Source organism: Bombina bombina, chromosome 3 (genome assembly GCF_027579735.1).
Source record: "Bombina bombina isolate aBomBom1 chromosome 3, aBomBom1.pri, whole genome shotgun sequence".
Taxonomy (NCBI): Eukaryota; Metazoa; Chordata; class Amphibia; order Anura; family Bombinatoridae; genus Bombina; species Bombina bombina.
Window position 1 is genome coordinate 867,044,436 of NC_069501.1, and position 72,089 is coordinate 867,116,524.

At 38.1% G+C, this 72,089-nt stretch overlaps 1 protein-coding gene across 1 annotated transcript; it reads left to right on the plus strand.

Moving 5' to 3' along the window:
• The first annotated feature begins 27,819 nt into the window (after positions 1 to 27,819).
• On the plus strand, positions 27,820 to 51,942 carry DCT (dopachrome tautomerase). Its single transcript, XM_053707845.1, has 8 exons — positions 27,820 to 28,493; positions 31,056 to 31,355; positions 37,950 to 38,050; positions 38,980 to 39,146; positions 43,887 to 44,066; positions 44,144 to 44,279; positions 44,403 to 44,604; positions 51,041 to 51,942. The coding sequence occupies exons 1-8, from the start codon at positions 28,199 to 28,201 to the stop codon at positions 51,217 to 51,219; spliced, it is 1,560 nt and encodes a 519-aa protein (XP_053563820.1). The 5' UTR covers positions 27,820 to 28,198; the 3' UTR covers positions 51,220 to 51,942.
• The last annotated feature ends 20,147 nt before the right edge of the window (positions 51,943 to 72,089 follow it).

The window sequence follows — 72,089 nt, forward strand, 5'->3', positions numbered from 1 at the left end:
ACAGCCGAAATGCGTTTGTGCCTAAAAGAAGCACCTTGGTGCACTCATTGGTTTTTAACTATTAGTTGCCTCTTGTCTCTGTCACCTGAAGCCGAGGGAGCAGTTATCGGCCAGGAAACAGGGGGACAAGATGACATTAATTAGGTATTTTCTGTATATAAGGTTGTGTTGTTAATATTACCTTTTAACTATAACTCATTAAAATTTAAGTTTTTAATTGTTACCCATAGTAGGAATGAGTGCTTATTAACCCCCTTCTTGAGGTCCCTTGACCTTTATCTATCTACCCTTTAAAGTGTAACCATGAGCTCTGGGCTTTATTCGTTTTTAGTTAACTGGGTGATAAAATGTTCCCTAGTGTCATGTTTCGTTTATAAATAAACTGACATCCTCCACTTATGGAGTCACGTAATTTTTGGTTACCCCTCAATATGGGAAGATTCTTCCTAATGATATTACAGACTTGATAGTACTGATTCGAATATGCTGTGATGAATAGCGGCTTTTGTTTGTTCCCCAGACAACCTTGCACACTACCCTCTCTTTCGTTCTTAGGGGCAAGTAATTGATTCCTCTCCATTAGTTGTACCTCTTTTCTAGCTCTATTGATCACCCTCCTGGGGTAATCCCTGGCTAGTAGACGCTCTGTGAGCAACTGACTTTCACTTTTTGAAATCCTTTTCAAGGGTACAGTTTCGTTTGACATGTAGAAACTGTCCCTTAACTATTCCCTAGTTAGGATTGAGCTTGCATTCTATTGGCTATTCCAATCAGCCAATAGAATGCGAGCTCAATCCTATTGGCTGATTGGATCAGCCAATAGGATGAAAGCTCAATCCAATTGGCTGATTGCAACAGCCAATAGGATTTTTTCCCCTTTAATTCGGATCGGCTGATAGAATTCTGTCAGCCAATTGGAATGTAAGAGACGCCATCTTCGATGACATCATTTAAAGGACGCTTCATTCTTCAAGAGACGTCGTAAGAAGAGGATGCTCCGCGCCGGATGTAGATTGAGCCGGATGGATGCAGATAGAAGATGCCATCTGGATGAAGACTTCTGTCCACTTGGATGAAGACTTCGGCTCGCTTGGATGAAGACTTCTGCCGGCTTTGCTGAGGACTTCTGCTGCTTAGATGATGAAACTTTAAGTGGATCTTCGGGGGTTAGTGTTAGGTTTTTTAAGGGTTTATTGGGTGGGTTTTAATTTTTGCTTAGGGACTTTGGGTTGAAAAAGAGCTAAATGCCCTTTTAAGGACAATGCCCATACAAATGCCCTTTTCAGGGCAATGGGGAGCTTTGGTTTTTTAGATAGGTTTATTTGGGTGTTTTGGTTGTGTGGGTGGTGGGTTTTACTGTTGGGGGGGGTGTTTGTATTTTATTTTACAGGTAAAAAAATCTGATTTATTTGGGGCAATGCCCCACAAAAGGGCCCTTGGTAGTTTATTGTAGGTTAGGGTTTTTTTTATTTGGGGGGGGGCTTTTTTATTTTGATAGGGCTTTTAGATTAAGTGTAATTAGTTTAAATAATGGATAATTTATTTTTTATTTTGTGTAACTTACGGCCAGATTACAAGTTTTGCGTTAAGAGGGGTGCGGTACTAACTTGCACGTTATTGTCACCGCTCACTTACCTACAGTGCTGGTATTACAGGTTTTTACAAACCCGGCGTTAAAAGGCAAGAAGTGAGCGTAGAGCAAAATTGTGCTCCATACCGCACTCCAATACCAGCGCTGCCTAAGTCAGCGGTGAGCTGGTTGTACGTGCTCGTGCACGATTTCCCCATAGACATCATTGGGGAGTGCCGGCTGAGAAAAAGTCTAACACCTGCAAAAAAGCATTGTAAAGCTCTGTAACGCAGCCCCATTGATTCCTATGGGGAAACTAAATTTATGTTTACACCTAACACCCTAACATGAACCCCGAGTCTAAACACCCCTAACCTTACACTTATTAACCCCTAATCTGCCGCCCCCGACATCTCCGAGACCTACCTTATACTTATTAACCCCTAATATCCTGCCCCCAATGTTGCCCGCAACCTACCTACACTTATTAACCCCTAATCTGCCGCCCCAACATTAAATTTATTAACCCCTAAATCTAAGTCTAACCCTAACACCCCCTAACTTAAATATAATTAAAATAAATCTAAATAAAACATATTATCATTACCTAAATTATTCCTATTTAAAACTAAATACTTACCTATAAAATAAACCCTAAGCTAGCTACAATATAACTAATAGTTACATTGTAGCTAGCTTAGGGTTTATTTTTATTTTACAGGCAAGTTTGTATTTATTTTAACTAGGTTGAATAGTTATTAAATAGTTATTAACTATTTACTAACTACCTAGCTAAAATAAATACAAATTGACCTGTAACATAAAACCTAACCTGTCTTACACTAACACCTAACCTAACCCTACAATTAAATAAATTCCCTAAATTAAATACAATTAACTAAATTAAATACAATTAGCTAAATTACAAAAAAAAAACACTAAATTACAGAAAATAAAAAACAAATTACAAGATATTTAAACTAATTACACCTAATCTAAGAGCCCTATCAAAATAAAAAATTGCCCCCCAAAATGAAAAAAATAAAAAGAAGCTGTCGATTGAAGAGGATGTTCCGCGCCGGATGTCTTGAAGATGGAGCCGTTTCGCGTCAGAAGGATGAAGATAGAAGATGCCGTCTGGATGAAGACTTCTGCCCGTCTGGAGGACCACTTCTGCCGGCTTCGTTGAGGACATTTTGCAGCTTGGATGAAGACTTATCCCGGGTTTTTTTGTTAGGATTTTATTTGGGGGGTTGGTTGTGTGGGTGGTGGGTTTTACTGTTGGGGGGTTGTTTGTATTTTTATTTTCAGGTAAAAGAGCTGATTTCTTTGGGGCAATGCCCCGCAAAAGGACCTTTTAAGGGCCATTGGTAGTTCAGTTTAGGCTAGGTTTTTTTTTTTTTGGGGGGGGGGGGCTTTTTTATTTTGATAGGGCTCTTAGATTAGCTGTAATTAGTTTAAATATCTTGTAATTTGTTTTTTATTTTCTGTAATTTAGTGTTTGTTTTTTGTAATTTAGCTAATTGTATTTAATTTATTTAATTGTTTTTAATTTATGTAAGTTATTTAATTGTAGTGTAGTGTTAGGTGTTAGTGTAACTTAGGTTAGGTTTTATTTTACAGGTAAATTTGTATTTATTTTAGCTAGGTAGTTATTAAATAGTTGATAACTATTTAGTAACTATTCTACCTAGTTAAAATAAATACAAACTTGCCTGTAAAATAAAAATAAACCCTAAGCTAGCTACAATGTAACTATTAGTTATATAGTAGCTATCTTAGGGATTATTTTATAGGTAAGTATTTAGTTTTAAATAGGAATAATTTAGTTAATGATAGGAATATTATTTAGATTTATTTAAATTATATTTAAGTTAGGGGGTGTTAGGGTTAGACTTAGGTTTAGGGGTTAATAAATTTAGAATAGTGGCGGTAACGTTAGGGGCGGCAGATTAGGGGTTAATAAGTATAATGCAGATGTCGGGGCGGTAGATTAGGAGTTAATAAGTGTAAGATTAGGGGTGTTTAGACTCGGGGTTCATGTTAGGGTGTTAGGTGTAAACATAACTTTAGTTTCCCCATAGGAATCAATGGGGCTGCGTTACTGAGTTTTACGCTGCTTTTTTGCAGGTGTTAGACTTTTTCTCAGCCGGCTCTCCCCATTGATGTCTATGGGGAAATCGTGCCCGAGCAGGTACAACCAGCTCACCGCTCACTTAAGCAGCGCTGGTATTGGAGTGCAGTGTGGAGCGCAATTTTGCTCTACGCTCACTTCTTGCCTGTTAACGCCGGGTTTATAAAAACCCATAATACCAGCGCTGCAGGGAAGTGATCGGTGAGAAAAAACTGCAGGTTAGCAACGCACCCCTCATAACGCAAGACTCGTAATCTAGGCGTAATATATTCCAGCCTGGTTAAAACTCGAGAAAATTTCTTTTAAATTTAAATGAAATTACACATAGACTTCCCAAATAGAATATTAAGCAAATAAACCAATCCCTAGACAAGGTAGAATTATATATTGTTTAATTCACTTATTTGAATGAACACAATTTGTCTTGTAACATGCATAAGGATAACCAATAACACTTTTTTTTTCAAGCTAAATAGCAAAGACTTTCTCCGGATAGCCTACAAATATACTCTGTACAGTGGTTAGGTTTCATCATACATCGTTATCTCTTTAGATATTTAGATATTTTTTTCCTCAATTAACTCTTACAGAGCTAACTACAGATTATATAACTTCTTTTTCTTTTAATCTTTTATGTTCCACTCCTTCCCCTTTATTTTACAAAGCCTTCTAAATCAAGCCAGAAAAAAGTTAAGGCCATGGGATGGAAATCTTCAGCCCTTGTAGGAGACTTCACTAGGTACTCTGACTGTCCCTTCCAGAGTCTAAATGCACTAAGATCTACACATAGGCTGTACCCTTACCCACAGGGTATTTCAGTTACACAGTCATCCCCTAGACTCGATATATCCTACACAGGGGCTATGAGCTTTATTAAACTTGTCTGCTTTACTTGCTTTATGTCCCAGTATGTATCAAGCAAACCAATTTAAGGGTCCAGCTACGAATCTTTAGTTCACCCAGTGCCTGGCAATTTATGGCCCCCCTAATTGGGGTATTTAAGACCTAGTCCCCCACAAGTTTATCGGCTTTCTTGCTGGGTAATTATAAAGTGCAGATGTACTCACTTTTAGTCATCTTCTTCCCCTTTTATGGTTTACAGACCCTTCTGGGGCTCCGGTCACCAATTAAGACAGGACTTCCGTTAGTAGAGTGCAAAACCCGTTGCCCCTGGGACTTAAATCAGGATCCTGGATTCCTCTGTTACTCACGTAGCTTTATATTTTATATTTTATTTTTTATTTTCTGTAATCTTAGACTTTTTTCTTTTCTTTAATCTTAGATTTTTTTATTTTCTGTAATTGTAGCTTAAAGGGACAGTCTACTCGAGAATTTTTATTAGACTGTCCCTTTAATTTATACTTAGTTTATTTGTATTTTTAAAGTAGTGTTGGTTTTTTTTAATGTAATAGTAATTTTAGTATTTTGTAAATTAGGTAATTTGGGTTCATTTAGGGGGGGGGTTAGGTTAGGGGTTAGATTTATTGCGTTGTGGGCTTTGCCGGTTTAGAGGTTAATACTTTAATAGGTTTATTGCATTGTGGGTTAGTGGCGGATTAGGGGTTAAAAGGACAGTCTACACTTTAGTTATCTTGAAGTCTTACCTTATATTAAGCTCCAAATAGCCTCCTGCATCTTTTCTTTATCATGCAGCAGGAATGATAAAACAGTTATTTTAAAATGAATATTGTTTCTGGTCACTTTGAAATGGCTGCCAAGCTCCACCCACTGATGACATTATGATCTGGACTGCATCTAGTCACTCTGCTGAATAGCATTGACAGTCGGTTGAATCCAACTAGTGAGCCTTTTGTGATTGAATGCCATATGCAGCCCAGATCATGATGGCATCAGTGGGCTGAGCTTGTCAGCCATTTCAAAGTGACCAGAAACAATATTCATTTTAAAATAACTGTTTTATCATTCCTGCTGCATGATAAAGAAAAGATGCAGGAGGCTATTTGGAGCTTAATCTAAGGTAAGACTTTAAGATGACTAAGGTGTAGACTGTCCTTTTAATAGTTTTAATGGGTTTATTCCATTGTGGGTTAATGGCGGATTAGGGGTTAATAGTTTTAATAGGTGGTTTGAGATGTTGGGGTTGGCGGATTTAGGGGTTAATAATTTAGTTATTACTTGCAGTGTAGGTTTGATGGCGGATATAGGGGTTGGCGTGTTAGACTTTTACGGGAGATTTGTTATTTTATTTACTTTTCTTAGGCGCCGGCAGTTTCTAAAGTGCCGTAAGTCACTGGCGACTCCAAAAATTTGTATTTACGCTCATTTCTGGACATTGCTAGTTTTTCCGACTTACAGCACTTTATGAACTGCAGGCGCCATATATGTAATAGCCCGATGTGCGGGGTGAAAAAATGGGGGCCTGGGTTGCAGGGCTTGCGCTGAAGTCTGCGCCGTATATTTAATCGTGCCCCTGGCGTATCCAGAACCCAGATGAACACGCATTCACATTCAAATCCAAATCCGTTTTTCCAAATACTTTTTCTCGTATGGACTTCTTCTTACCGTCAAAGAAATTATTAGGTTTTGGACTTAAGTCAGACATTAAAGATATCTGTATATCAGATAATGCCATTATTTCACTAAAAATGCTTTTTACACCAAACCATATGCAGGACCCATCCAGATTTTTTTCCCCGAGTTACCTATTACTTAGTGTGCACTTTAAAAATGTAATGATAGAGAAATGGAAAGAATTCCAATTCCATAACAGAGCTTATAAAAACAAGAGTGAGATTTTCTGGGAGACTGCAAAAGCCTACATGAGAGGTAAAGTAAAAGCCTATCTTTTGAAATGGAAGAAGAAAATTAAAGAGAGAGAAGTGCAGCTTGCAAACCAACTTAAAAATAGCTATAAAGCCTATATAGATAATCCCATAAAGCAGCTATGGAATAAGTACAGGGAAAGTAAACAAGAAAGAGATCTATTCTTACAACAAAACTCAATACAGAGAGATATGAAAGAAAGAGCTATCTATTGCTGTAACTATGGTATATCTGCAAAAATTCTTGTCTAGATTAACCAAGAACAGAAACCACAAGAACAATATTATAGCAATTAAGGTAGGTAACTATAAAGTAACGTCTACCCCAGAAATTAGACAAACTATATTTGAATATTTTACAAGACTATACTCAGCAAATGAGGTTAATCAGCAAAGCAAAAATGACTTCTGGAATAACATTAAGGGAAATATTGGAAGTTTAAACCTACCTATAACCGAGGAGGAAGTGCAAAGTTCTATAAACCGTATGAAATTGAATAAAGCACCCGGACCTGACCATTTAGCAGCCGAATTCTACAAACTACTAGGTAAAGAAATAATACCCGCCCTCACCAGGTTATACAACACATATTTATTACAGGGGAAATGCAGTCTAATTACTGCTTCCTCAATCACACTTATTCTTATGAAACACAAAGATCTTGAAGACCCAACATCTTACAGGCCAATATCTCAATTAAACAATGATTATAAGATATTGATGACTATAATAGCAGAAAGAATCCAGAAAGTGCTACATACTTTAATACATCCAGATCAATAGGAATATTCGCAGGGTTTTCCCAGTTATAGATCACCTTTGGAATAAAATAGATAATAAAAAGCGGAAAACTACAATAGACCTAGCATTATTATCGGTGGATGCCAAAAAAAAGCGTTTAACTCGATAACCTGGGATCACCTGTTTACAGCACTAGATAAATTTGGCTTTTCTGGGAATATATCTTTTCTCATTAGGCTTATTTATAATAATCCTATCTTGAATGTAATTGTGAACAACCAATTAACACCTAATATTAACCCCTTAATGACCACAGCACTTTTCCATTTTCTGTCCGTTTGGGACCAAGGCTATTTTTACATTTCTGCGGTGTTTGTGTTTAGCTGTAATTTTCCTCTTACTCATTTACTGTACCCACACATATTATATACCGTTTTTCTCGTCATTAAATGGACTTTCTAAAGATACCATTATTTTCATCATATCTTATAATTTACTATAAAAAAATTATAAAATATGAGGAAAAAATTGAAAAAAAACACACTTTTTCTAACTTTGACCCCCTAAATCTGTTACACATCTACAACCACCAAAAAACACTGTGCTAAATAGTTTCTAAATTTTGTCCTGAGTTTAGAAATACCCAATGTTTACATGTTCTTTGCTTTTTTTGTAAGTTATAGGGCCATAAATACAAATAGCACTTTGCTATTTCCAAACCATTATTTTTCAAAATTAGCTCTAGTTACATTAGAACACTAATATCTTTCAGGAATCTCTGAATATCCATTGACATGTATATATTTTTTTTAGTAGACATCCCAAAGTATTCATCTGGGCCCATTTTGGTATAGGGGTTAATTATGTAGCTTGCAGGGTTAATTTTAGCTTTAGTGTAGAGCTCAGCCTCCCACCTGAAACATGAGACCCCCTGATCCCTCCCAAACAGCTCTCTTCCCTCCCCCACCCCACAATTGTCCCCGCCATCTTAAGTACTGGCAGAAACTCTGCCAGTACTAAAATAAAAGCTATATTTGGGCTTTTTTGGGTTTTTTTTGTCATATTTACATATGCTGCTGTGTAGGATCCCCCCTTAGTCCCCAACCTCACTGATCCCCCACCAAACAGCTCTCTAACCCTCCCCCTCTGCCTTAATGGGCGCCATCTTGGGTACTGGCAGCTGTCTGCCAGTACCCAGTTTAGCAACAAATGTGCCTTTTTTTTTAAAAAAAAAATGCCCTTTTCTGTGTAGCTTCCCCCCCCCCCCAAGACCAACCCCCCACCCCTTCTTGATCCCTTAGATGTTTATTTCTAAATTTGAAAACATTTTATTTTTAACTTTTAACAATTTTATTTTTCTGTAGTGTAGCGGTTCCCTCCCGCTCCCGCCCCGTGCACGCGCCCGCCCGCCGCCCCCCGTGCACACGCGCGCTCCCGTGCGCGCTCCCGTCGCCCCCGATCCCGTCTCCCTTCCCTCCACTCGGCACATCGATGGCCGCCCACCCGCCTCCCAGACTTGCTCCCACCCACCAACGATACCGGCCACCGATGTCCGGTACAGAGAGGGCCACAGAGTGGCTCTCTCTGCATCGGATGGCCAAGGGGGGTTATTGCAGGATGCCTCCATATCGAGGCATCACTGCAATAACCGGAAAGCAGCTGGAAGCGAGCAGGATCGCTTCCAGCTGCTTTCCAGACCAAGGACGTACGCCACACGTCCTCGGTCATTAACTGTCTTTTTTTTGAGGACGTGTGGCGTACGTCCTTGGTCATTAAGGGGTTAAAGGGACACTGAACACAAATTTTTTCTTTCATGATTTAGGTAGAGCATGACATTTTAAGCAACTTTCTAATTTACTCCTATTATCAAATTTTCTTTATTCTCTTGCTATCTTTATTTGAAATGCAAGAATGTAAGTTTAGATGCTGGCCCATTTTTGGTGAACAACTGGGTTGTTCTTGCTGATTGGTGGATAAATTCATCCACCAATAAAAAAGTGCTGTCCAGAGTGCTGAACTAAGAAAAAAAATTAAATTAAAGATAGCAAAAGAACGAAGAAAAAATGATAATAGGAGTAAATTAGAAAGTTGCTTAAAATTGAATGTTCTATCTGAATCACAAAATAAAAAATGTGGGTTCAGTGTCCCCTTAAATTAGAGAAAGGAACAAGACAGGGTTGCCAGCTTTCACCTGCTTTTTAAACTTTCTATTGAGCCCCTAGCGATTAAACTCAGACAGGAAATTTGAGGGTATATCTTTCGGGGAATATAAACTAGTTCTATCTCTCTTCACTGATGACCTATTAATATTTCTCAGTGACACAAAAAGGAGCATTAAACAGTTCTTAGATATCACGGGTCAGTTTAGCACATTCTCGGGGTATAAGATCAACTCCAGAGAAATCAGATGTGTATGTGGATTACTACCCCAGTAGGTCCCCAGGATAAGTCGGTTGAGTAAATTAAATATTTGAGTATCAATATTAGCAAGAATCCTAAGGACTGGTACTTACAAAAATGTTCATCATGCCTGGATAAATGTAATGAAAATTTTAAAGCTTGGCTGAACCTTCCAATTTCATTCTCGGTGAGTATAATGCTAATTAAATCTATTTTCTTTCCACGTGTGCTATATCTATTGCAGAATACACCACTGATGCTAAAACAGAAATATATTAATACATTTAATAGGAAGTGCACTTTTTTGTATGGCAAAGGAAGAGATTCAGATATTCAGCAGATACACTCTGCCTCCACACTAGAGCAGGCGGCTTAACCCTACCCAACCTAAAACTATATAATTTAGCGGCATTGCTAAAATTTGCCCTACACTGGATTACGGAAGGGAATTATGTCACTAAATTTCAATTAGAAACATAATTAAGTTCTCTTTTTTCCTTGCGAGCTCTGCTGCATTGCCTGCTGGTGAACTTACCAAAGAAAATTGTAAAATTAGAAGTGTTCAAAAATATCATACTAGCATGACAGTTATATTGTAAAGGAATAGGAGTTAATTTCTGTGCTTCTAGTGCTGCCAATTCTAGGTAATCCTAATTTCCCACCTAGTATACAAAATAAAGCTTTTAAGAAATGGAAAGAGAAGGGTCTTATAAACGTAACCACAAAGTAACTATCAAGTGGGCACAGGGTGAACAAAGTTTCAGTTTAATGAAATCATCAATAAAACAATGAAGAGCAGGTAAGAACAGCACGTCTTACGTGTTTCGGCTGTCACTGAGCCTTACTCATAGACGTATGCTGCACCTGATACCTGTACAAGAATGTAAAGCTCTAAGAGCAGCCTGATAGGTTAATTGACAAATATCATAAAAGTATTTAAAGCGACACGCATATAATAATGTCTATAGTGTCTACAATGACAAATACAAAGCAGAAAAATTTAAATTTGCTTATACAATATAGCAAAAAGTTTTTAGTGGGAACTATAATTCGATACATATATATAGCAACTTTTTACCCCTAGATGAACAAAGTCATAATACCAGATAACAGAGCAAAATTATGTAATATCAATAAATAACAGATAAACAGGCAATAGAAATGCCAAAAGTAAATAACTAGGGTGTGTATGAGTTTATTAAAGGCATGAAATATAGGCAAAGTTGTTAACCCAAGTATACCATTATTAACACCAGAAATTTATAATATCTGTTTCAATATTGAAACTATGAGGGACACGAGTTTGAAGGATAAAAATCCAATCTTTTGGCAATCAGATGATAAATATCACCACCTCTTGGGGGTCTCTGAATGGTTTCAATAATGCACCACCTAAAATGATTAGTTGAACTAGAATGTTCATTTATAAAGTGGGATGCCAATGTTGAGCAATGTTTGGAGTTGTCTATAGCATTCAGGTGTTCTCGTATGCGTTCTCGGGTCTCTCTAGTGGTACGACCCACGTACTGCATTTTGCATACATCACACCATACTAAGTAGATAACAAACTTACTACGACAATTTGTACAATTGTCCAAGGTATAGACCTTTTGGGTTACATGCGATTGAAAGAATTTACATATAAAAGCATGGTTACATGCTTTACAAGTTCTACCACCAAATCTATAATGGCCTTTAGAAATCAGCCAAGAGCTTAATCTATGGCTTCTTCCCTTGCGCCAAGTCATAGAAGGAGCTAAGATATTGCCCAACGTTTTGTTTCTATGACTGACAAAATTACATCCATTATGGATAAAAGGGCCAAATCCCTCATCTCCTAACAATATAGGAAGATGATTTTTAATGATTTTACATACTGCATTATATTCAGAGGAGAAAGTAGTAATAAACAAGACCTTATCAATCTTTTTTGGTACTGGAGATTTAGTGGAGTACAAGAGACTTTGTCTATCCATATCCCTCACATCTTCATACGCTCTCAGTATGGTATTAATAGGATATCCTCGTTGGGTTAGACGAAGTTTCAAGTCTTTTACTTTCTTTAACAAATTCAGCAGGTTCAGAACAATTACATTTTATGCAAATAAATTGTCCTTTCACAATACCATATCAACAATCTTTAGGGTGTAAACTCTTGGCATGAAGTAAGGTGTTAGAACTAATAGGTTTCCTATATAAACTAGACTTAATCTTACATTTATCAGGGTCAGCAGTCAACTGAAGGTCAAGATAGGGGATAGTAATAGGTTCCCAAGAGTATGTAAAGTTAAGATTACAATCATTTTGATTTAGGTATTCCACAAAAGCAATGGCCTGTTCTGCAGGTCCAGACCATACAAAAATCAAATTGTCAGGAGGCGGAGCCTGACCACGCAGGAAGATGGTCGCACACTAGAAGGGCTCCTGCCACCATTACTGATAAAACTGCTATTTCTTTAGCATAGATGCTCTCTCACTACAACATATAATGTGCTGGATTTAGCCCTCATGACTAGATGTGCCTGCTGTCTAGTATCCAGGATTGTGCCATTACATTTGCAGCAAAACAGACCGATCTATAGCGGGGCTTACCCACGTGGAGGCCTTACCTCATTTACAAGCAAGGGCTAAAGCAGTGAGGAGGCATACATCTACCCACCCGGAGGAGTTACACCAAGCCCGGTAACAGCTTGCCCCCCCTGAGAGGCAAATACTTTAAAGGGAGAGACCGCTCCTCTGCTCGCATCACAGCCTCATCGCCACAATACGAGGACTCCTTGACAAGAAAGGTGAAGGCCTGGGGAGCAGGTCTTTACGCGCTTACCCTCAGTGTGATCCGGATCAGGAGCTGCGATCCCCAAACACTGCAGCGACCTCGCAAGCGCAACTGCCCTGTCACCCAACAGGATTTTCAGAGGAGGAACATCACATGGTAAGCCTGTTCACCGACTAACACACTGCAAGAGGCTGTCGGTAGGCCGGTGGGACACACACGATTACGGCTTATAGCCTATACTCACATGCCCCATCGGATACAGTCCATCACCCTAATGAGAGACAGCGTTGCCCAATTTTATAAAGGCCACCAACATATTTAAAGGGATATAAGGGCTACTATTAAGCTGAGCAAGAGGGGCCTTATAAGCTAGCTATTTCTGGACTCTCACAATAAGCAAACCTTTGACCGGGGCCCACTCTAATATTCTAGCAAAAGGCACCAACAGTGAAATAACTACTTTAACTGTTTTTTCTACAGTCAACTAGCAGGCTGGGAACAATCTCTATTTCTACCTTCTGCTCAGACCAGAATTGCAGGGCCAAAAGGCAGGATTCATTTTTGCTTATTCACAGCTATTTGCTCAGCTAAGGGGGCATGCCTAATAAAAGAGCTAATAAGGCTGATAAAATTGCTGCCTCCAAACCTATGAGCCATTATCTTAAGCCCTTGGAGTCATCCAGAGAAACAACTGGAGGAGACATGGAGATTTCTCAGAACACCCCTAGCCCTACCATACCACATACTACTGACACTCACCCCCAATTTATCACAAAAGACGATATTCACCACTTATCATCCAAAGAGGACATACAAGGAGTGTTGAAAGAAATGAGGAGCCTTTTTGGGGAGCTTAGAAAGGATTTCTCTGTGTTGGAATCTAGAGTATTGAATATAGAAAAGTCCTCACATGAAAATGCCATCTCAGTACAACAGCATACCTCTGACATACAAAACCATGCTGACAATTTGCAATATCTCAATGATAAACTTGAGGATATTGATAATCGGGGTCGCAGGAACAACCTGAGGTTCCGTGGAGTATCTGAGACCATTACACCGCAGAACAAGGAGGGTTAGCTACAAGCACTATTTCGAATTATTTAGGATTCACCGTCATCCCCTGAAATTCCCATAGAAAGGGCACATAGGGCTCTTAGGCCCAAGCCGCCAAACAAGGCACCCCCGAGAGACATAATTGTGCGTTTCCTAAGTTTCAAAGATAAGGAAGAAATCCTCCAACATGCCCGCAAGAAACAATCTATTACTCATGCGGGAGAAGAAATTCAGGTTTTCTCCGATTTGTCCCCTGTGACTCTACAAAAACGGAGGGACCTGGGACACATCACTTCTATCCTGAGAACCCACAAGGTCCCCTACAGATGGGGGTTCCCTGTTTCAATCGTTGCCACTAGCAATAACAAAACATCTATCTTCCGGCCTGGTATGGACTATAAGGTTTTCTTAGAGAACTTGGAAATTCAGGTCCCTTCTCCCAGTGGTTCTTTGCTGGGTAGACCGCCTCTATCCACTCGGCCTTCAAGGGATCATCCAGAAGCTGAATCAGTTGGGTAATGTACTAGTAGACTTTTTGAGCCCCTGCACAGTCTTCCCTTTGGCCCAATGTGAAAGAGACTGCTTCTATCTATATACTAATGTTAAAAACTGTGTTCAAAGTTACTCCTGTTCTCTTTAAGTGTTAGTAAGGCATTGTAACTACATGACATGACTTATCAGTGCTATTGTTCTAGTATTTGATTATCCCTTGTTTTGTTCTGTTTTTTGCCTTTTGTTTTTCGCAAATTCTTTGACACATGTTTCACCTTGGGAATTAATGCTCGGCCGCCACTGGTCTAGACTGGCGCTTACTTCCCCTATATTGGTCCTGACCACAGCTATATAGAGCCAAGGACTGGTGTTTATTCTAGACACTTATAAGGATTTTTCTTTGCTAAATGTGTATATCCCTTTACAGGTTACAAGACCCCATTTTAGCTTCCAACCATCTGACCTAGAAAGTTATTAGTTATCTATTGCCAGAATCTAGTTGTATTATACAAGCCTGGCAAACTAATATGATCTTCATAAGTTGAAATGTTGGAATATGACTAATCTGTGTATACTTTTTTTTTCCTTCACCCTTTCGTCCTGTCCTAAATTTATATATCATAACTTAATGTTTACCTAATGTAGAATGTATTATGTAAGGTTGGGCCCACTTGCCCTAGGTTACCCAATAGTTTATTAATGTTTGCACTTACCTACATCGAGTTGCCGTAAGCTGATAGCGGTGGTCTTAGGTACTTTACCTTATAGTCTTCCTCACCATTAAGCATTCTGGACATGGGTCTGGACACCATCGCCTATATTTTAATACAGGTAGCTCTCACTAGCAATCTAGAACCCCTCTATGCAGGCTACGCTTGGTACCTTAAATTGTTTTTTTTTTTGGCTTGATCTGAGGAAAATATCTAACCCATACGAACCTTATATGAGACTGTCTAGGCTAAACTGCACTCATAGTAGAATATGCTAAATGTATGCTTAAGAATAATTATAACTTACGTCAGTAAAGGGGCTTATCCCCTAACTTTGTGTTCTTTTTGTTTTACAAGGTTTTATTTATATTGTTATACCAGAGAGTGTCTTGGTTTACTTGCTTATTCCAGACACTGCTATATTGTTTGTTTTTTTCCCTTGTATTTATTTTACTGTTCTGAACTTCTCTTCTTCTTCTCTCTCTCTCACACTTTCCCATTCTGGTGACCCTCATATCTCTTTAATTCTTTACCCTTGTCCAACTTTTTTTTTTTTTTTTTCTTCCTCTCCCCTTCCCTCTCCCCCGTAGTAGTAATAGAAAGTGAAACCGTAACCATGACCATGCCATACAAATCTAAAAGGTTTTCTGACCACTCACTTAATCTCACTACTATTAACGCAAAGGGCCTGAACAACCCAGGAAAATGCTCCATTGTATTTAGAGAATTGAATAAGTCACAGAGCCATATAATCTTGCTACAAGAAACTCACTATAGAAAGGGTAAAGAACCTAAATGGCACAACCCTCAGTTCCCGATAGCTTATTTCGCCTCGGGCCCAAACAAAAAAGGAGGCGTGGGTATTGTCTTTCACAAAACAGTTCCATTTATCATGACACATATTGAGAGAGACCCAGATGGGCGTTACGTGATTCTTGTGGGTACCCTCTATGGACATTACATTACTCTGGCCTCCATATATTCCCCCAATCAAGGCCAGGAGACATTCTTCAATCGGGTCTCTGACCTCCTCTTGGAACATTCCAGAGGAATCACATACCTAGCTGGAGATTTTAACATTGCAGTTGACCCCTTAGTTGACACCTCGAGAGGGACCTCCTGTACCCCCACATCCACGATTAATCAGGTTAATGACGTACTCACAAAACTAACACTACATGATGTATGGCGGACTCTACACCCAACTTCCAGAGACTATTCCTTTTATTCCACCCCACATAACAGTTACTCCAGGATTGACTACATTTACACAGACTCCTGCGGGCTCTCGATAACACATCACAGTGTTATTGACCATATCACATGGTCAGATTATGCCCCTGTTTCTTGCTCAATTTTATGGCCAGATATCCCTGTGACACAAAAAACATGGAGATTGGACGAAACCATATTAGATAATCCCATAATATTCAATGACATACTTAAAATCATGCGGGAGTACTTTGAGATAAATGCATACCCTTCCTCCTCACATGCTACTATCTGGGAGGTACACAAGAGTGTTATAAGGGGTGGATTGATCAAACACAAGGCATTTCTTAATAAACAACTTAGAGCTAAATACCTTGATATACAAACCAGGATTGGCACTTTAGAAGCCAAACATAAAAAAGATCCCTCGTGCCCCCAACACTATAACTCAATTGAGGGAGGTAAGAATTGAATTCCAAAAACATTTGACGGAATCCCACCAAAAGATTGCACTTCATCTGAAGCAGCATTATTATGAAGGGGGTAATAAACCAGGCCGAGTCCTGGCTAGAACCATTAAAAAAAAACAGCTCCGTTCCCACATATTCTCCCTAAAATCCACAGATAATCGTTTACTTTATAGTAGCGACCAAATAGCTAAGGAGTTCCACAGGTACTACCACTCTTTATATAACATACAGGATCACTCCCCAGACACAGCCCAGGTGACCAGCAACCAACAACATGAAACCTTTGTTAGTTCATATCTGAGCAATGTCGACCTCCCCTCCCTGTCACAGGAGGACTCAGAATTTCTAGACTCCCCAATAACGGTAGAGGAACTTTTTGACGCCATTAAAAATAGCCCAGGGGGTAAGAGCCCAGGCCCGACGGATTTTCTTCAACCTATTACAAGAAATACAAAGAGATCCTAGCAGACCCGATCCTTAACCTGTTTAATGGCCTTCGAGAGGATCCCTCTTTGTCCAGGGTCCTCCTAGAGGCGCACATTACGGTGATCCCTAAGCCTGGAAAAACACCAGACTCTCCGGGTCATTTTTGGCCTATTTCCCTGATCAACTCTGACATGAAGCTCTTTGCAAAAATTCTGGCAACTAGACTTAACAAATTCCTACCAGATTTGATCTGCAATGACCAGGTTGGATTTGTCCCTGGTCGTGAGGCCAGGGACAACACTATCAAGGTCTCACAATTAATCAACCATGCCAGAGTCTCAGGCCTCCCATTAGCGCTCTTCGCTACAGATGCAGAGAAGGCCTTTGATAGGGTGAGTTGGGTCTTCTTGCGTCAGGTTCTGGAGAGGTTGGGTTTCAGTCGGGCCTTTGTACACTCAGTTATGGTGCTTTATTCAAACCCTAACGCTAAAATAAGAATTAATGGGACCTTATCGGAATCTTTCAACATCAGAAATGGTACTAGACAGGGTTGCCCCCTGTCTCCCCTTCTCTTTGCCTTGTCTATAGAGGTCCTGGCTCATAAGGTGCGACTTAATCAGCAAATCAGGGGTATAAAAGTAGGGGACTCTGAGCATAAACAAGCGCTTTATGCAGACAACGTTTTATATACCTTAACGAATGTTTCCGAATCTCTCCCTGTACTCTTAGATGAACTCAGAGAATATGGTAAAGCATCTAACTTCTCCCTCAATCTAAGTAAATCTGAACTTTTAAATATTAACACTTGCCCTAGAATAATACAAACCCTACAACATTCATACAAGATCACCGTAGCTACGAACAAATTAAAATACCTTTGAATTTTTTTAACATCTAACCCCTCAGATCTATTCAAATATAATTATATCCCTCTCAAAAACGATATAGCTGCCGATCTCTCCTCCTGGAAAAATAAATATGTTTCTTGGCTAGGCAGGATAGGAGTTATTAAAATGAATATCTTACCTCGAATCCTATACCTCTTCCAGACATTACCTATCACTCTACCTAGAGGATACATCACTCAGCTGCAGAAACTCATAGAACAATATATATGGGCTAATACTAAACCTAGAATCCCGAGGCGCACCATGTACCTCCCTAGAGAGAGAGGGGGACTTGGCTTACCAGACATTTCTCTTTACAAAAGGGCCATAGGCCTACAAAGAATAGTCGAATGGGCACAAAATCCAAAGCATAAAGCATGGATAGCCTTGGACAGGCAAATTCTTAAAATACACAATGTGAGCACACTTGCATGGCTGCCATCTACACAGCGTCCTAGCATAATTAACAAATATCACTTACTTGAAGAAACACTTAATAACTGGGACTCGACTTTAGAGACCACAACTCACATCTCATCTCGGCACTCCCCACTAACGCCAATTCTTGAAAATCCTGAGATTCCATATCATAAAGTGGGATACCGGAAAATCACACCTTATAAACTAAGAGAAGGCTCGGTCTTTGGGGTGGTGGACAATGGGAAGGTGGCCCCGCAGACCTCACTGGGGGACTTCCAACCCAAGATTTTCTCCTGGTTACACTACAATCAACTCATACACTTCATTTCTAGCCATAAACATAAACAAGAACTTGGTAGATCACTTACCCCTTTTGAGAAACTCTGTGTGGGAGATACCCAGACAAGACACCTAATATCCCTCCTATACAAGATAGCTGCTTTACAAGGAACTGACACACTTCCGACATACACTATACGCTGGAATGAGGATTTGGGATTAGATAACGAGGTGGAGCCATGGTTGAGGGCATTTAACCTGGTTAAGAAATCCTCAGTCTCCTCCACTATCCAAGAACACCATATTAAGCTCCTGAGCAGGTGGTATCTGACACCAGTAAGACTCCATAAGATATTCCCAGCGGCTAGTCATATGTGTTGGAGGGGCTGCGGTGAAAGTGGCTCCCTTCTGCACATTTGGTGGTCATGCCCAATTTTAACACCCTTTTGGTCGGAGGTTCTAAATAAGATGTCAGACATACTTCACCTCCCAGTCCCAAACACACCGGAATTATTATTATTCCTGACGCTTCCTAAAACGCAAAGTCAGGTGCACCTCGCCCTATTGTTAATCATGATTACTAGCGCTAAGAAGCTGATTCCTAGGAAATGGAAAAGGCAGGACCCTCCCACTCTGGAAGAGTGGTACTCAGAAGTAGAAGACATTCTACTTTTGGAGAGATACTACTACTTTAAAAACCACAAATTAGATAAGTATGAGCTCATGCTGACAATCTGGCACGGTACAATATAATTGGAATCATGAGTGGCATTCCCTTCCCCCCCCCCTTTTTTTTTTTTTTCTCTCTTTGATTTAGCTAATCCAGCTCCTCTTCCTCTTTCCCCTTGCTATCCGGTCACCTCTTTCTCTTCTCTTTAAAATACTCTAAATATTGTGGTTTTATATGAATATCTTAAAATTGTAAAAAGAATTCAAGCCTGTTAACTCTCACTCCCGTCATTTGTCGGGACGCGGGAGTCTTTATCTGTAAGAAGTGTTTTATTTAACTTGCCTACAGATGTAAACTGATCTTTGTTTGCAATATCTTTATGTTATAACAGCTCGCTGTATTTGAATATTTACACTTCAATAAAGCTTACTTAAAAAAAAAAAAATCAAATTGTCAATGTTTTGTACATGGTAATATAGGACTTACATTGATTTCCATCTCCAAAGACATGGGACAGCTCCTACCACCCTATGAAGAGGTTGGCGTAGGAGGGGGCAGACTTGGCCCCCATAGCTGTCCCATGCTTCTGGAGATAGAAATCACCATTAAATTCAAAATAGTTGTGGTCAAGAAGAAATTCCAGGACCTAGAGAACAAAGCACTTAAGGTCAGAGGAAAAAGAGGTTAGGGTATCCATTAAATATTTAACAGCTTTAATACCCAAAGTATGAGGGATAGCTGTATATAGACCTACTACATCGACAGTTGACTATGAGTCACCTTATGTCTAAGTAATTTCTTCTACTAAAGAAATAAGATGTTTAGTATCAATTAAAAGGGAAGGAAGGAAATCTACCAATAGTTTCAAAAGGGTGTCTACCCAATTAGAAAGATTCTCAAACAGGGACCATATACCGGCCACGATGGGTCTCCCCCTAAATCTATCTAGGCTCTTGTAAACCTTGGGGAATAGATAAAAAATGGGCACGACCGAAAATGAAGGACATAAATAGTCAAAAGTTTTTTGATCTAGAACATTAAGTTCTACATTAAGTTCTTAATAATCTAAAATATCTTTTAAGCGATGTTTGAATATATCTGTAGGATCAGATCTAAGTTTAACATATGCAACTTCATCATTAAGTTGTCTAAAGGCCTTTGTGTCATAGTCATGTCTATTCATAATCACAATGCTGTCGTAAAACAGCTATTAGATGATAAATCAGGTTTAATCAAAACAGTTGAAGCAATAACAGCTGAATTTCAAGTATCCAGGGTGTACTTTTTTTGCTTATCTCCAGGTGAGGCATTTTGTGGACAATCTGCGAGCTAATTGTGGCACAAATTGGCAGCTGGTGACTTATAGAAGGTTATCCAACTTTATACCCAAGGGAAACACTCAATCTCAGTGGCCTACAATACAGTCCTTTCATATCTGGGGAAAAAACACATTCATGTGTTACATAACAAGTGGGAAAAAAAATTCCCTGAACTTCTAGAAAATGAGTTGTCAGCCAGTTTAAACTACATTTTGAAAGCAACCCATATAATAACATGGAGAGAGTCTCATTTCAAAGTAGTCAATCAATTATACTGCACACCGCTGAAACTCTCAAAAGGGTTTAAATATTATAACATATCCTGCTATAAATGTAGAGATGTTAACGCTGATAACTTGCATTGCTTCTGGTCTTGTCCTAAGATTCTACAATTGTGGCAGAAAATTAACCATTGGCTGATCAAACTACTTAGACAAAATCATAGGATTGACAGGACACATATTTTTTTTCTTTATAGAGGTACAAGAAAGGGAATAAACTTTAAACTTATTAACACAGCGATCCTTTTGGGTCGAAATCTAAATTTTAAATAACTGGAAATCACCCCATGCACCCTCCATTGCTGAATTTTGTAAAGGCGTGATAAATCAGATGACGCTGGAGCAATGTAACATTGTGACAGATTCCGAGAAAAAACTGAAAGTCTTCTTTAATAAATGGCTAAATATTATAGAGTTACTCCCGATAAATGCACAACTTCAATCTATCCAGATGTTAAAAAAAAATCTGTTAGTGATAAATTGGATTGCTTAAACTTCCCCCTTCCTGAAGAGTGTTAATATAATTGTGAAGATTACTATGTAGGTGATCTCCCTTCCCCCTTCCTGGGTATCCTTAATCTCAGTGCCTATGTTTCAAACCTTTCTCTTTATATGTAGAAGTAAATTTGCGTACTAATGATTAAAGTACGCTTCCATTTGACTGGGTTTATACTGTTAATATGTAAGACTAGACATGTAATTCTATCCATATGTATATTAATGATTGTCCAATCCAAAGGAGATCCAATCCCACTAGTATACTCTGATTAAAACTATTAATTTATTTTTCTTCTCTTTTAAAGTCCTCAATTTAGAGTATGCATCTTAATTTGCTAGATTTAACTTGAGTCATAGGATACAGTTATATTTAAAGTTCCTATAGAAAGAAAGGACAATATTTTTTGCCGTGTACCTGTAATGGCTTTATGATTTAGTGGAAACAAAAATTATTTTTGGGAGATACAGCTGTTTATGTAATCTTTTCCTTCTAATGATTTTTTTTTCTTTTCTTTTACTCTTATGTCCATGGAGTAAATATGTGTCTATTGGCAGAATGGGCACAAATTCCTACAGACACACTCCAAAATCTTGTTTAAAGCCTTACCAGAAGAGTGGGGGGTTTAAAGGGGCCAAATCAATATTAATGCCCATTGTTTTGGAATGGGATTTCCAACAAGCTGATATAGGTGTGAGAGTCAGGTATCCACATTCTTTTTGCAATATAGTGTATTGCCCATATGCAAAAACACACAAACACAGAAATTAATTTAATAGGTTATTTTTGAAAGAACAAGCTACATGTTCCCCAACTTTTCCCATTAATTGCAGGAAAAAATGATGTGTGTGTTTGGTGTGTTACAAATGAGGAGATGCAGAAAAAGTAATGGGGCATCACAGCAATATAGGGGATAGATAAAAGAGCACATTTCTGTCCTGTAAAAATGATCTTGAACCCTGACTTAGATCTTGCTGCTAAGTGTTGATCGTTATCATTTCCTATATTCTGCAAAAAAAACGATTGTAAAAATAATTAATCATGGAGGTGAACAGGATGCATACAGTGGATGAACATTTATTATTAAAGTCAGTTATTTACCATGGCAAAACAATCTATACATTGATATACTTTCTTTTTCCAATATTTGACATACATTCTTCCTCAAGAACATGCCTAACGACCCAAATATATAATGCGCAATCTTCAGAAATGGTGCATTCCATCCATATTTTGGTACTATTGATGTGATGCATCCATGGGTATTAATCCCTAGTATTTAATCTCAATGAATAGTTCAAAGATATGTTGTAAATTCCTACCAAGCTGTGCTATGAAGTTTTAAGTTCTCATGATTTCTCAAAATTCTTTGTTAAAGCAGAAGACCATGAGGGACATTTGCAGCCCAGTTATTAACAACTGGTTTATCCATTCTATTTGCAAATTTATACACAATTCAGAGCAACAGATAATATGGACATATTGTGCCAATGATGTGCTTAGAATGGAAGGTTATTTATCAAAGTGCATATTTTTTATAATGTGTTCTATATTTTGGGAGAAGAAAAAAGTACTATTTGCAGATAGGATTAGTCAGTTGGCTAAACATGCAACAAAAGCTGCAAATTGTTAACAAATGAGTTTCTTACACAGGGTGACTTTGAGCAGATTTTTTTCGTGTATTCTAAACCTATACAAATAAAATTAAAAAATAAAACATGAAACAGGACATATAATTGCTTTGAGACCATTTGTATAAGTGTATAAAATAGCTGTATAAGGGAACAATAAAGTCACAATTAAACTTTTTATGGTTGAGATACAGCATGCAAAAACAAAAAAAAACCATAAAACTTTCCTATTTACTTTTATTATCAAATGTGCTTCATTCTCTTGATATCCTTTGTTGAAGAGTAAACCTAGGTAGGCTGATAGTGTTCAGCACTCTAGGGTTGCAGTGTTTGAAACAATGCTAAAGATGTGCTTGTGCCTGAACTAGGGTTGCTACCTCGGCCATGTTTTCCTGGACACTTATGAGTTACACGTGCTACAGGGTGTGCAGAATGGAACATGAATTGCACCCCTGGATAGCACATGAATAGTGATCCTGGACTCTAAATGTCTGCCTGTTTTCTAAGCTACTACAGACAGCCTCTTATCACATGTTTTTTTATTAGCTTTTCACAACAGACTAATTCATGTGGGCCATATAGATAAGTGTGCTCATGCCCGTGGAGTTATTTATGAGTAACTAGTCCTAAAGCCCGTTCACACGGGCCGTGTTGTGTTATGTGTTATATCTCTCTCTCTCTCTCCCCTGCGCGTGCTATCAGCTGTGCTGCCCGGTCCTCTCTCTCCTGTGTTTCACCCCTGCGCGTGCGATCAGCTGTGCTGCCCGGTCCTCTCTCTCCTGTGTTTCACCCCTGCGCGTGCGATCAGCTGTCTAAGGCCAAGTGTTTGTCTGTACTGCGCATGACGGCTTCAGACAAACACTTGTCTTTTATAATATAGGATTGGCTAAAATGCAAGTCAAAAGATAATAAATAGCCATTTAATCAGAGGGCTGTCAAAAGATGCTTAGATACAAGGTAATCACAGAGGTTAAAAGTATATTAAATTAACTATGTTCGCTGTGCAAAACTGGGGAATGGGTAATAAAGGGATTACCTATTTTTTTAAACAATGACAATTTTGGAGTAGACAGTCCCTTTAAATGTGTCTTAATATTACATGCTCTATCTAGAAGTTTAATTTTGACTTCCATGTCCCTTGAAGTATGTTACCTTTAACATTTTGCTATAGTAAACTTTACCTGGCACCTTGTACCTTTCATAATGGTACTTTACTCTGTATCATCCCTTTCAGTAGCAGAATTTGGTATTGGCAGCCACAGAATGAAAATATGCCTTGACAATTATAATTTTATTATAGATAGATCCATATATATAATTCCAAAAGAGGCAAATAACAGGGGACAGATTTTCCTCTGCTGCCCCCTATACAGATGCCCATGTTAATAGGCAAAAGTATCCTTAGTTAAAAACTATGGTTTATGAAATATGCCAATCTGTACAATATTTTCTCAGTAGTCTGTATTTACTTGTTCCATTAGGTCTCTTTGTAGAAATGTTCCCTTACCCTCTAGCCGAAATACATCACTTCTCAGCATTAAAGCCATTTCCAAGCTGCTATGCCATTGATATGTGTCACAGCTTATCATTAGTCATATGACTAGAAATCTTGACCTATGGATGCCTTTGCTGGAAGCAGGTTTTCTAGGCTTTGGTCAAAAGAAAACAGAATAGCTGTATAGAAGGGATTTGAAATATAGATAACTGTTAAATTCCAAGTAAAATCCTCCTGCAGCCATTCTGTTTAGAGCCATGTTAGTGGTTTTTAAATATGTTTTATCTGTGTGTTGAAAGGAACCATATTACTGGGTGAAATGCTGAAATTACCTAACTCTGGACAGTGACACTGTATTATTAAAGGGACATAAATTGTTCTTCTCCCTCTTGAAGAGAATGTTTCAGTAATTTTTTTCTAGTGGATGTTCCTTTGCTGAATAAACCAACTTTTTTATGTGTGAGGTGTCCTTATTAGCCAATGAGCACCAGGACCCAGATGTATTTAAAGAGACAGTAAAGTCAAAATTAAACTTTCATGATTCCGATCCAGCATGTGCAGCTACCAATCAGCAGCTGAAAGTACAAAAACTACAAAATGTTTTTTTTCGTGATCCGGATAGAACATGCAATTTTAAACAACTTTCTACTTTTATTATAAAGTTTGCCAATGTTTTCTTGGCATTATTTTCTGAAATGAATACCTAAGTAGACTCAGGATCAGCAATGTACGTCTGGGAGCTGGCTGCGCATACATGCATCTTATCATTGAACACATTGGGTGAGCCAGCTAGCTCCCAGTTGTGCATTAATGCTCCTTCAACAAAGGATACCAACAGAATGAAGTAAATTTGATAATAGAAGTAAATTAGACCATTGTTTCAAATTGCATGTTCTATCCGGATAATAAAAGAAACATTTTGGATTTTGTGTCCTTTTAGCTGCTGATTTGTGGCTGCACATGAATGCTCTTGTCATTGGCTCACAATGTTTGGTACTAGAACCCATTTAAAATACCGTAGATCACCCCTGAGGCAATATCCTTTGTGGTCAATAAATCAGCAGAAGTTATCTTGGTCTCCTTTTTCTTAATTTTTGCCCTTGGCTCATGCAAAAAATACAAGTCATTATTACCCATTTCTCTATCATCATTACTTATCCCATCTTTTGCTGTGACCAGTCACAGACAGATTACAATTAAAGGGACAGTCAAGTCCAAAAAAACTTTCATGTTTCAAATAGGGCATGTAATTTTAAACAACTTTCCAATTTACTTTTATCACCAATTTTGCTTTGTTCACTTGGTATTCTTAGTTGAAAGCTAAACCTAGGAGGTTCATATGCTAATTTCTTAGACCTTGAAGGTCACCTCTAATCTAAATGCATTTTGATAGTTTTTCACCACTAGAGGGCATTAGTTCACCTGTTTCATATAGATAACATTGAGCTCATGCACGTGAAATTACCATGGAGACAGCTCTGATTGGCTAAAATGCAAGTCTGTCAAAAGAACTGAAATAAGGGGGCAGTCTGCTGAGGCTTAGATACAAGGTAATTACAGAGGTAAAACGTGTATAATTATAACTGTGTTGGTTATGCAAAACTGGTTAGGGGATTATCTATATTTTAAAACAACAAAAATTCTGGTGTTGACTGTCCCTTTAATTCATTCACAAATCAACCAATCACTGTGCAGCTTGTTGGAGGGTTAGACATCTGAATTCCACGAACTTAACTTCAGCATATTTGGGAGCAGTGGAGAAACTACAATTTCAGATTTAAAGTACAAGCAGATAAACATAACGCACTAGAAAGAAACTATTTATAATCTTCCCAAAAATGTCTTCATGGAAACAGACTAACAGGAAAACTCTCCAGAGATCAGTTGTGGACCTTGGGCCATGATGCAGAATTTTTTTGGGGGGCCCCCAAAGATAACTAAGTAGTAAGCAACTTTAATAAAATACATGCTGCTCTGTATAATGATGTTGAATAGATAGAGTAGAATGTAAGCTCACAAGTCCACCTGTACAGTTGATCACTTTATGTAAAGATGGTTTACAGCTTACAGTGACTATAGAGCAGGGCCCTCTACCCTAATGATTTATGTAAATATCTTCTGATTACTGTACTTAATAACTGTATACTTAATGTCTTCTATTATTGTACTCCATAACTTATGTTACAGCATTGTGTAATATGTTATCACTAGATAGATAGATAAATAGATAGATAGATAGATAGATAGATAGATCTGCAACGTGCACTAATAAAAGGCTCCCCTGATTTATTATTGCACACATTCTGCACATGCCTATGTATAGACTGGCTGCTGTGGGCCCTGGTGCCACTGTACCTGCTGCACTAATGGTATTTCTGCCCCTGCCAGAGATTACAGCTCACAAAGGCCAGGTGCAGTCAGGATTAGTACAGTGTGTGTTTTTATCGCATATGATGTGAACCTGTGTCCTGCTGACATCACATATTACGTACTCAGAGGGGCTTCCTGTCTGACTAGTCAAGTAGTTCACACAAACAACATTAGGTAAATTGTTATGGTTGATCTGTATATGGTGTTTTATTGGTGTGTGCGTATATAAATATAAACATAGACACACACAAAGCACTAGGCCAGATGTCTATGTACATGGAACCATAAAGTGCTATCCTAACCAGGTAATCTATTTAAACAACATTAATAATTACTTTTTCTTTTACTATGAGTGTAAATCACATTATTTTGGGATTGAATTCCTGTGTAATAAAAATGACTAAAACTTAAAAAAATGCATTCTTTTTTGTCACTATGCTCCATCTTGTAATTTATTCAATAAATAAGTAGGAATAAAATATTTAGTCATATTAAATACATTTTAAAATTTCATAAAAGTACATCAAATTCTCATTTTGAGAGGTGCTGATCAATTAACCCAAATGTATGCATGCTCGTACTCCTGATTCCTTTTGTAGTAAGCACTAAATGTCCTGTTTAGGAATGTAACCAAATATCTATTTTTACACTAAACAGATCACTTGTAGACTCCTAATAGAAAGACACACGTTTTTTGTTTCAATTATTAGAATTTCTTTTTTTTTTTTTTAAATGGTTCATGGCCAAGCTAGCAGATAAATTCAGTGTGATCACCAGGGGTGATTATAGACTATTAAAGATTTGGGTGGCATAAAGCTCCATATAAAAAATATAGTATAGTAGGAAAGAGCGAGAAAAGTGCATTTGGGTATTTTTTTAAACCATAACTGAATTGTATGGTTTTGATTGTACCTTAGGTGTAATCAGGCTATTTTTTATTTATTTAGAAGATGTATCTTCTGTCCAGTTAGGTAAATGCAGGAGTAGACATCCTTCTACATAATTACAGGATGAAGAGAGCAACCTGACTAGCAGCTCAGTAAGGATACATTGAGATGTGTAAGCACGTGATGGAGCCCCCCATACACAATATGTGACCTGTTGGTTTTCCTTGTCAGATGTTATGCACGAGGATAACTGCATCATTAGTCCCATTCAGGGACAGCAGCAGCCCCCAGTATAAATGGCAATAGCCAGAGGTAGTTGTACTGCTTCCTAGTGAAGCAGCCACATATCCCCATCTAACTGATAGGAGAGCAGAACACAAGGCCTCATTCATACTAAAACTATACATTGCTGTAAGCATCAGTGTGGTTGCATTATATAGACATCACTTCACAGATCAGTGAGTAATTCGTATTTTACAACCATAGGAGCTTATTAAAGCGGTTCCTTTTATTAGCACGTGACTGCTCATTAGAAAGAAGCGGATTAACTGAGCAATAACGAGCTGACGAGTGACATTAATTATAGTGGCAATAGGAGGTGTTCTATCTGCCCTCCCAATTAAATGACTACTTAAGGTGCTAATTAGGCGCGGTACACTGGTAGTGATTAGTTAGTGGTGAGTAGAGCAGCCATGGGCCGGGGTGCACAAGTTGTGTCCCTGTTGCTTGTCTTCTCGTGCACTTTCCAGGCAGTTTTTGGCCAGTTCCCGCGCGTGTGTATGACAGTCACGGACCTGGTAGCCAAACGCTGCTGCCCTGCTCTGGGCCCTGACCCGGCTAATGTGTGCGGCTCCCTTCAGGGACGGGGCCAGTGCTCGCCCGTGGTAGTGGATGAGCGGCCGTGGAGTGGACCTTACACCCTACGCAATGTGGATGACCGGGAGAGGTGGCCGCTGAAGTTCTTTAATGCTACGTGCCGGTGCACAGGTGAGTGCTGGTGCACAAGTACAGTACACGAGAGTACACATAACTGGGGAGCAGTGGGCTGTATAGTAAGCGGCTAATCTTATCAGGTACATACTGGTTTGCTGGGGGCTATACCTACAGGGACTCAGGGAGATTCACCTACACCGGGTTGCACCTGCATACATATATTGTTTTGATATTGAAATTTACATAATTTGATTTTAAAACGGAGGCACTAAACCGTTCGAATAAAATTATATATATATATATTTGGTACTATATATAGTGTTTTTTTTTTTTTTTTTTTTTTTTTTTTTTTTTTCTTAATTCGTACAGGATATCAAGAGCTTAATCCAGTTCTGTAAAATGTGCATATCTTGAAGCAATTTGCGAAGGTTTTCCAGCTCCAAATTAACAGGTTAAAAACTTGGAATGTTAACTAATTTAATAGAAATTCGATCTAAAGGTTGAAACTCATTACAGCTGTATCTGCAGTGTGGTTTTTTTCTAATTCAATTAGTGTTAAATTGGAAGAAAATCGGTGCATTTCTGCAAGTAGTTTTAGTGTGCTAATTGCCCAATTACTTCTTATAAGGGCTAATTATCATGATTGTCTGGACACAATTTTTTTTTTAATATATATATATATATATATATATATATATATATATATATATGTGCTCTAAACTCTAATTATACTTTGTTGCAAATATTACATTTATCACACACTTTTTATTAGGAAAACTAGTAATGTAGTAAGTGATTAAAGCTGGGCAAAAAATGTATCTAATGGTATATTTGTAGATTGTTTAAACATACAGATGATGTTCTATCTTTATACATCTAATTGCTGCATTATCCTACTATTGGAGTAGGGAATTTTAGTTTGTAATAACAAAAAATAAATTGACTTTAAAAGGCCCCCCCAAAGCCAGAGAGCATTGTCCTTAAGTTCAGTTTCAGCATTTTGTGGCTACAGAAAAGTAAATGGTGGTGCTTTTCTGGGTGCTATTTCCCTGTCACAAATCCCGGTAGAATTTGTATTTAATGTTAGTTTTAAAGTATAATGCATGCAAATGGAAAAACAAACTGGACTATATGTGTGTGTGTGTTATCAAATAGTGAACTAAAATTAAACAATTATAGTATTCACAGGAATATCAATTATATATAAAACGGAGTATGGGTAAGAGTGAGTATATTATTAAAGTGAAAGTAAATCCTAGCGTTTTTACAAATGCTAGGACTGACTATTGAAACAAAGGGGACTCTCATTCATGAAGTATAAGATATTTCATGAAGAAAGCTCCTTTATTTGTTTCACTCGATCGCTGCTCTTAGCTGCTAGAGCAGCCCATGGCTAAAATTTTTCACCTCTTAGCCAATAGCCGTGCGTTAAATCCGGCTTGGCACCCATGGGAGCTGGAGTTACTGCACAGCTATTGGCTAAGAGGTTAAAATGTCACCTCTTAGAAAAAAAAAAAAAAAATTTTTTGGCCGTGGGCTACTGTAGGAGATAAGAGCAGCAATAGAGTGAAACAAAGGAGCTTTCTACATGAAGAATCTTATACTTCACGAATGAATGTGCCCTTTATTTGTGTCAATAGTCAATCCTATCGTTTGTACAAGGCTAGGATTGACTTTCACTTTAATAATGTATTACAATAAAACTATGGATCTGAATCCTCTACACATATAAAAAAAAAAAATAAAAAAAAAAAATATTGCAGTAGTCTGATGGACCAAGTGGTGTAAAATATATACAATATCTAGAAAAAAAAGTATGTATCCAATGGTTGTGCACATACATAGGAATGTGTCTTTTAAGTGATGGGCGTGTTATTTCAAATGTGATAAAATGGTGATATAAAGTACCATAAAGAGCCTTTATTTTTAAGAGACTCTGGAAACAGGCTACCAAGGAAGCCATTGAGTGACTGCACTCTTATTTAGAGACTCCTCACAAGAGCCAGGAACGGATGCTTGTGTGATCACGCAGCTATATTGGCTGACAGGCTGACACACAGGATACTTCAGCACTATTCACCCAGCAGTGTTAAGGTACTTTATATCACCATTTTATCACTTTTGTAATAACACTCCCATCACATAAAGGACACCTTCCTATGTATGCTTTGTTTCTCCATTAACCCTTAGGGAGATTAGTGTTGTTTTTTTTTTTTTTTTTTTTTTTTTGTCCTAGCAATATTAGGGATATAGTGTGAGGTAGTAATCAATATTTTTTTTTTTACTAATTTGGTTTGTTTTATAAAGTTAATGATTTGCAATTATGGCTCATGTGGCAATATTTCTTAATGCCCAAAATGTAATTTATGTTTATCAGATATAGACCAACTATGAAATCTGCATACTAAGATTTTTTTTTTTTTTTTCTATTTAACGGTTTATCAAATCTGCATAGTTTACTAGGATTTTCAGATCATGTGCTCATATCCCTGTTTTACCCTCAAGGACACTGTTTACTGTATTATCTCACACATTCATATCAAGTATGTCGTGACGTTTTAGTTCCTTTTTTTTTTTTTTGTATGTAAATATTGTTCACCCATCTATCTTTTTCAGGAAATTATGCTGGGTACAATTGTGGTGACTGTAAATTTGGCTGGACTGGACCAAACTGTGACCAGAGGAAGCCTCCTGTTGTTCGGAAGAATATCCATTCTTTAACTCCTCAGGAGAGGGAACAGTTTCTGGATGCTCTTGATCAAGCAAAGAACACCATTCATCCTGACTATGTGATTGCTACTCAGCACTGGCTCAGTCTTCTTGGGCCAAATGGCACAGAACCGCAAGTGGCAAACACCAGTATCTATAACCTCTTTGTGTGGCTTCATTACTACTCTGTGAGGGATACACTACTAGGTATGAACAATTTTTTTTTTTTTTTTTTTTTTTTTTTTTTTTTCTGCACACACCCCTCGGGTCAATTTTCAACACAGCTCCTAGTTTTATGCACCAAACCTCTTATCTCAACATTCCTCATAATTTTGACATATGAAATAGTTAGAATGGAGAGAGATTAGTCAATTTATACCTTAATGTTGTCATTCTATAAAACCAAAGTTGTCTGTCCATGATGTGTAGTGGCATACTATACAATGTGGAGGAGGGGGGGGGGCGGAGAGCGAGAGTCCACTTAGTGGTTCTAACATACCTTTGCACTTTAAAGGGACAGTCAACACCAGAATTTTTGTTTTAAAAAATAGGTAATCCCTTTATTACCCATTCCCCCAGTTTTGCATAACTAAGTTATATTAAAGGGACAGTCTACCATAGAATTGTTGTTGTTTTTAAAAGATAGATAATCCCTTTATTACCCATTCCGCAGTTTTGCATAACCAACACGGTTATATTGATATTCTTTTTACCTCTGTGATTACCTTGTATCTAGGAACCTTCTTCCAGCCCCCTGATCAAATGACTGACTGTTTATGATCTATTGTCTTAAATTTTGCATTGTTTTGTGCTAAATCTTAAAGGGACAGTATACTGTAAAATAGTTTTTCCCTTAATGTGTTTACAATTGCTTTTTTTTACCAAATGCACAGTAAAAAAATTATGAAAATTAGCTTTTTAAGGCTTATTTGTGTATATTAAAGCTCTGATTTTGTGTTTTGAAGCCACAGCCTAATAAAATAGGTTGAGCTTGTAGGTATAATTAGATCTCATTACTGTATCACATTGTGCACATATACCTGCTTCTTTATCTTATATCTGTACATAAAACAATCACCAATGCTTTGAGAGAACAATGGAAAATCAACATTGTATTACCTTATATCTGCTTTATCACACTGGGAGTGTAATTTCTTCTGCTGGCTGTGTTTACAAAGCTTATCTATAGCTGGTACGCGCGGCCACAAACTTTCAGAATAGGTGGGGACACCACATGCTAAATTAACAATTTCAAATGCCAATATAAGGGTAAAGGAGCTACTTGTAAACAATTTAATACATTCCAGCAGGTAAAGTGGATCATTGGGAACAAATTAATGGGGAGAATTTTTTTTGAGTAAACTGTCCCTTTAAATAACCCCCTATGCCTGAACACACTGTTATCTATATGGCCAACGTGTACTTTCTGTCTTTGTGTTGAAAAGAGATTTAAAAAGCATGTGATAAGAGGCAGCCCTCAAAGGCTTAGAAATTAGCATATGAGACTACCTATGTTTAGTTTAAACTAAGAATACCAAGAGAAAAAAGCAAATTTGATGATAAAAGTAAATTGGAAAGTTGATTAAAATTACAAGTCCTATCTGAATAATGAAAGTTTAATTTATACTAGACTGTCCCTTTAATATACTTTTTACCTCTGTGATTAACTTGTATTTAAAGTGACAGTCTAGTCAAAATTAAACTTTCACTATTAAGATAGGACTTGTAAATTAGAAAGTTGATTAAAATTACTATTATAATTAAATTTGCTTTTTTTTCTCCTAATATTCTTAGTTAAAACTAAACCTAGGCAGACTCGTATGCTAATTTCTAAAACCTTGAGGGTTAACCCTAATCACATGCTTTTTAATTTCCTTTTCAACACAGACTGAAAGTACACGTGGGCCATATAGATAACACTGTGTTCAGGCACAGAAAGTTGAGATTTAGCACAACACAATGCTAACTGCAAGACAATAGATAATAAACAGTCAGTCATGTGATCAGGAGGGGGCTGGAAAAAGGTTCTTATATACAAGGTAATCACAGAGGTAAAAAGTATATTAATATAACTGTTGGTTGTGCAAAACTGGGGAATGGGTAATAAAGGGATTATCTATCTTTTAAAACAATGACAATTCTATTGTAGACTGTCCCTTTAAGCATTTTCTGAGAGCCCCCTGATCACATGACATTTTATTATCTATTGAATTTCATTTTAGCCAATTAGTGCAGTGTCTGCCACAATCCACGGGGGTGATAACAATGTTATCTATATGGCTTACATGAACTAGCTCTCCCCTGTTCTGATAAGACGGTTTTGAAGGGCTTAGAAATTATCATTTGAGCCTATCTAGGTTTAGCTTTCAACTGAGAAATACCAAGAGAACAAAGCATAATTGGTGATAAAAGGAAATTAAGTGTTTATAATTACATGCCCTATTTGAAACATGGGGGGGGGGGGGGAATTATTTTGGTCTTGACTGTCCCTTTTTAAACTAGGAAGTCTAAAAGAGGAAGAAAAAGGCAAATTAGGTTGGATTAAAAAAAAAACAGGATGTAAAACCTTTTAGAAGAGCTTCCTGCTGTCTGAAATATGTATTGGAAGGGGGTGGAATACATTTCAGAGTGGGTTTATACTTTGGAAGCTCTGCAAGGCATTTTGAGACTAAAGATATAACCTTTGTGTTGGGGGGGGGGGGGGGGAGTATAATTTCTTTCATACTTATATTTTGGGATTCATTTTCTTGATTCAGACACAAATACATTGGAAACCTTAAAGGGACAGTCAAGTCCAAAAAAAACTTATTTTTCAAATAGGGCATGCAATTTTAAACCACTTTCCAATTTACTTTTATCAACAATTTTGCTTTGTTCTCTTGGTATTCTTAGTTGAAAGCTAGACCTAGGAAGGCTCATATGATAATTTCTAAGCCCTTGAAGACCTCCTCTAATCACATGCTTTGTATTTGCTTTTCACAGCAGGGGAGAGCTAGTTCAGGTAAACCCTATAGATAACATTGTGAGCATGCCCGTGGATTGTGGCAGACACTGCACTAATTGGCTAAAATGCAAGTCAATAGATAATAACTAAAAGTCATGTGATTAGGGGTGGTCAGAAGATGCTTAGATACAAGATAGTCACAGCAGTAAAAAGTGTATTAATATAACCGTGTTGGTTATGCAAAACTGGGGAATGGGTAATAAAGGGATTATCTATCTTTTTAAACAACAAAATTTCTGGTGTTGACTGTCCCTTTAAATTGTATGCTCTATTTTCAAATGTACTGGTTTGCTTTGTTGCAAAGCACCAATCTAGTATGACTTTCAAGAATACAATGAACATACACTTGCAATAATTCAAAAAAGTGTCTACAAATACCATGAGAACAAAGCAAATTTAATTAACTGGAAACATTAATAAATATATCCTGTCCCTTTTAATTGCACTTCAAACAATTAGAATCCTGCACTTTTATGCTGACATCACTGTAGAGCCCACCTACTTCCCCATGTGCACAAGGCTTCATAATGTTATCCTGCGTGGGCCAGTTTAGTAGAATGACGTGCTTGCACAACTGTACCGCCTATATCTGATAGCCAGCAAACTGTTAGATGTCTGTAGTCACTTTGAGTGCATTACAGATTCTGAGTTTACAAAAACTTAAAAATAAGATTGGGGGGGTTCTGTGATAAAGGCTGAATGATTAGTTATTCTAAAATATATATTGCTGCTGCAACCCCTTTCTTGCACATCTTTTTGGGGAAGGTAGTGTATGGTCACCACACGTGATATGACTTTGTAGGGTAGGCAGGGGGTGACAGGGGTGACTCCTGTCAGGGGCCCAATGAGCCAGGGGGGCCCCATGAGACAAGAACTAAAAAAAAAAAAAAAAAAAAAAAAAATTTTTTTTTTTTTTAATTTTGGCAGCCACCAGTGGGTACTACAGCAGAGTGCTAATTGAGCATGGGAAATGTTATTACAAGGAGTAAAGTATTAGCATTTGAGATGATTTCTTAGTGTGCACTAAACCACTATGGTCAGTGTGAGACAGACTTGGCACTTTGTACAGTGTGTGCCTGAGTCAGACGACAGATCACTTTCATTTGAAGAGGAGGTAGGACTTACTTAGCAAATGTTTTTTATTTCTTTGTGCAATTTTGGATTGTAACTTCAGTGTGGTAGTAGTTGTATGGTGGGGCTAGGGGTCCATAAAAACACATTTTTTTTAGCAGCAGTGTATTTATGATTATTTGACAATGCTGTAGACATTCTATATTTAAAACCATGCAGAAATGTTTCCTCCTCAATACACAAATGGTAGATGCCCTTTTGGCAGATATGCATTTTATATATATATATATATATATATATATATATATATATATATATATATTACATTACATTCCAGTTTACTGCCCCTTTATGCAAGGACTTTCCAGATGCAAGGAGGCATTTTATCTAAGATTTTTACATCTGCATAAAATGTTATACTCTCAGACTAAGATTGCTCAGTGTTTGAAATGAGACAGGTTAACTTAAAACTGTTCAGTTTACACTACAGCTGACTTAGTTTTGAAATACATACCAACAAGCCTAAATCCTGCATTTAACCAGATCTAATGGTATGAGTACCACAGCTTATGGTCCCACCAAGACCATATAGAGTACAGCATTTTCAAAATCCATAAGTACAGCTGACAGATGGGAAAATTTGTACACTATATTTGAAGTGGTGCTCTTGGTTGGGGAAAATGGGAAAAAAAACAAACAAACATATGTCAACCTTTTAAAGGTACATCTAGCCATCTACCCAGCTCATTAATGTACAATTTTGAATTCACAGAATTATTTTTGTTTGCACATTTACAAATATGATTCTTTAAAAAGTGATATCTTAATTTCTGCATTTTTTTTTTATCATGCATGTCACACACTGTTGATTTAGGGGATGCAAGGTGCATAAATGTTTCCTCCTGTGAGTGTTTCTGTGGGTGTATGTGTTTATGTCTTTGTGCTTTGGTTTGTGTCTCTATGTGTATGTATTTTTTATCTGTGGGTCTCTCTGTGAGGGTGGGTGTTACCGTGTGTATGTCTTTGTGCATTTTCTGTGGATGTCTGTGAGGGTGTGTGCATATGTCTTTGAGCTTTTTCTATGGGTGTTTCTGTGAGGGTGTTTGTGTGTATGTATGTATGTCTGTGTTTTCTGTGGGTGTCTCTGTGAGGGTGTGTGTATGTCTGTGTGTTTTCTGTGGATGTCTCAGTGAGGGTGTGTGTATGTATGTCTTTCTGTGTTTTTCATGTGGTTGTCTCTCTGTGTGTGTGTATGTATTTGTGTGTTTTCTGTGGGTGTCTCTGTGTGTGTATATGTCTTTGTGTGTTTTCTGAGGCTGTCTCTGTCGGTGTTTCCTTGGGTGTATGTGCAAGTTTGAGTTTGTGTGTGTGTGTCCATTGTCTGTTCCTTTTTAGGACATTTTGATCTTACTACTAATTATTCACATCTTTCTACAGACTTTGAGACTAACAAGACCTTTCCGGAAGTAACCACTCCACCATTTAACCTTTAAATTATTTTTTAGGCAGTTCAGGGCCCTTCCTTTCAGCCACTGCATGCTGTTGTCATAATTTAGTTGTCATCTTCCTCTACAAAAAGATAATCAGAACTCCATATTTTGTTTTCTAAATCTCCTTTTTTTTTACAAAACTGTAGTTTACCTCATTACTTGTCAGGTCAATGTAAACAAGTGCTAAGTGTCTGTTTGAGTTTCTGTGTCTGAGTGTGTTTCTCAGCGTGTCTGCTAGAGTGTCTATATGTGAATCCTTATGTGTGAGTGTGTTTGTGTGTTTCAGTGTATGAGTGTGTCTGTGTGTGTGTGTATGTTACTACCTTTACAACATTTCCAAGTTTAAATAGACAATTAAGAATAAAGTGAATATATGTTTTAGTCACTTGGTCAAAAATTGCACATGTCAAAGGAGGGGGGGGCCCTGATCAATGGTGGAGTCAGGGGCCCCAAAATTTCTAGTGGCGGCCCTGAGGGTAGGTCTGTGACTACAATGGAGCAGGGAGACTGGGACATACTGAAAGTTAATTTTGCAATGCTTTCACTCAGTGAAAATATTATGGGAACCCAGAGAACTGAGGAAAATACATTGTATGTCTGTGTGTGAGGTATCCAGTACCATGTCTTGTGGCTTTATTGCAAATGGAGAAATAAGCAGTTGTAATAAATGTTGGTAAGAAACAAATCTTCCTGCCTTGGCGGTTGAGCCCAACTAAATAATCAAGGGCTCACCCCTCTCCCACATCAGTGACTACTCTTGCTAGGAGACACCACTTCTTCCAAGGCACATAGGCCCTGGGTTGGTACCTTTCACTCGCATATAGTCCTATGCAGCACTGATTCCCCCTAGGGAATGGGTTTTTTTTTTTTTTTTTTTTTTTTTAATATACTTATTTACCATCCGCGCTAAAGTCTGAAGAGGATACAATGTATAATATTTAGTGAGACTATGTATTTTGTTGAATTGCTAATCGGCTGTTGGCACACCAAATTGTGCAATATGTTTTATTCCCACAGGTGCTGCTTAAGAGGAAAAATCTTAAGGAGACATCCATCTTTTATGGATATCTTAAGAAATCTTTGGTCACTGGTGTACTATGTTTGTTTTTGGTCCCCCCCCCCCCCAATCCTTCTGGATTTAGCTTTATGAAGTTATGTATGGAATTATTAGTTGTGTATGTGGTACATTAGTTATCTGGACATGAAGTCTTTTTTGTTTTTGTGTTTTTTTTTCAGGGCCTGGGCGTCCGTTCCGTGGTATAGACTTCTCTCACCAGGGACCTGCTTTTGTTACTTGGCACAGATATCACCTGCTACTATTTGAAAGAGATCTACAGGTTGTACTGAAATATCTTTTGTATAATTTAGGGTGAATAAAGACAAACCTCAACCATGTTTTCACTCCAATAGAGACTTTGCCTTAACACTGTCTTCTTCCAGCAACCCTGCTGCCTTTTTATTGCTAACAATATACCGCCTCTTTTTAAAATCTGTTCTGTGATTTGGTACTTAGCTGCTACTTTACAGTTCTGCCTAGGATTTTATTCTGTAGGTAAAGACGATATAAATTGTTATGCTATAATGTGATTTCTCTTATGTTTGAGGAATCCTTTGTGAAAGATAGGGTCACATGGTAAATTAAGAGCAACAATCTTATGCTTGCTAAGATACACGTGTCTGCCAAAAGCGCTGTAGGGTTGGTCATCCTCGGCCAGTTAAGTTGATACATTTAAAAATCGGTTGTAAGTCAACACAATCTTCTATTTAAATTAAAGCTCATTAAAAATACTAAAGGGTGTGGGGGGGGGGTTCCCTGAAAGTTTAGTCATAAGCATGACTCAAATTTTTATCTCTCCCTTCTCGCTCATAACTATCTTTCTCAACTCCCTCCTCTTTTCATTTTCCTCTCTCATATCTCCATTCTCTTAATTCTACCTTCTCCACTTTTAACTTTTCCTCTTATTTGACTCTCTGCCCTGTTTACCCTCTCAGAAGTCTAAACACTAATGTGAACCCTGGAGGAATGCCATTTTGCACTTATATGGCTGTATTATATCCCTTTTTATATAATAGCTTTAGAACATAGCCCAAAATGTGTGTCAGTGCTGCAATAAGAATGTACATTCTGCAACTATTATGTTCTAACTTTGCTACTTACAACATGCCAACAGTCTTCAGATTCAACAATAATTAAGTTTTACTCGCCGCCATTAACTTTCCACTCGACTTCTTACCGTTTGCAGTTATAACAATTTTATCATTACAGAGAATGCTTGGCAATGAAACCTTTGCTTTACCATACTGGAACTTTGCTACCGGCAGCAATGAGTGTGACGTATGTACAGATGAGTTGTTTGGTGCACCAAGAATTGATGACCCCAATCTGATCAGCCTTGGCTCTAGGTTTTCACGCTGGGGAATTGTGTGCAATAGGTAATTTCTTAAGTTGTCTTGAAAAGGTAATAAATAATAAAACTATTGGTCCATTTAACAATGCAATCAAGTATTTGTATACATTATAAAAGCATTTTAATGAAGTAGGAGATATAATTACCTTTATCTTCTTGACGACTATGTATTGGTATTTAATATTTGCTATTATGTTATGTGTTTTCTCCACTAAAGACCCTGCCTACAGCACTATATGGTGGGGTGTGTTCATAATTTTGCTTTTATGTTTAAAGGGACAGTTTACTCAAATTTTTTTCTCCCCTTTAATTTGTTCCCAATGATCCACTTTACCCACCGGAGTGTATTAAATTGTTTACAAGTAGCTCCTTTACCCTTATATTGGCATTTGAAATTGTTGATTTAGCATGTGGTATCCCCACCTATTCTGAAAGTCTGTGGCCGCAGGTCCAAGCTATAGATAAGCTTTGTAAACACAGCCAGCAGAAGAAATTAAACTCCCAGTGGGATATAGCAGAGATAAGGTAATAAAATGTGTATTTTTCCATTGTTCTCTCCAAGTACTGGTGATTGTTTTAAGGACAGATATAAGATAAAGAAGCAGGTATATGTACACAATGTGATACAGTAATGAGATCTTATTATACCTACAAGCTCAACCCATTTTATTAGGTTGTGGCTGCAAAACACAAAATCAGAGCTTTAATATACACAAAAAACCTTTTAAAAAGCTCATTTTCATACAATTTTACTCTGCAGTTGGTAAAAAAAAAAAGCAATTGTAAACACATTTTTGGAAAAAACTATTTCAGTATACTGTCCCTTCAAAGGGCTATGAAACACACAATTTCTTTCTTGATTTAAATAGAGAATTTTAAACATTCCAATTTTGTTCTATTTAGTTTGCTTCATTCTTTAGATTTCCTTTGTTGAATAAATAGCACATGGGTGAGCCAGTCACACAAGGCATCTATGTGCAGCCACTGAGCATATTTAGATATGATTTTCAACAAAGGCTAAAGAATGAAGCAAATTGGATCATAGAAGTATAAAATTGCGTGTTCTATATAAACCATGAGAGAAAAACATTGGGTTTCATTTCCCTTTAATTTAGCATAGAACAAAAACTAATGTACTTTGCTTTGTTCCCTTGGTATCTTCTGTTAAAGAGTAAACATAGGTAGTCTCAGGAGCAAGTACATGTCTATAACCCTCTATGGCAGCAGTATTTGCAACAATGTTAAAGGGACAGTACACTGTAAAATTGTTAATATATTTTCAATGACTTGTTATAACAGCTGCAGAGTATAAAATGTATGAGAAATTGCATTTTCGGGTTTATTTGTGTCTATGAAGTAGCTGGTTTTGTGCTTTTAAACCACAGCCTGTTACAATGAATTGAGTTTCAGGTAATATCTCATTTATGTTTTATGTACACACACTTGCTTCCTTATCTTAATATTTGTCTGGAAAACCAAATCTCAATACTTAGAGAGAACAATGGAACATTTTTAACACTTTATTACTTAAAGGGACACTGAACCCAAATTTTTTCATTCATGATTCAGATAGAGCATGTAAGTGTAAGCAACTTTCTAATTTACTTATATTAATTTTTCTTCATTCTCTTGCAATCTTTATTTGAAAAGAAGGCATCTCAGCTAAGGAGCCAGCAAATTGTGGGTTCAGAACCATGGACAGCACTTGTTTAAAGGTGCTGTCCAATCAGCAAGGACAACCCAGGTTGTTCACCTAAAATGGGCCGGCATCTAAACTTACATTCTTGCTTTTCAAATAAACATAAGAAAATGAAGACAATTTGATAATAGGAGTAAATTAGAAAGTTGCTTAAAATTGCATGCTCTATCTGAATCACAAAATAATTTTATTTGGCTGTGTCCCTTTTTAAAGGGACATTTATACCCTTTTTTTTTTTTTTGTTTTGTTTTGTTTTGTTTAGTTTTTGCTTATTTTTAAATAACATTGCTCTGACTTAACCTGTGTGTGTTTGACATTTCTTTTTCTTTGAGGGCAGTGTTGCAGAGAGTAGTGCTACTTAATCAGCGCTATTTATTTTACAGAGGAAAGTTTAGGACTCAAAGTGGCAGTAGAGCGCAGGAAATCAGGAAGCTAAGTGTAATACTGGAGCTGGGGTTGAAGGCACTGTATTAGAACAGGGGTGGACTTGAGGGAAGGGTGCAAATTTGCCTGAGGCATTTTTCTGTGTAAAATTAGTTTTGTGGTTTGTTTTGTTTTTTTCATTTTAGTTGAATGATGATAATCAGAATTAGTGGCGTCATTCTTGCATGTGCAGCTATTTAATTAGTGGCTGGCATTTCCATAGCTAATATGTGTTACTTGTGCCAGTTATTGTACAAAGGGAAAATGCAATGACAATGTTTTGTTACATTAATAGAAGCATTATCAGTTTACACCAGTGTGTATGTTATATTATTTTACAACACTTTCATGTTTGACTAAAATAAAGACTAAAGTACGCCAATTTTTTTTAGGCCACAAAAAATACTGTATCTTGCTTTATATTACTTCAGAAATTTTCAGACCAAATATAAAAATAGGGTTTTGAAGGTATGTGATATCATTGCACTGGGTCTTCGGGAAAAAAAGTTTGAAGAACACTGCTTTAAGCACATCTAGGTTTACCTTTCAACAAAGAATACCAAGAGAATTTTTTTTTTAAGGTATTTGAAACTCAATGTTTCTTATGATTTAGACAGAGAATACAATTTTTATAAAAGTTTCCAATTTACAGCTATTAATTTGCTTTGTTCCTATGATTCACACTATATGGCAGAAAATAATGCTGCTATCTAGTGCTCTTGCCAAACAGCTTCCATATTAGTGCTCTGGAAATGGGCCGGCTCCTAAGCATACGTCCCTGCTTTTCAATAAGATACCAAATTCAAGTGATAGTGAGATAGATATAGCTATATCATGTTCTATCTGAATTGGTTTTAATTGGGACTTTACATTATAACCCTTATACATTTGGAGGGGGGGGGGGGGGACCACAGTAATGTTTAAGATGTCAACTGTTGCTTTACAATATACATACTTTTTTTTTTTTTTTTTAATTATTTTTTTTTTATATATATATTATATAAATCTAAACGTCTATTTGTGCTTTTAAATTCTATTGTCCTTGGTGGTAAAATGTACTTTACACGCGTTTATCCACTTCACACATAAGTGCAGCATATAGACTGCTTTGGACTATCCAGTTAATACGGTTTCTCAAGACAAACTTATAACTTTACAGAGCTGTCAAAATGTGACCCTCCTTCATGGCAAATATTCATTGTTTAATTTCTCATAATTTAAAGATGGTGGTATACTCAAAGCTATAATCACTAATCCCCAAAAATCTTAATTATGGTAAATACCTATACCACTTTAGATGTTAAATTACCTTTTAATTCTTCAGATATATTGCTAAGAGGTGTGTTATGCCACCCATTTACTTTATAATTGCTAGATATAAGGACACTAAACTAAAGAAGCCAGATAAAGCATTGCTGGTAACATGACACGGTACAGAAAAATGGAAGTAACTTTGAAATGTATCAGAAAGCTGCTGCTCATTTTGAAATTCAGGAGTACATGTTAGTCTTTTTATTATGCATTTGTTCATGGAAATCTACTTCTTAAAGGGACAGAATACCCATATGCTAAATCACTTGAAATTGATGCAGCATAACTTAAAAAAGCTCACAGGAAAATATCACCCGAACAGTGTTAGTCCTACAAAACAAGTGTGCGAACTTGCCATGACATCCACCCCCCTGACAATTTAATAATTTTAGACACATACTGTATTATAGGTATATAATATATACACTTTGGTTAATGAAAGCAAATTAAATCCAATGAAAGGTTGAAGGGTTTTCCTTTGGGCCTGGGGACTCCTCCCCTTTCAGAGTCTCACCCACTAAAGGTGCAATAGCCCTATTTCTGCTGAGGTGAGCTAAATAATCCCAGAGCAAGCCACACATAAATAAGCACAACATGTTATAACACAGCAGGACTGCTAACAGGCTTTCATTTAGTGTAGGAAGTGTTACTGCCCATTACTAGAGGATCTCACTATCCCTCTAACCAGACAATGCTCCTCCCCCCAGCAGCAGCAGTGTTTCTGTTCTCTGTCCAGAGGGAACTTTAGTTCCTCCTGCAAAAATAGTATAGGAACTCCGTTCCCATGCATTCCTGCTCAACTTGACCCCTGACTGAACATCTCTATGTAAAAAGGAAGATACACATTGTACCTCAAAATTTAATTCTACTCACAAGATAAATGCTCATTTAACAGATATCCTTCAACTGTCAGCTGGGGTGGGAGGGAGAAACAGCCAATTAAGCTTAGTCAGTGCTGATGTCACACTGTTTTTACTGTGATCACATGATATTTCACTGACATTTAGTGAAATTTCAGTGAATACTACCTTAAATTGGAGTGGGAAATAACAGGACTATGGTTGAACCTGTCAGATGCATGCTCCCTTGCAAGTACAAGGACTCGTGGTTTCTTAAAGTCACTTTTACAATGTGGCTATTGAGGACACTTTAGAAAAATAACTTTTTCATACAGATGTCCATGGGATATTTTGCCTCAGTCTGTATTTTACGGCTATGCTTAATCACTTTAAAGTGCTTCAGCATTTGGTTATGTCGTGGGCGTGTGGGTTTTATTTTTATATATATATTTTTAACACATTCTTTTATTATAATATTTTTATTTTTTTTTAGTTTGGACGATTACAACCGTTTGGTCACTCTGTGTAATGGAACTAATGAAGGCTTCATTCAGCGAACTCCAATAGAAAGATCTGGGACCAGACTACCGACTATGGATGACGTACAAAAGTGTCTCTCACTTCCAGACTTTGACAATCCTCCTTTCTTCAGAAATTCCTCTTTCAGTTTCCGGTATGTTTGTATCTTGTGGTATTTTCAGCCAATCAATGATTTAGCTCATACTTTGTGATTTTCTTTCTCATACTCAGGAATGCCCTGGAAGGATTTGATAGCCCAGATGGAATATTTGACTCTCCTGCAATGAACCTTCATAACCTGGTACACTCATTCTTAAATGGGACAAATGCTTTGCCACACTCTGCTGCCAATGACCCTATTTTTGTGGTATGTTCTACTTTATAATATCCAGCTTAAAAATGTTGTCATGTATTTGGCAATCTCTAGCTAATAGCTAAATAGAATTACACTTTGAGAACTGCCTGAAATAACCATTGTTTCATTTTGTAGGTGCTTCACTCATTTACAGATGCTATTTTTGATGAGTGGATGAAACGCTTTAAACCAAGTGATGCAGAATGGCCTCAAGAACTGGCACCAATAGGGCACAATCGCCTGTACAACATGGTTCCATTCTTTCCTCCAGTATCCAATGATGAACTTTTCCAACCAGCTGAACAATTAGGATATACATATTCTGTCGAGTTGCCAGGTAATATCTCATTTTGACTAAAATTATCTTAAGCAGCGATTCCCACACAGGACAATTTGGCACCCCAGGGTGTCTTAGTCCCATATTAGGTTTTTTGAAACCTATAAAGGTGCAATGTTTACTATAAACTTTTGATATAATTTATATTTCTTTCATGTAATTAGCAAGAGTCCATGAGCTAGTGACGTATGGGATATACATTCCTACCAGGAGGGGCAAAGTTTCCCAAACCTTAAAATGCCTATAAATACACCCCTCCGCCACAACCCCACAATTCAGTTTTACAAACTTTGCCTCCTATGGAGGTGGTGAAGTAAGTTTGTGCTAGATTCTACGTTGATATGCGCTCCGCAGCAGGTTGGAGCCCGGTTTTTCCTCTCAGCGTGCAGTGAATGTCAGAGGGATGTGAGGGAGAGTATTGCCTATTCTGAATGCAGTGATCTCCTTCTACGGGGTCTATTTCATAGGTTCTGTTATCGGTCGTAGAGATTCATCTCTTACCTCCCTTTCAGATCGACGATATACTCTTATTTATATACCATTACCTCTGCTGATTCTCGTTTCAGTACTGGTTTGGCTTTCTACAAACATGTAGATGAGTGTCCTGGGGTAAGTAAGTCTTATTTTCTGTGACACTCTAAGCTATGGTTGGGCACTTTGTTTATAAAGTTCTAAATATATGTATTCAAACATTTATTTGCCTTGACTCAGGATGTTCAACATTCCTTATTTTCAGACAGTCGGTTTCATATTTGGGATAATGCACTTGAATCAATTATTTTTCTTACCTTAAAAATTTGACTTTTTTTCCCTGTGGGCTGTTAGGCTCGCGGGGGCTGAAAATGCTTCATTTTATTGCGTCATTCTTGGCGCTGACTTTTTTGGTGCAAAAAATCTTTTGTTTCCGGCGTCATACGTGTCGCCGGAAGTTGCGTCATTTTTGACGTTCTTTTGCGCCAAAGATGTCGGCGTTCCGGATGTGGCGTCATTTTTGGCGCCAAAAAGCATTTAGGCGCCAAATAATGTGGGCGTCTTATTTGGCGCTAAAAAATATGTGCGTCTCTTTTGTCTCCACATTATTTAAGTCTCATTTTTTTCTTTGCTTCTGAGTTGCTAGAAGCTTGTTCATTGGCATTTTTTCCCATTCCTGAAACTGTCATTTAAGGAATTTGATCAATTTTGCTTTATATGTTTTTTCTCTTACATATTGCAAGATGTCTCACGTTGCATCTGAGTCAGAAGATACTTCAGGAAAATCGCTGTCTGGTGCTGGAACTACCAAAGCTAAGTGTATCTGCTGTAAACTTTTGGTAGCTATTCCTCCAGCTGTTTGTTTTGTATTAATTGTCATGACAAACTTGTTAATGCAGATAATGTTTCCTTTAGTAATGTACCATTACCTGTTGCAGTTCCATCAACATCTAATGTTCAGAATGTTCCTGATAACTAAGAGATTTTGTTTCTGAATCCATCAAGAAGGCTATGTCTGTTATTCCTCCTTCTAGTAAACATAAAAAATCTTTTAAAACTCTCTTTATACAGATGAATTTTTAAATGAACATCATCATTCTGATGACTCTTCTGGTTCAGAGGATTCTGGTTCAGAGATTGATGCTGATAAATCTTTTTATTTATTTAAAATGGAATTTATTCATTCTTTACTTAAAGAAGTACTAATTGCTTTAGAAATTGAGGATTCTGGTCCTCTTGATACTAATTCTAAACGTTTAGATAAGGTCTTTAAATCTCCTGTGGTTATCCAGAAGTTTTTCTGTTCCTAGTGCTATTTCTGAAGTAATTTCCAGAGAATGGGATAAATTGGGTAATTCATTTACTCCTTCTAAACGTTTTAAGCAATTATATCCTGTGCCGTCTGACAGATTAGAATTTTGGGACAAAATCCCTAGAGTTGATGGGGCTATTTCTACCCTTGCTAAACGTACTACTATTCCTACGTCAGATGTACTCTCGTTTAAGGATCCTTTAGATTTGAAAATTGAATCCTTTCTAAGAAAAGCTTATCTGTGTTCAGGTAATCTTCTTAGACCTGCTATATCATTGGCTGATGTTTGCTGCAGCTTCAACTTTTTGGTTGGAAACTTTAGCTCAACAAGTAACAGATCATGATTCTCATAATATTATTCTTCTTCAACATGCTAAATTTTATCTGTGATGCCATTTTTGATATTATCAGAGTTGATGTCAGGTATATGTCTCTAGCTATTTTAGCTAGAAGAGCTTTTATGGCTTAAAACTTGGAATGCTGATATGGCTTCTAAATCAACTCTACTTCCATTTCTTTCCAGGGTAACAAATTATTTGGTTCTCAGTTGGATTCTATTTCAACTTACTGGTGGGAAAGGAACTTTTTTACACAGGATAAAAAATCTAAGGGTAAAAACAGGGCTAATAATCGTTTTCGTTCCTTTCGTTTCAACAAAGAACAAAAGCCTGATCTTTCATCCTCAGGAGCAGTTTCAGTTTGGAAACCATCTCCAGTCTGGAATAAATCCAAGCCTTCTAGAAAAGCAAAGCCAGCTTCTAAGTCCACATGAAGGTGTGGCCCTCATTCCAGCTCAGCTTGGTAGGGGGCAGGTTACGTTTTTTTTCAAAGAAAATTTGGATAAATTCTGTTTACAATCTTTGGATTCAGAACATTGTTTCAGAAGGGTACAGAATTGGTTTCAAGATGAGACCTCCTGCAAAGAGATTTTTTCTTTCCAGTGTCCCAGTAAATCCAGTGAAAGCTCAAGCATTTCTGAATTGTGTTTCAGATCTAGAGTTTGGCTGGAGTAATTATGCCAGTTCCAGTTCTGGAACAGGGGATGGGGTTTTATTCAAATCTCTTCATTGTACCAAAGAAGGAGAATTCCTTCAGACCAGTTTCTGGATCTAAAAATATTGAATCGTTATGTAAGGGATACCAACAATGAAAATGGTAACTGTAAGGACTATCTTGCCTTTTGTTCAGCAAGGGCATTATATGTCCACAATAGATTTACAGGATGCATATCTGCATATTCCGATTCATCCAGATCATTATCAGTTCCTGAGATTCTCTTTTTCTGGACAAGCATTACCAGTTTGTGGCTCTGCCGTTTTGGCCTAGCTACAGCTCCAAGAATTTTTACAAAGGTTCTTCGGTGCCCTTCTGTCGGTAATCAGAGAACTAGGGTATTTGTGGTATTTCCTTATTTGGACGATATCTTGGTACTTGCTCAGTCTTTACATTTAGCATAATCTCAATACGAATCGACTTGTGTTGTTTCTTCAAGATCATGGTTGGAGGATCAATTCACTAAAAAGTTCATTGATTCCTCCGACAAGGGTAACCTTTCTGGGTTTCCAGATAGATTCAGTGTCCATGACTCTGTCTTTGACAGACAAGAGACGTCTAAAATTGATTTCAGCTTGTCGAAACCTTCAGTCACAATCATTCCTTCGGTAGCCTTTATGCATGAACATTCTAGGTCTTATGACTGCTGCATCGGACGCGATCCCCTTTGCTCGTTTTCAACATGCGACCTCTTCAGCTCTGTATGCTGAATCAATGGTGCAGGGATTACACAAAGATATCTCAAATTAATATCTTTTAAAACCGATTTGTATGACACTCTAACGTGTGTGAACAGATCACCAACGATTAATTCAGGGGGCTTCTTTTGTGCATTCCCGACCTGGACTGTAATTTCAACAGATGCAAGTCTCACAGGTTGGGGAGCTGTGTGGGGATCTCTGACGGCACAAGGAGTTTGGGAATCTCAGGAGGTGAGATTATCCGATCAATTATTTTGGAACTCCGGTGCAATTTTCAGAGCTCTTCAGTCTTGGCCTCTTCTGAAGAGAGGAATCGTTCATTTGTTTTCAGGACAATGTCACTACTGTGGCATACATCAATCATCAAGGAGGGACTCACAGTCCTCTAGCTATGAAAGAAGTATCTCGAATTCTGGGTTTGGGCGGAATCCAGCCCTGTCTAATCTCTGCGGTTCATATCCCAGGTATAGGACAATTGGGAAGCGGATTATCTCAGTCGCCAAACGTTGCATCCGGGCGAAATGGTCTCTTCACCCAGAGGTATTTCTTCAGATTGTTCATAAGTGGAGCTTCCAGAAATAGATCTGATGGCGTCTCATCTAAACAAGAAACTTCCCAGGTATCTGTCCTGATCCCGGGATCCCTCAGGCAAGAAGCAGTGGATGCATTATCACTTCCTTGGAGAGTTCTATCCTGCCTATATCTTTCCGCCCTCTAGTTCTTCTTCCAAGAGTAATCTCCAAGATTCTGAAGGAATGCTCATTTGTTCTGCTATAGCTCCGGCATGGCCTCACAGGTTTTGGGTATGCTGATCTTGTGCCGGATGGCCTCTTGCCATCCGCGGACTCTTCCGCTAAGACCAGTCCTTCTGTCGCAGAGTCCTTTTTTCCATCAGGATCTCAAATCCTTAAATTTAAAGGTAGGAGATTGAACGCTTGATTCTTGGTCAAGAGAGGTTTCTCTGACTCTGTGATTACTACTATCTTACAGGCTCGTAAATCTGTATCCAGAGATATATTATAGAGTCTGGAAGACTATATTTTCTTGGGTGTCTTTCTCATCATTTTTCTTGGCATTCTTTTAGAATTCCGAGATTTTTACAGTTTCTTCAGGATGGTTTAGATAAAGGTATATCTGCAAGTTCTTTGAAAGGGACAAATATCTGCTCTTTCTGTTCTTTTTCACAGAAAGATTGCTAATCTTCCTGATATTCTTTGTTTTGTACAAGCTTTGGTTCGTATAAAACCTGTCATTAAGTCAATTTCTCCTCCTTGGAGTTTGAAATTTGGTTCTGGGGCTCTTCAAGTCCTCCGTTTGAACCTATGCATTCATTGGACATTAAAATACTTTCTTGGAAGTTTTTGTTTCCTTGTTTGGCCATCTCTTTCTGCCAGAAGAGTCTCTGAATTATCTGCACTTTCTTGTGAGTCTCCTTTTCTGATTTTTCATCAGGATAAGGCGGGTGTTGCGAACTTCTTTTGAATTTTACCTAAAGTTGTGAATTCCAACAACATTAGTGGAGAAATTGTGGTTCCTTCATTATGTCCTATCCTAAGAATTCTAAGGAGAAATCGTTGCATTCTTTGGATGTTAGAGGCTTTGAAATATTATGTTGAAGCTACTAAGTCCTTTCTGAAAAACTTCTAGTCTATTTGTTATCTTTTCCGGTTCTAGAAAAGGCCAGAAAGCTTCTGCATTTCTTTGGCATCTTGGTTGAAATCTTTAATTCATCATGCCTATGGTCGAGTCGGGTAAAATTAACTCCGCCTTCAAAGGATTACAGCTCATTCTACTAGGTCAGTTTCTACTTCCCTGGGCGATTAGGAATGAAGCTTCGGTTGATCAGATTTGCAAAGCAGCAACTTGGTCCTCTTTGTCATACTTTTACTAAATTCTACCATTTTGATGTATTCTTCTCTGAAGCAGTTTTGGTAGAAAAGTACTTTCAGGCAGCAGTTTCAGTTTGAAATCTTCTGTTTATGTTTTTCATTAAACTTTATTTTGGGTGTGGATTATTTTCAGCAGGAATTGGCTGGTCTTTATTTTATCCCTCCCTCTCTAGTGCCTCTTGCGTGGAAAGATCCACATCTTGGGTAGTCATTATCCCATACGTCACTAGCTCATTGGACTCTTGCTAATTACATGAAAGAACATAATTTAGTAAGAACTTACCTGATAAATTCATTTCTTTCATATTAGCAAGAGTCCTATGAGGCCCACCCTTTTTTTTTTTTTTGTGGTGGTTATGATTTTTTTTTTTTGTATAAAGCACAATTATTCGAAATTCCTTATTTTATATGCTTTAGCACTTTTTTTCTTATCACCCCCCACTTCTTGGCTATTCGTTAAACTGCATTGTGGGTGTGGTGAGGGGGTGTTTTTATAGGTATTTTAAGGTTTGGGAAACTTTGCCCCTCCTGGTAGGAATGTATATCCCATACGTCACTAGCTCATGGACTCTTGCTAATATGAAAGAAATGAATTTATCAGGTAAGTTCTTACATAAATTATGTTTTTTTGGGGTGAAATTGTACCATTTAACTTTAAATGAACTAGTAATTTATTTTTCTAGACAGATATTTTACACCAGTAAGAGTTGAACCCTATCCTAGAAATTTAAAAACCAGATGTCCCTGGGTTTTATCCATACTTCCTTCTAAAGTGTGTGCTTAAGTTCCATGTTGTGGATTTTCTGACCTGTTTAAGGCATCACAAATACCCAGTAACTAATTGTATTTGGCAAGCAAATTACTATAATACATAAGAAAAAAATCTTAATTGCATAAGGTCCTTCAGTGATGACAATAGTTGTGGTTGACATGCAGATTTCTTGGGCTTTTTCTGTTGCTCCATTTTAGAGTCTAAACTTGTTTTTTTTTTGTTTGTTTTTTTTCTGAAGCATCTGAAGACTCGCGAGCTGTTGCTGTTATAGTTGGTTCCACTGTTGGGGGTGCGCTTCTTGCTCTGCTTCTTCTTATGCTGCTGCTTGTCCTATTCATGCACCGTAAACAAAAACAAGGCTTTGAGCCATTGCTGAATGCAAGATATGACACCACCAGATACACTGAGGAGGCTTAGATGTCTGCTTCTGGCTGTATAATAATCTTGTGTATAAAATGTTATATACATACCTGTAGGGGTCACACTAGAATGAACAACTTCTATGGCAGCAAATCCCACTGGTAATCCAGTGACTATGTAAATAATTGCATAAACCCGAGTTTTCTAATGAAATTACATGCTTCTTTAAGAGCATGTCCTTTTTACTTTACTGACCCTACCTTACTACATGCTTAACTCCTGGACAATGGTTAAAAATTATGTTAAGGCCTACTTGGGGACCACAATATGCAGATTGTGTTGTCAGCCAATCTAGAGTGGCAGTTTCATATAGCTTCCAATTACCTCATGTGTCCTATGGAGCTTCTATGTTTGTAGTGCCTGATGGGGACTTAAGCTATGTGTGTAACCTTTTTGCAGGACTTGCGTGCGCGCGCACACATAGTAAGATTTGAGTCAGTAATGCAAAAAGCTACATGCTCTAAGGAATTAGAAGATGTGATGTCTGTATGAGAATATGCCTTTTAAGTCCGTAGTATTGATCTGTTTCTGGGTGAAAGTTAATATAGCACAAACCTTGTATAAATACATTGTACAAGGTTTGTGATGTATTAAGTTTCATCCATAACCTTTGTGCATTATGACATTAATTTAAAAGTAGTTAAGCTAAATATTAAAAGTAGGTTTGTCTTTCCTGCTTCCCCCCCCCCCCCCCAAAAAAAATAAAGACTGGTAAAAATGTGTGGTAGTGGTTTTATATTTATTTTAATAAGTTGAAGAGTATTGAATTAATTATTTTTTTTTTTTATAACCTTGGAATATATTCTTACATGGATTGTACTTTACACAAAGTAGGCAGCTGTTTATGATCTGTTATCAGCACTTAAAATGCCTAAATTACACAGCTGGGTGTCCTTCAGGAAGTCTAGAAAAGGGGTTTGCCTTGAGGACTGGAGTTGAAAAACACTTTTCTAGAGGGTGAGTTATTAGCTTGACTATAACCCCATTCTGTGTTTGGGGAGGAGCTGTTTCCTTGCTTTATTTTCATAGATTAATAACTCATTGTAACATTCCAATCTTTGCTAGTTATGAATGGCTAAATGTCAGATGATGCAGCACTAGTGAGTGCTGTGAAGAATTAAACTACAGTACTATAATTTTCATGTTTTGACTTCCAGATAACCTCATTGCTGCCATCAAGTACAGCAGCATAGTAAACAATCTGTATTACTTTAAAACAAATTTAGAATTTAAAGTACACACAATATAGTAAATTGCCGGGTACAACTGCAGTAACATGGTTTTACCTCTTGTACCTGCTGCTCTCATAAAGCCATCCCATCTCCTTATGCTAACCCAATATAGAAGCCAGTATAATGGCAATAATGCCCCTGCATCTTTATGGACTGTCCTTTTGGCATGGGGGGGACAGACTGATATACTATAGGAAAGGTCTCTTCTGTGGAAAGTGCAGAAATACATTTTCCTGGGTGGGTACCATCCACCCCCAGTTGAGCATTTCTCGTATGGATTTTCTTCATCCTGTAAGAAGACCACAACAGCCCTGATCTGTGAATGTGCACCACTTCTATCACAGGGTACTAGAGTACTTAAATTCCAATATGGTGGTGTCCAGTGTGAAGATGCAGAACTTCACTAACCAGCACGCTTTTTTTTTTTTTTTTTTTCTTTTATGAAAGTGCCCCTGTTTTTAAATAGTATTTATTTTTTATTTTAAATCGGGCACTCATTCATAAAAATTTACATTCACTATAAAAAAAAATCAGGTCATTTCAGTTCTTACTTGAACCTTTTTAAAGACCAAATTATTTTCCAATTACAATAAAAAGAAATAATTATATTTATACTAATTGCAATAAAATATACATTGGAATTGTTTTTTTTTCCACAATGTCAAATGTCACCATTTTACAACTTGGCTTTCTCACAAATAAAGTATAACTATACCAGTTTCTTATTACATTCACCCATATATAGAACCATTTTACACTATGTAACAAATCCTTTTTGTAATATCTTGTCTATTCAGTACATTCTATTACCGTTCATCTGAAGACTGTCCTGTTTCAAACCATGAAGATCTGGATCACTAGAACATGCTACAGGTCACCAGTGCCTCCATGTTATAGCACTAGGCTAGTGATGTCATCACTGCTTGCCAGGGTGTGCTGGATGATGTCATCAACCCTTGTCTTTAGCATTTATGTTTACTTGGTTGCTATATAACTGCAGGGCAAAAAAAGTTTTAAAGGTGGATTAGGTGAATGTTTACTTGGCTGCTGTGCAACTTAGCCACCATTATACTTTTAAAGGTGATATAAGGGACATATAAAAGACAGCTAATGGATTAGCAATCAGTTTATTACAGATAATCCATAACCCACGATAGGTAAAAATGTAATCCAATTTTCCCCTATGAGATTATTTCCAAGCACCTTTTGTATGTTTATAGTCTAGTATTCCATACCGATATATGCTTTCTTTTTGTGAACCTCCATCGAATCAAAACCTGTAACAAAGGTCATCTATATGCTTCTTATTGGTAGGCAAATGTATTGGCTAGACATTATTTACATGTTGCTTATGCCAATGTTTAATAGTCCTTCACAAGGCTTTGTACAAACATCAAGGTATATATTTCTAAAAAAAAGAGAATCATTTTGTGTTACATTAAGTTACTTCGTTACCAATGTACCCAAATGGACAATCAATTTCGCCTCCCTCTTAAGGAGTTCCAGATTTGTCTCCACCTGGTGCAACACAGGCACTCTATCAACATTATGCGTAACATAGACACCGTATGACTGTTCTCCAAGAAGTGGCGTGACACATGTTGTTCACTTTTCTTATCCTTTACTGTTTTTGTATGGTATATCTGGTTTTCCAGTCATTCCCTTAAAGGGGTAGAGAACCTACCAACATAGTATAACCCACACAGGCAAACAATAATATAGGCCGAAATGCATGTCATTCTTTTTTTTAATTTTATTTATACATACACACAGGATAGTATAACTATACAAAATTACACTAAACCAGTTGTACCACATATATTAATATAATAACAAAGACAATGAAAGCTGATCTCAGTGATATATACAATGAATACTTATAGTTCCAGATATACAGTCAAAATGACCCAATCTTTTCAAATGGGGATAGTAGTCCACAAGACCAGAAGCTTGACGGGCTGCACTCAGACAACGTGTAAGCTCTATAGATGAATGGTAAAAAACGAGAGGTGTTTGCATGTGCATATCAGTCAGAATCAGGCAATTTAATGTAATGCAATTACTCACAGGGTACTCACATTTTTAAAATGCGATCTCTTATGCCAATAGAGGCAGGCTGGATCCTATACAGCAATCCAGCTAGCTAAACTCCGGCACTGCTCGAACACCGGATCCTCAGGGTTTTTAGAGCAGGGAGAGGTCACTCTCAATGGTAGCGTAGACTTTAGAACTCAGATTTACATAGTCCAACGAGTGTTTGATAAAAAAATCAAATACATTTATTTGAGTTTAAAACATTATAAAAGACAGTCTTGGTATACACTGTGTCATCCAAGTATTAAAAACACATGCAATGCGTTTCTCTGTAAACACAGTTTAATCAGGGGACGTACAAACGGTAGGGATGTATCTTGTATAATTTACCAATTTTTGTTGATCCTTTTAATCTCTGAACTCATTGGAGAATATATCCTAAAATAGTTCAATTGGTCATGTTCCTTCTTACTTGTTTCTCTCTTTTTCAATACATCCTGTGTTATGTCCCTCAGATACAGAATCATTTTGTCCATTTCCTTCTAATCATCTCCCCCTCTGTAGTTATTTTCTCCTGAGTAAGCCTTCTTCAGTGCCATTCCCTATTATAAACAAAATTGCCTAAGTATCTCCTTTATAGACAATTATCTCATGTGCTTGATTTTCAAAGACCCATAACTTTTTGAAAAATGCCTTAAACAGGTTGGCATAGGAAAGGGCCATATATGACCCCATCACTGTGCCAACCTGCTGTAGATAGTACTGACCATAAAAGTTAAAGTAATTATGTGGCAAAGTTCTATTGGGTTTAAGATTAATTTGATAGCAGTACCCACAGTAAGCTTTGTCACCCTGGAAGAATTTGCCTAACAGCCTTCATACTCACCTGGTGATGTATAATGGTGTAGAGGCTGTTGACATCCAAGGTGACAAGGATCCTATCCTATCCTTTATAATGGTGTGTTTAGTCAATTAATCAGAGTTGTATAGTCTAGTAGAAAGGACCTGATCTTTTTGACTGTGTCCTGTAGAAAAAAGTCCACATGTAGTGCTATTGGTTGGAATAAAGATTTTATCGAAAAAACTATTGGGTGGGCTTGGAGGCCTATCTAAGGACTTTTGTATTTTTGGGACACGTATATTTAATGGGGCATCTTGGATATTCAGTTACAGGAAATCCTGAGTTTTTTAATCTATATACAGTATCCTCTCTTTAAAGCCCTGTATAATTTGGTTCACTAAGATTTTATATGTCCACGTAGGATTACTTTCCAATATTTTGTATACCTTTGTGTCTGCCAACTGTCCCAAGAGACCCTCTTTATAATATTTTTAAAATCCATTATTAAGATGCCCTGCCCTTATCAGGATGGTGGATGACTGTGCTTGTATCCAGTGCCAGGTTATTTAAAGGCTTTTCTCTGGGGTCTGGTAAGATTACAAATTTTAGTTTTTAAATGTTTTTCCTACTTCCCTCAATTTTAACAGATTTTATCATTTGTATATTCTTAAAAAAATCTCTAGTACTTAAGTTGGTGCTGGAATTTTTGTAAATCTGTTCTTTTTGGAAATTATCAATTTTATGGTTGGTTCAAAACATAATTCCTTTATTCATGACAACTGCTTCATCTGCTGTTAGGGGTCTTTTACTCAGGTTAATGGTTACATTTTCTGTGTCAACTCTGCACTTGTCTTTTTGTTGTACTCCCCTTGTCTGATAACTGTCCTGATTTTTTTTTTTTTTATCCTTTTTTGGAGCCCCTGAATGTAGTTTATTCTGTGAGCGAGTTTGCATACCCTGTGTGTTTATTTGTAGGGGCCAAATTATCAAGCTCCGAATGGAGCTTGATGCCCCTGTTTCCATGTGAGCCTTCAGGCTAGCCGGAAACTGCAGTTATGAAGCAGCGTCTTAAGACCGCTGCTCCATAACTGGTCTGCCTGCTCTGAAGCTGCAGTCTGCAATCCGCCTGATCCTATACAATCGGGTTGATTGACACCCCCTGCTAGCGGCCGAATGGCCGCGCATCTGCAGGGGGCTGCATTGCACAAGCAGTTCACAAGAACTGCTTGTGCATGATAAATGCTGTAAGCGTATGCTGACGGTTCATCGATGTCTGACGGACATGATCCGCTGAGCGGATCTTGTTTGACAGACCGATGATAAATCGGCCCCGTAGTCTGTTACTCACATCTTGATCACCAGATTCACCCCACCAGTATCTAATGTGGGATATGCTTATGTGACTTTCTATTTCTAAGTTGTCTTCTATTTGTAGTTTCCTGAGAGCCAGCTATATACATTACTCTCTCTATAATCACCTTATACAGCATGTAGTGTATTTTGTTTTAAAATTAAGTCCTAAGTGATATTTCTTAACCTATGTAATTTTTTGAGCCAATCCTCTTTATTATCATTTTGTAATACATGCATGTGCCTGTTCTTTATTCTCAATGTTCAACCTTTTTATTTAAATCCTATTGAGTTCCTCCAAAACCAGCATCGTGAAATCAAAGAACACTTGTTCAATATTCTGGACCATTTTCTACAAAATTCACTTATTTCTACCAATAGTGGGTATGCTTTTCATATGGAACCCTCTAGTTATCATTTTCTTTTTATAATAGTCTGCTTTACAATCTACTTGTCTCCTTTTAAGATTTAACAAATTATAATACAAATATCTATCAGCATTTATTCTGTATAGGCAATGGTCTCTCTGCAATCATCCTGTTCTGATGTTACTATTCCACTGGCCCCATACAGATGAAGATACTCATAGGATCCTGCAAAATTCCGATTAACCTAATATTTTTGAAGGGTATAATCTAGATTTTATTAAAGACACAGAGACGAGTATTTTTGCATTCTCTTTCTTTACTACTCAATGCAGCTTTTAAAAAGTAACAGAAAGACATAACATAACATATTAAAACAGCATAGAAAAACAGATAACCACAATAAGTAGCTAAAGTGAGAGCTAGATTATAACTCCAAGAAAAAAATAGACCAATCAGAGAAGGAATAGTGTCCATAAACTGTCCAATAAGCAGCCAATCCTCCTCTTTCTTGATTGATGCTCACAAAAGGAAAAATTTTTAGAACTAACAACAGTCCAAAAAGTCCCAAACAAATCCAAACAAGAGAATAACTGTTGAAAACTTGATTGAAGAGAAACTTGGAAATAAGAACTTGATTGCAGAAGGATGACTTGGATCCAGGTGAACTTGCGAGATGAACATTCTCTTGAATAGAAGGTAAATATCCCGACACCAGAAAGGGATTTCTCTCAGATGGGAAACTGTCGAAAACAAGAAAAACAAGTAATAAAAATAATATCAAATTCTTAACGGGAGGGTATCATATATACTCGAGGTAGGAAAATACTCGTCTCTGTGTCTTTAATAAAATCTAGATTATACCTTCAAATATTAGGATAATCGGAATTTTATTACAAGACCAGAGACTCCTATTTTTGCAAGTTTAAAGCATATTTAAAATAAACTAAACTATTCAAGAAAATAAGTTAAGCGAGGCATGTTGAATGGTCTGAAATAAAATTGCTTAAAAGTAGAGTCTGAAGACCAATCTGCCCGCATCCAAAATCCGCTGAAGCGGAGCAGATTTCAAAAAGGCTTTGGAAGCAGCAGAACCTCTAACTGAATGAATGAGCTGAGAAAGAAATATCAACCCCCAGCTTCCTTCATAACCCATTTAACCCATCTCGCTATGGAAGTAGATGTTACAGCAACATGAGGAGGAACGAAAGATGTTTAGAACTTGATTGTTAGAAGGTTTTCTAAAAGGTAAAGTTTTGGATTCGTAAGATTTCAAACATTCCACCACACAGAGGGAAGGTTCAGAGGGAAGGTAAGGATAGAAGATAGATGTGGAAAGGGTTTAGTTCTTCGTGAGATGAAAAAGGTAACACCCTATGGAGAGAAACGTTTAGCATTCCAATCTAGGGCTTTAACATCAGAAACCCTTCTGAAAGAGATTAGACAAAGAAGAGTAGCGAGTTTAGCTGTGAGTTGTTTAAAAGATAATGAAGCATTATGTGGCCAAGATTTAAGCAGTGAAAAAATTAAATCCACATCCCAGAAAAAATTCATGTTTAGGGACTGGAGGGTCGTTTTAGTCTCATGGCTTTGAGGATCCTACAACTAAAGGATGTTTACCGACCAAAACATTATTAATCAAGTTATGCCTAGCAGAAATAGCAGAACGATGGACATTGATAGTTCTATAAGCTAAACCTAGGTCAAAAAGGTGAGATAGATAATTAATAATGCCAGTTAAATCCGAAGAAAGGGGATCCAGATTCCTTTGCAAGCACCAGCTAGACCATTTAGACCAAGCGGCAAAGTAGCATCAACGAGTAGCTGGGCCCAAGATTCCTGAATGAGGGATCTTGCTCCAGCCGAAAGGCCTCGGGAGAGCCCAGGGTCCCCTGATATCGTCCATGCTATTAGGAGAAGAGAACCTTGAAGGACTAGATCGTGATAATTGCCTTCCGGATTTGTGAGAAGATGAGGAAGACAAGGCAGAAGAATCAGGAGATCGAGGGACATCTCCAAAAGGGATGGATACCATGACTGTGTCGGCCAAAAGGGGGTCACAATCATTAGGCGAAGGAGATCCCTGCGGACTATTGAAATTGTCCTCGGAATTATCAAAAAAGGAGGGAACGCGTAAACCCCCTGGGCGCGGCCATGATGGAGAAAAGCATCTATGGCCGCTGCTTCTGGGTCCGGGCGCCAGCTGAAATAAGGAAGGATCTGAAAATTGGTCCTGGATGCAAAAAGATCCAAACAAAAGGAACCCCTGAGAGATTGGAGATAGAGAAAAAGACTCCTGTCCAATTTCCAATCGCTGAAATCTGTCAAATGACCGAGATCCCCAATCCGCGAACCCGAATTCGATTGTCCCGGAATATATTCTGCTCTGACTGAAATGTTCCTGTCCAAACAAAGATGAATAAAATCCTTGGTGATGTTGGACAGGTCCCTGGACTTGGTGCCTCCCAAAAGATTGAGATACTGCACCGCAGAAATATTGTCCATACGTAGCAGAATAGAGACTGGAGAAGAAGACTGCAAACTCTTGACTGCAAACGAGCCAGCCAATAATTCTAAACAATTTATATGAAAACGTTTCTCCTCCAGAGTCCACTTGCCACCTGTGATGGAAGGACCGCAGCGAGCTCCCCAGCCTGAAAGACTGGCATCTGATTCGATGATGAAATCTGGAGTTTTGCCAAAAATGGCTCTTCCATTCCAGGCATCTAAATGAGCCACCAGGAAAGTTCTTCTTTCGCTTCTGGAGAAATGGGAATCAAATGAGAATAGGAAAAACCTTTTCTCAAATGAAGAATCTTCAATCTTTGAAGTTTGCGATAATGAAGAGGGGCAGGAAAATATAGCCTGAATAGAGGATGAAAGTAACCCTACTATCCTGGCTATAGTTCTGATGGGAACTGACTCTTTGAAGAATATAAAGAAAGAAATTTCCAAAACCTTATCCACTTTGTCTAAAGGGAGACTCAAAGTGGAAAGGGTTGTATCTATTTTGAAACCCCAGGAAATCTAAAGATTTGGTAGGAGATAAAACTGATTTCTGTTTGTTTTACTATGAAACCTAGAGATTCTAAAAGGGAGATTGTGGAAGAGAATTGTTTTTGGAGTGAGAGAAAATTCTGGTCCATAATGAGGATGTCGTCTAAATAAATGATAAGATAAACACCTCGAAGTCTTAACCAAGCTATCACAGGTTTGAGTAATTTTGTGAATATCCAAGGAGCCGAGGATAGGCTGAAGGGAAGACAAGTGAAATTCCAAAATTGATCTTCCCAACGAAAGGTTAAAATTTCAGTGCTCCTGAGCGATTGACACGGTCAAATAAGCGTCTGTGAGATCTAAACGGACTAGCCAATCGTTTTCTCTTAGGCATTCTCTTAATAAATGAATGCCCTCCATCTTGAAATGATGGTAAACAACATAAGCATTTAAGGATTTCAGATTTATGACAGGCCTGAATTGGATGTTTTTCTTTTTGACAAGAAAAAGATTGCTTAAATAAAATTTTTTGAGGTATGAGGGACCAGAAGGATAGCTTTTTTGGAGAAAAGGGAGGAAATTTCATTTTGAACCAGAATTTTGTCTTTTTGGGAAAAATTAATTGGTTGTGGAAATTTTATTTGAATGGGAAGGGAAATAAACTCTATGTAAATTCCTGACACCGCTTGAAGAACCCACGGGTCGGAAGTGATTGATGCCCAATTTTTTGCAAACAAAGCATTCTGCACCATTTTGTCTTGGGAAAAAAGATTTGAGAAGGAACCAATAATCTTACCTGGAGCTTGTCTTGCTCTTGATCTACCCCTGAAGCCTCTTTGGTTCCAAGGGCGTTCCCCTTGCTGGGAAGAAGGTTGCTGAGGTAGAAGGTTCTTGGAAACCTCTGTTGAATTGAGGTGATATTGGGAAGGATAATAGGGTTTGATGGGATTGGTTATAATGAGACCTGGATAGGAATGGTTGACGGCCGGGAAAGCGGCCTCTGCCTCTCCCGGCCCTGTCAGAGAAAACCCTGATTTGGGTAGAAAATCTTTTTTACAGAAGTTTTAACCTTGTTGAGGTTTGAAAAAGTATCACATATTGATTAAGCTCTTTCAAATCAGAGTCACCAAATAACAACCCATTGATCATCTGGGGGAATCTCATTGAATTAAAATCTGATATTTTTGGATCAATCTTTCGTATATATTACGACGTCTCTCTAACGTCATGGGCAACATTTGTGTACCTATAAAACATAAAAGCCTTTGGACCCACTCTCTGACAACATATGGGTCAAGGGGGGAGTCTTTTGCAACACCCTGTTCTCCTATTCAAATAACTTGGTCAGTGGACCTGTGGAATCTAACAATTTGTCCTGGCATATTTTCCAGGAACGTCATCCCTTTTTTAACTTTATAACCTAGGGCCCCCAATAAACTTGATGGGTTTTAGGATCCACCTCAGGGGTAATTGATGCATTTTTTGGGGAGCAAGGGGCGAGGGCTTCTGCCCTCATTTTATTACGGGACTGCTTCTTTAAGGGTTTTCTTAATTGGAAATCAATACATTTTGCTACCCCAATAGAAGGGGGCACCATTCCGCAGAGCGGGGATGGTGAAGCTCATTCAGGATTAAATCTTGGATTACCCAGACAATCTGTGAATTCAGACTCCTCCTCAATAAAAATCTCTTAATTTCTTATGCATCTTTTTATGTTTTTTAGTAACAGGGTATAGTCAGGTTTCTCAGTCTCATAAATGAGAATCTGAGGTTAATATCAGTATAACTACCATCCTCAGGAATTATTATCATCAGAAGATGATAATCAGCATATTGTATATTCTCTTTTAACTTTGGACTTACAGTATTATCTCCCATTTGGACACCCTTGGATTTAGGTTCTATAGGCAGCAGTTTTGTTCCCTTGCTGCAAGGAATTGTGGTGTCAGACAAGCGTTGACGAGGACTTTGCGGACAGTTTTTTTTACTTGCAATTACAGATAAAGAAGGATTTTTTCTCTTTAAACACTTTTTTGTTTCTTGAAATGCCCATTAAAGAAGACATTTATTAAAAAGATTATTCATTGTGGAGTCAATCCTTGTCTGCACCAGTTTGTGCTGTTAAAGGAGGAGTACCCTCTGCATTTTCAGGACATTTTCAAATATAAATTTTTATATAAATTATAAATACTAAAAGTTAACAAGTTTTCTTTAAAACTTAACTATAAATAAATAAATTTCTTGGCATAAGATATAATGAAAGTATAAGTAACTTTGAATTAATATAATAATAAAGTTTAACAGTTAAATATATAAACAGTTTGTTAAAATTTGGTTTTAAAACTAAAGTAAACCAGAAGATGGCAACCTAACACAGTAATTTATTTTCTAATATACAACTTGTATTAAGAAGCAGTGGCAACAATATGTTACCGGGCTGAGGAGAATGAGCTGAGACTGACAGGAAAGTTACATCAGCTTATGAGAGGGCGGGGAATAGAAAACAAATAGAAAACAAAATGGCGACCGGAGCACTCAGCAGAGGAAATGAGGGGAGAGGAGCTAAATAGAATTGAATAAAAAAATGAATTAAAACGAGGTAAGGAAAAAAGGGGTGCAAGTAAGGAAAAAACGGATAAAGAACCAGAAAGGTTATAAAAGTGATAGTAAAACGGCCAAGGGGAAAAAAATTACCAAAAAAAAACGGAGGCAAAAGGAAAATTTAAAGTTAAAAACTGTATAAATTAAAGCAGATTATTCAACCAACAGTTCTTAATAATAAAGGAAAACATTTTTAAGCATAAATTAGGATAATAGAATAAAAATTTTATGCTTTATTGGAGAGAAAATTATTTGAATACTTATCTCTGGCTGAGCAGCAAAAGAAAGAGGAGGATTGGCTGCTTATTGGACAGTTTATCGACACTAATTCCTTCTCTGATTTGGTTTCTTTTTTTCTGGAGTTATAAGCTAGCTCTCACTTTAAGCTACTTATTGTGGTTATCTGTTTTCTATGCTGTTTTAATATGTTGTGTTTATGGGTCTTTCTGTTACTTTTAAAAGCTGCATTGAGTAGTAAAGAAAGAGAATGCAAAAATAGGAGTCCTCTGGTCTTGTAATAAAATTGTAAACAGATGGAGGTGGGTGAAATTCCCCATAAATTTGTATTATAAACTGCTAAATCTTATAAAGAAGTGGGTTGTGGAGGCTGTGACAGGATGACAAAGATTACTGTGGCCTCATAATAAAATTCATTTTAGTAGAACTTTGCCTTACACATAATTTCTTCAAGGTTTAGTATCTACAGCAGATTGGCACAGATTGGCACAGTGATGGGATCTTATATGGTCTCTTCCTATGCCAACCTGTTCATGTTTCGAAAATTTATATGTCTTGGAATATCAAGGCACCTGAGATAATTGTCTATAAGAAAAACATAGACGATTAGTCATAATAGGGAATGGCAGTAAACAAGGGCTTACTCAGGTGGTTTGATAGAATAAACAAGGTGATATCCTATTAGGGGTTGCCACCTTAGCCATGTTTTCCTGAGTTACCACATGCTACAATGTCTGCAGAGGGAAACATGCATTGTGTTTGCTCAACAGCTACAAAATAGTGATTCTGGACAGCACTATTGATGTTCCTCCTGCACACCCTGCAGCATGTGGAATTTATAAGTGTCCAGGAAAACATGGGCCTATGTGTCAACCCTATATCCTATGTACAGTTTAAACTTGAGTATTGCCTGCATAATATATACTTGATTTAAAATGTATAAAATTACAGATTTGGTACTATTTTGTAGACTCCATACAAACAGATCATAACTAGTTGTTGGTAACTAGGCGCATTACACCCTCCTCTTAAACAAGGCATTTGAGGGGTCTCAACTAATGAGTCATCTGGAACAACTCAGAACCAGAAAAGAGAATCATACAAACTACAAAAATGAAAGAAATAACTACAGAGGGGCGGGTGATGAGAAGGAAGTGGAACAAATGATTCTGAATCTGAGAGACAAAACACATAGTATTTTGTAAATTAGGTAATTTTAGTTCATTTAGGGGGGGTTAGGGGTTAGGTTTATTGCATTGTGGGCTCTGGCGGTTTAGGGGTTAATAGACTTTATTAGTTATTGCGGTGGGGGATTGCGGTTGACAGGTAGATAGGACATTGCGCATGCGTTAGGTGTTAGTTTATTTTTCGCGAGGCATTTTGGGAGTTACGGTGCTCCCGATACTCAGCGCAAGGCTTTGCCTGCGGCTGCTTTTTATGGCGAGGTAAAAATGGAGTAAGATTTCTCTCCATTTTCGCCACGTAAGTCCTTGCGCTGGATATTGGATAACCAAATTGCGCGGCTGTTCTCTATGGTTGTCTATGGCTTAAAAAAAAATACATCCGAAGGGGGAAATATACGCATGTAACTTGTAGGCTTCACCATATATGTTATACCAAAATCGCGTAAAATCTGGCGGTGGAGGATATTTTGCGGGTGACGCTGCATATGTAATGGAGGCCACAGTGCCTATGTTAGGCACAATGTTGATTGATATGGAAATGAATGTCCATTTGGGTACATTGGGTACCAAAGGGACTTAATATAACACACAATTATTCTCTCTTTTTCTAGAAATATATATCTTGATGTCATGTACAAAGCGCTGTGAAGGAATGGTAAACATTGGCATAAGTAACATGTCAATGATGTACAATAATGTCTAGTCCAATACATATACCTACCAATAAGAGGGCACTATGAGGGGTATTTAGGAAATCTAAGATGTATATATACCTTTGTTACTGGTGTTTGATTATGCTCCTGATTGTTTTGCTTTCTTTTTTTAGGAAACTCCATAGATAGGTATGGATAATGTATTAATATGTATAATATACTTTAAAGGGCTTATAATATACTTTAAAGGGCTTGATTTATCAAGCTCTTATCCTCTGTATGACTGCAGGGTTCTCATGAGACAACCTGCAGTCACAATTTATCAAGCAGCGGTCATCAGACCAACTGCTTTCCTACTTCTTCTCCACCTCTTAGATCCGCCTGGGGAGATTGAAAGCTCATGCCCGCACGTGATTGGCTGTGCATAGGGTGTGGATTGGCATGCGAGGCGCACAAAAGGCGCTTGTGGTGCAGTCTTAAATAATGGCAGTGAATTGCTGACTGCCAGAGGAGAGCTGGGGCAGAAAGGGCGAATATATGTACGCCCCTGTCCGCCATTGCTTGATAAATCAAGCCCACAATGTGGTATACTACTGTAAAAATACAAAGGATCTTGGATATAATCCCATAGTGGTAATTGGATTTATTGTTTACCTATTGTGGTATGGATTATCCGTATTACACTGTCTGATTGCTAATCCATTAGCTGCCTTGAAATATTTCCTTATATCACTTTAAAAGTATACATGGTAGGGCTAAGTTGCATAGCAGCTGAGTAAAAATACACCTATCCACCTTAAAACCTTTTTTCTCTTGTTAAGTGTATCCAGTCCACGGATCATCCATTACTTATGGATATTCTCCTTCTCAACAGGAAGTTGCAAGAGGATCACCCACAGCAGAGCTGCTATATAGCTCCTCCCCTAACTGTCATACCCAGTCATTCTCTTGCAAGCCTCAACCAAGATGGAGGTCGTAAGAGGAGTGTGGTGTTTTATACTTAGTTTATTCTTCAATCAAAAGTTTGTTATTTTTAAATGGTGCCAGAGTGTACTGTTTATCTCAGGCAGTATTTAGAAGAAGAATCTGCCTGCATTTTCTATGATCTTAGCAGAAGTAACTAAGATCCATGGCTGTTCTCACATATCTGAGGGAGTGAGGTAACTTCAGAGAGGGAATGGTGTGCAGGTTTTCCTGCAATAAAGGTATGTGCCAGTTAATATTTTTCTAGGATGGAATTTGCTAGAAAATGCTGCTGATACCAAACTAATGTAAGTAAAGCCTTAAATACAGTGACAGCGACTGGTATCAGGCTTATTAATAGAGATGGCATTACTCTTATAAAATGTAATATAAAACGTTTGCTGGCATGTTTAATCGTTTTTTATATGTATTTGGTGATAAAACTTATTGGGGCCTAGTTTTTTTCCACATGGCTGGCTTGAATTTGGCCTAGAAACAGTTTCCTTAGGCTTTCCATCTTTGTAATATGAGTGGGAGGGGCCTATTTTGCCGTTTTTTTGCACAGCAAAAATTACAGACACAGACATCCAGCTTCTTCCTGCATGATCCAGGACATCTCTGGAGGGCTCAAAAGGCTCAAGTCGTTTTTGAGGGAGTAAAAAGCCACAGTAGAGCTGTGGCAGTTGTTGTGACTGTTTGAAAAAAAAACAAAAAAAAAAAACGCTTCTGTCTTTTATTATTTTTTGGGTATTAAGGGGTTAATCATCCATTTGCAAGTGTGGTGCAATGCTCTGCTAACTTGTTACATACACTGTAAAAATTTCATTAGTGTAACTGCCCTTTTTCACTGTTTATTTCAAATTTTGACAAAATTTGTGCTTCTTAAAGGTGCAGTAAGCGTTTTTAAAGTGTTTTCCAAGCTTACTAGTCTCATTGCTAGTCTGTTTAAACATGTCTGACACAGAGGAAACTACTTGTTTATTATGTTTGAAAGCCATGGTGGAGCCCCATAGGAGAATGTGTACTAAATGTATTGATTTCACCTTAAACAGTAAAGATCAGTCTTTAACTATAAAAGAAATATCACCAGAAGATTCTGACGAGGGGGGAAGTTATGCGACTAACTCTCCCCACGTGTCAGACCCTTCGCCTCCCGCTCAGGGAATGCACGCTAATATGGCGCCAATTACATCAGGGACGCCCGATAGCGATTACCTTGCAGGACTGGCTTGCAATCATGAATAATACCCTGTCAGAGGTATTATCCAGGTTGCCTGAATTAAGAGGCAAGCGCGATTGCTCTGGGGTTAGGAGAATACAGAGCGCGCAGATGCTGTAAGGGCCATGTCTGATACTGCGTCACAATATGCAGATCATGAGGACGGAGAGCTTCAGTCTGTGGGTGACATCTCTGATTCGGGGAATCCTGATTCAGAGATTTCTCATTTTAAATTTAAGCTTGAGAACCTCCGTGTGTTGCTTGGGGAGGTATTAGCTGCTCTGAATGACTGTAACACAGTTGCAGTACCAGAGAAATTGTGTAGGCTGGATAAATACTATGCGGTACCGGTGTGTACTGATGTTTTTCCTATACCTAAAAGGCTTACAGAAATTATTAGCAAGGAGTGGGATAGACGGGTGTGCCTTTTTTCCCCACCTCCTATATTTAGAAAAATGTTTCCAATAGACGCCACTACACGGGACTTATGGCAGACGGTTCCCTAAGGTGGAGGGAGCAGTTTCTACTTTAGCAAAGCGTACTACTATCCCGGTTGAGGACAGTTGTGCTTTTTCAGATCCAGATGGATAAAAAATTGGAGGGGTTACCTTAAGAAAATGTTTATTCAACAAGGTTTTAATTTACAGCCCCTTGCATGCATTGCGCCTGTCCACGGCCACGGCGGAATTCTGGTTTGAGGCCCTGGAAGAGGCCATCCATACAGGCTCCATTGACTGAAATTATTGACAAGCTTAGAACACTTAAGCTAGCTAACTCATTTGTTTCTGATGCCATGTTCATTTGACTAAACTAACGGCTAAGAATTCCGGATTTCGCCATCCAAGCGCGATAGGGCGCTATGGCTTAAATCCTGGTCAGCCTGACGTGACTTCGAAGTCTAAATTACTCAAACATTCCTTTCAAGGGGCAGACCTTATTCGGGCCTGGTTTGAAGGAAATTATTGCTGACATTACTGGAGGTAAGGGTCACACCCTTCCTCAGGACAGGGCCAAAGCAAAGGGCAAACAGGTCTAAATTTTCGTGCCTTTCGAAATTTCAAGGCAGGTGCAGCATCAACTTCCTCCGCTTCAAAACAAGAGGGAACTTTTGCTCAATCTAAGCAGGCCTGGGAAAACCTAACCAGTCCTGGAACAAAGGGCAAGCAGGCCAGAAATGCCTGCTGCTGCCCTCTAAGACAGCATGAAGGAACGGCCCCCTATCCGGCGACGGATCTAGTAGAGGGCAGACTTTCTCTCTTCGCCCAGGCGTGGGCAAGAGATGTTCAGGATCCCTGGGCGTTGGAGATCATATCTCAGGGATATCTTCTGGACTTCAAAGCTTCCCCTCCACAAGGGAGATTTCATCTTTCAAGGCTATCTGCAAATCAGATAAAGAAAGAGGCATTCCTACGCTGTGTACAAGACCTCCTAGTTATGGGAGTGATCCATCCAGTTCCGCAGACGGAACAAGGACAGGGTTTTTTATTCGAATCTGTTTGTGGTTCCCAAAAAAGAGGGAACCTTCAGACCAATTTTGGATCTAAAGATCTTAAACAAATTCCTCAGAGTTCCATCTTTCAAAATGGAAACTATTCGGACCATCCTACCCATGATCCAAGAAGGTCAGTACATGACCACAGTGGACTTAAAGGATGCCTACCTTCACATTACCGATTCACAAAGATCATCATCGGTTTCTAAGGTTTGCCTTTCTAGACAGGCATTACCAATTTGTAGCTCTTCCCTTCGGGTTGGGCTACAGCCCCGAGAATCTTTACAAAGGTTCTGGGCTCACTTCTGGCGGTTCTAAGACCGCAAGGCATAGCGGTGGCTCCGTGTCTAGACGACATCCTGATACAGGCATCAAGCTTTCCAGTTGCCAAGTCTCATACAGAGATAGTTCTGGCATTTCTGAGGTCGCACGGGTGAAAGTGAACGAGGAAAAGAGTTCTCTATCCCCACTCACAAGAGTCTCCTTCCTAGGGACTCTTATAGATTCTGTAGAAATGAAAATTTACCTGACGGAGTCCAGGTTATCAAAACTTCTAAATGCTTGCCGTGTTCTTCACTCCATTCCGCGCCCTTCGGTAGCTCAGTGTATGGTAGGTAATCGGCTTAATGGTAGCGGCAATGGACATAGTGCCATATGCACGCCTTCATCTCAGACCGCTGCAATTATGCATGCTGAGTCAGTGGAATGGGGAATTACACAGATTTGTCCCCTCTGCTAATCTGGATCAAGAGACCAGAGATTCTCTTCTCTGGTGGTTCTCTCGGGTACATCTGTCCAAGGGTATGACCTTTCGCAGGCCCAGATTGGACAATTGTAACAACAGATGCCAGCCTTCTAGGTTGGGGTGCAGTCTGGAATTCCCTGAAGGGCACAGGGATCGTGGACTCAGGAGGAGAAACTCCTTCCAATAAATATTCTGGAGTTAAGAGCGATATTCAATGCTCTTCTGGCTTGGCCTCAGTTAGCAACACTGAGGTTCATCAGATTTCAGTCGGACAACATCACGACTGTGGCTTACATAAACCATCAAGGGGGAACCAGGAGTTCCCTAGCGATTGTTAGAAGTCTCAAATATAATTCGCTGGGCAGAGTACCACTCTTGCCACCTGTCAGCAATCCATAATCCCAGGCATGGAGAACTGGGAGGCGGATTTTCTAAGTCGTCAGACTTTCCATCCGGGGGAGTGGGAACTCATCCGGAGGTGTTTGCTCAGTTGATTCATCGTTGGGGCAAACCAGAGTTGGATCTGATGACGTCTCGCCAGAACGCCAAGCTTCCTTGTTTACGGATCCAGGTCCAGGGACCCAGTAGCGACGCTGATAGATGTTCTAGCAGCGACTTGGTTCTTCAACCTGGCCTATGTGTTTCCCACCGTTTCCTCTGCTCCCTCGACTGATTGCCAAAATCAAAACAGGAGAGAGCATCGTGATTCTGATAGTACCTGCGTGGCCACGCAGGACTTGGTATTCAGACCTAGTGGACATGTTATCCTTTCCACCATGGACTCTGACTCTAAGACAGGACCTTCTGATACAAGGTCCTTTCAATCATCCAAATCTAATTTCTCTGAGACTGACTGCATGGAGATTGAACGCTTGATTCTATCAAAGCGTGGCTTCTCCGAGTCAGTCATTGATACTTTTAATACAGGCACGAAAGCCTGTTACCAGGAAAATCTACTACAAGATATGGAGTAAATATCTTTATTGGTGTGAATCCAAGAATTACTCATGGGAGTAAGGTTAGGGATTCCTAGGAATATTGTCTTTTCTCCAAGAGGGCTTGGACAAGGATTATCAGCTAGTTCCTTAAAGGGACAGATTTCTGCTCTGGTCTATTCTTTTGCACAAGCGTCTGGCAGAGGTTCCAGACGTCCAGCGCATTTTGCCAGGCTGTTGGTTAGAATTAAGCCTGTGTTTAAACCTGTTGCTCCCCCGTGGAGCCTAAACTTGGTTCTTAAAGTTCTCAGGGAGTTCCGTTTGAACCCCTTCATTCATTGATATTAAACTTTTATCTTGGAAAGTTCTGTTTTTGATGGCTATTTCCTCGGCTCTGAGAGTCTCTGAGCTATCTGCCTTAACAATGTGATTCTCCTTATCTGATTTTTCATGCAGATAAGGTAAGGTCCTGGCGTACCAAACCTGGGTTTTTACCTAAGGTGGTTTCTCTAACAAGAATATCAATCAAGAGATTGTTGGTTCCATCATTGTGTCCTAATCCTTCTTCAAAAGAAGGGAACGGTCTTTATAGCATAATCTGGAAGGAGTCCGTGCCTTGAAGTTTTACTTTACAAGCTACTAAAGGATTTTCGTCAAACATCTACCCTGTTTTGTCGTTTATTCTGGACAGATTGAGAGGTCAAAAAGGCTTCTGGCAACCTCTCTTTCCTTTTTGCTTCGGAGCAGAATACGCCTAGCCTGATGAGACTGCTGGACAGCAGCCCCCTGAAAGGATTACAGCTCATTCTACTAGAGCTGTGGCTTCCACCTGGGCCTTTAAAAATGAGGCCTCTGTTGAACTGATATGCAAGGGACCTGCGACTTGGTCTTCGCTTCACACTTTTTCCAAATTTTACAAATTTGATACTTTTGCTTTTCGAAGGGCTGTTTTTTCGGAGAAAGGTTCTTCAGGCAGTGGTTCCTTCCGCTTAATCCTGCCTTGTCCCCTCCCATCATCCGTGTACTTTAGCTTTGGTATTGGTATCCCCATAAGTAATGGATGGATACACTTAACAAGAGAAACATAATTTATGCTTACCTGATAAATTTATTTCTCTTGTAGTGTATCCAGTCCACGGGCCCGCCCTGTCCTTTTAAGGCAGGTCTAAATTTTAATAAACTACAGTCACCACTGCAACCTATGGTTTCTCCTTCTTCTCTGTTTGTTTTCGGTCGAATGAGCTCGGATATGGACAGTTAGGGGAGGAGCTATATACAGCTCTGCTGTGGGTGATCCTCTTGCAACTTCCTGGTTGGGAAGGAGAATATCCCATAGGATGATCCGGTGGACTGGATACACTACAAGAGAAAATAAATTTATCAGGTAAGCATAATTATGTTTTTTGCCCTGCGGTTGCATAGCAACCAAGTAAACATATATTCACAAGGCAAGGGTTGATGACATCATCCAGAGTGTTGTGGTGAACAGTGATGTCATAAAAAGCGCCAGTCTAGTATATATATATAAACGTTATATCTGTGTATGTGTATATATATATATATATATATATATATATACATATACAGTGGATATAATAAATCATTTCAGAACTTTTTCCACCTTTTAATGTGACCTATACTAACTGTACAACTCAATTGAAAAACAAACTGAAATATTTTAGGTAAAGGGAAATAAAAATAAAAAAATAAAATAATATGGTTGCATAAGTGTGAACACCCTTTTATAACTGGGGATGTGGCTGTGTTCAGAATTAAGCAATCACATTCAAAATCATGTTAAATAGGAGGTCAGTACACACCTGTCCATTATTTAAAAGTGCCTCTGATTAACCCCAAATAAGTTCAGCTGTTTCTAGTAGGTCTTCCTGACACTTTGTTAGTCGCATCCTACAGCAAAAGCCATAGTCCGCAGAGAGCTTCTAAAGCATCAGAGGGATCTCATTGTTAAAAGGTATCAGTCAGGAGAAGGGTACAAAAGAATTTCAAAGGCATTAGATA

What these genes read in the sequence shown, in the direction of transcription:
- DCT (XM_053707845.1), top strand. Translation starts at nt 28,199, where the DNA reads ATGGGCCGGGGTGCACAAGTTGTGTCCCTGTTGCTTGTCTTCTCGTGC. An exon ending in TATTTGAAAGAGATCTACAG is followed by an intron (nt 38,051 to 38,979) that starts GTTGTACTGAAA and finishes TTATCATTACAG; the next exon opens with AGAATGCTTGGCAATGAAAC. An exon ending in ATATTCTGTCGAGTTGCCAG is followed by an intron (nt 44,605 to 51,040) that starts GTAATATCTCAT and finishes TTTTTTCTGAAG; the next exon opens with CATCTGAAGACTCGCGAGCT.